The following is a 72,089-nucleotide window of genomic DNA, read 5'->3' as shown; positions in this document are numbered from 1 at the left end:
GGTATGAAGAGATATACCACCGTACCACTGATGATATAAAAAGAGATAATTCATCGACGTACTACTGACGATGAAAGAGATATACCGCCGTACCACTGACGATAACTCATACCAACGTTCCACTGAAGGTATGAAGAGATATACCACCGTACCACTGATGATATAAAAGAGATAATTCATCGACGTACCACTGACGATGAAAGAGATGTACCGCTGTACCACTGACGATAACACATACCAACGTTCCACTGGAGGTATGAAGAGATATACCACCGTACCACTGATGATATAAAAAGAGATAATTCATCGACGTACCACTGACGATGAAAGAGATGTACCGCCGTACCACTGACGATAACACATATCAACGTTCCACTGGAGGTATGAAGAGATATACCACCATACCACTGATGATATAAAAAGAGATAATTCATCGACGTACCACTGACGATGAAAGAGATGTACCGCCATACCACTGACGATAACACATACCAACGTTCCACTGAAGGTATGAAGAGATATACCATCGTACCACTGATGGTATAAAAAAGAGATAATTCATCGACGTACCACTGACGATGAAAGAGATGTACCGCCGTACCACTGACGATAACACATACCAACGTTCCAGTGAAGGTATGAAGAGATATACCACCGTACCACTGATGATATAAAAAGAGATAATTCATCGACGTACCACTGATGATGAAAGAGATGTACCGCCGTACCACTGACGATAACACATACCAACGTTCCACTGAAGGTATGAAGAGATGCCCCTTTGTACCAATGACGGTGAAGAGCAATCAATAATACTTTTTCAAAGATTTGAGGATGCAAACACAAATGCATAATCTCAATATTCATCGTCCAACAACCAAAATTCAATCCATGACCAAATGGAAAGAAGCTGCCAAAAGACTGGACTAAGTGAGGGAGGAACTCATTAGTCTTCTGTTTGTAGACATCTGAACAGAATAACTGAAACATATTATCCACCTAGAAACAAATTCAGTGGGAACTTTCAAGGAAAGTGAGCTTTTTCTGCTTAAGACACTCTAAATAAAAGAGCAGTCTATTTTGACAATAAACTTCATGATAGCAAATGTGAATGTATGACTGTTTTTGATGTATGTTAATGATGCATATGCTGCCAAAACTTAACACAAGAATTAACTCAAGAGATGGAGTACGAAGATAACATAATCAAGCATGTCTCAAGCTGAACACCAGAGCAGAAACTGCTATAACAATCTTTTGATGGCTTCAGAATAAATGCTACCCAACATTAGGGAACATTGGAGTTGAGAGAACAAAACTGTTGAGTTCTACACCATATTCGGACCAGGCCAAAGGTGCATTGAGTGGAACACATTCTTCTTCTTTTGCATATGAATATATCAACATATCCATTCCTTGTAATGCACTCATGAATCAAAGTAAAACTTCCTTTTATATATTTCAAAAAAGGATTTTGTTGAGATCAATTTTCTTTTTGTTTCAAAAATTACTATCAACAATAAATGACATTTTGAGAGATATGAAAGAAATAAGATTGCCAATAAAAGGTAAAGGCTCAAATTTTTTTAATAGAATGGTAGCCTGCAAAAGGGAAGACCCCATGGATTATTACAAAGTTTGGAAAGTGGTAATTTTGTGGAAAAGGTACATTGAAATGTAATGACCCCATCCTCTCTCTCAACTTGGAATTCCTGAGCAAAGGCTTCCGTTGAAATGTGTTGAACTTCTTTATGATAAACAGATGACTGCTGATGATCAAATCTTGTCTGATGTAGTTACTTGCTATGAATCCCTAACTTTTGCTTGGACCGCCCTTTCGGGTTTTCAGTCCACCGGGTATTTTATTCTGTTTATGTCTCTAATTTTTGCCTGGACCGCCCTTTCGGGTTTTCAATCCACCGAGACGCTCTTTTTTTCCTAAGCCGCCCTTTCGGGTTTTCAACTTAGCGAACTGTTCTTTTATTATTTTTAGGCGAAATATTTCTTGACTACATCAGCATTCACGGGACGTGGGAGCTCTTCTCCATCCATAGTTGCAAGAATTAATGCACCGCCAGAGAAGGCTTTCTTAACAACATATGGTCCTTCAAAATTAGGAATCCACTTGCCCCTTGAATCAGAGGTGAAAGACAAGATCCTTTTGAGCACGAGGTCGCCTTCTCTGAATACACGAGGTCGAACCTTCTTATCAAAAGCTTTCGTCATTCTTTTCTGGTATAACTGACCATGGCATAAAGCCATCATTCTCTTTTCTTCTATCAAATTCAACTGATCTAACCTGCTCTGACACCATTCAGCCTCAGATAACTTGGTTTCCATTAAAACTCTCAGTGATGGAATCTCAAACTCAATAGGGAGCACTGCTTCCATACCGTAAACCAAAGAAAAGGGGGTTGCCCCGGTTGAAGTACGAACAAATGTACGGTACCCATGCAAAGTAAATGGGAGCATCTCATGCCAGTCCTTGTACGTAACAACCATCTTTTGCACAATCCTTTTAATATTCTTATTTGCTGCTTCAACAGCTCCATTCATCTTGGGCCTATAAGGCGAAGAGTTGTGATGTTCAATTTTGAAACTTTCACACAGTTCTCTCATCATGCTGTTGTTCAGATTCGAGCCATTATCAGTAATGATCTTGCTCGGTACACCATATCTGCAGATGATGTTGTTCTTGATAAATCTGACCACAACTTGCTTTGTCACATTAGCATATGAAGCAGCTTCTACCCACTTGGTAAAGTAATCGATGGCTACCAGGATGAATCGATGTCCGTTTGAAGCCTTGGGTTCAATCATGCCAATCATATCGATACCCCACATAGAGAAAGGCCATGGAGAAGAAATAACATTGAGAAGTGTCGGAGGCACATGAATCTTGTCAGCATACACCTGACACTTGTGACACTTCTTTACAAACTTGTAGCAATCAGATTCCATTGTCAGCCAATAGTAACCTGCTATGAGCATCTTTTTAGCCATCGAATGTCCATTGGCATGAGTACCAAAAGAACCTTCATGGATTTCATGCATCAACATGTCTGCTTCGTGTCTATCCACGCATCTGAGCAAAACCATGTCATAATTCCTTTTATACAAAACATCAGCATTGATGAAGAAACTGCCAGCCAATCTCCTCAAAGTTTTCTTATCTTTATTTGATGCCCCAAGTGGGTATTCTTGAGTCTGAAGAAAATGCTTAGTATCGAAATACCAAGGCTTTTCATCTGTTGATTCCTCAACTGCAAATACATGGGTAGGTCTATCAAGACGCCTGATTGTAATATGAGGTTCCTCATTATGAAAGTTCACTTTGTACATGGAGGACAATGTGGCTAATGCATCAGCCATCTGATTCTCATCTCGAGGGATGTGGTGGAATTCAACTTTGTTAAAAAACGTCAATAGCCTTCTGGCGTAATCTTTGTAAGGGATCAAGCCAGGATGACGAGTTTCCCATTCTCCTTTAATCTGATTAATCACAAGCGCAGAATCTCCATAAACATCAACAATCTTAATTCTCAGATTAATGGCCTCTTCAAGTCCCATGATGCAAGCTTCATACTCAGCAATATTATTTGTACAATCAAAACATATCCTTGCAGTGAAAGGTACATGTGACCCATGCGGAGTGACAATAATGGCGCCAATTCCATGGCCATGAACATTAGAAGCTCCATCAAAAATTAAACCCCACTTGGATTCAGGATCTGGCCCTTCTTCTGGCAATGGTTCATCCCAATCTTGAGATCTCAAATACATTATATCTTCATCTGGGAAGTCCATTCTGATAGATTGATGATCATCAATTGGTTGGTGAGCGAGGTACTCTGCCAACACACTTCCTTTCACAACTTTCTGAGCTCGATATTCAATATCATATTCTGATAACAAAATTTGCCAGCGAGCGATCCTTCCAGTTAATGCAGGTTTCTCAAATACATACTTAATCGGATCCATTTTGGAAATCAATAGAGTGGTGTGGTTCAACATATACTGTCTCAGTCGGCGAGCAGCCCACACCAAAGCACAAGAAGTTTTCTCAAGCGGCGAGTATCTTGTTTCGCACTCGGTAAACTTTTTGCTAAGGTAGTATATTGCATACTCTTTTCAACCAGACTCGTCATGCTGACCCAACACACATCCCATTGAATTTTCAAGTACCATGAGGTACATAATCAAAGGCCTTCCCTCAGCTGGAGGGAGCAAAATGGGAGGTTCAAGCAAATATTCTTTGATGTTGTCAAAAGCTTTCTGACAATCTTCATTCCACACACATCCCTGATTTTTCTTTAACAACTTAAAGATTGGCTCACAGGTAGCAGTCATATTGGAAATGAACCTGGAGATATAATTCAAACGTCCGAGGAAACCTCTCACTTGTTTCTCAGTCTTTGGTGCTGGCATTTCCTGAATTGCTTTAACTTTATCAGGATCTACTTCAATTCCTCTCTGACTGACAATGAAACCCAATAATTTTCCAGAACGGACACCAAAAGTACATTTGTTTGGATTTAGGCGGAGACGATACTTTCTCAAACGCTGAAACAACTTTAACAGATCTTCCATGTGCCCCTCCTCTGACTGGGATTTGGCAATCATGCCATCCACATAAACCTCAATTTCTTTGTGCATCATATCATGGAAAAGAGTGGTCATGACCCTCTGATACGTCGCGCCAGCATTCTTCAACCCAAAAGGCATCACTTTGTAACAGAATGTCCCCCATGGCGTAATAAAGGTTGTCTTTTCCATGTTTTCAGGTGCCATCTTAATCTGGTTGTATCCTGAAATACCATCCATGAAAGAGAAAACCTCAAACTTTGCCGTGCTATCTACCAACATATCAATGTGAGGTAGAGGAAAATCATCTTTCAGACTGGCTTTGTTCAAATCTCTATAATCAACACACATGTGAACTTTTCCGTCTTTCTTCGGAACAGGCATAATATTGGCAATCCATTGAGGATATACAGAAGTGACAAGGAAACCTGCGTCTATCTGCTTCAAGACCTCATTCTTAATCTTTTCCGCCATCTCAGGATGACTTCTCCTCAGCTTTTGCTTGACAGGAGGACATTCAGGTTTCAACGGCAAACGATGCTCCACAATATATGTGTCCAACCCAGGCATGTCTTGGTAGGACCACGCAAAAATGTCAACATACTCTTTAAAAAGCTCTACCATCCTCTTCTTAACATCTTGACTAAGCAGTGCCCCAATCTTGACTTCCTTCTTATCCTCTTCAGAACCCAAGTTGATGACTTCTAACGGCTCTTTATATGGCTGAATGGTGTCTTCCTCATGCTCAAGCAGTCGGGAAATCTCATCAAGAGTACATTCATCACTCTCTTCTTCCGCCTCATACACAGGACATTCGAAGTTAGGAGAGGGTGCAGGGTCATTACTTTCAACGGTTTTATTGATTAATCTGCACAAGTGATTATTATTTCAGGAAAAAGAAAGATATATGTAAACATGTAATTGTGCAGATTATGGCAAATGAAAACGATTTTTAAGGTTTTTTGTGTTACCACTTTCCAGAAAAAGCAAAAAGATAAAAAAAGCATGTATATGCAGAAACAAAATGACTTTTATTGATGATTTTAATGTTTAAAACAAACAGGAAAAAGCCCCAACAACTTCACTTTCATCTTGGGCAGAATGAAAGGATTTTTGAAAAACATAAAAGCAAATTACTTTGAAGCATGAGTACACTCAGGAATGTCAATGGTGATCCAGTTCTTAATCATCTTTCCATGGGTCACAAAGTTTGGCACTTCTGGCTCTGGTTCGTCTTCAACAATTGCATTCACTTATGGAGGAGTCGGATGTAGAAACCCAGCACTATGGAACATCTCCTGATAAGGACGAAAAGCAGATTCAGGCTTCATCACAGACTTGTCTGAGCCAGAAAATCCCAGACCAGCTCTATTCTTGTTCTCTTGCAAACTCACCACTTGTCCCCAGACTCCTGAATGTCCATTCTGAACCACCAGTTGAGCATCTTTGAAGGAGGCAATGGAAAATTCATCCTTTTTGAATTAATCATTAACAGACAGGGCTTGGAATGCAGTTCCAATGACTACTTCATCAGCCTCTATGGTACGAAACGAAGAGAGATGACTAATCAGCAAAGCTTGTTCTCCATTCACAACAACCATCTTTCCATCTTTCACAAATTTCAACTTTTGGTGGAGAGTCGAAGTAACTGCCCCAGCCTCATGGATCCATGGGCGTCCCAATAAGCAACTATATGCAGGGAAAATGTCCATCACTTGAAAAGTAATCTTGAAGACAAATGGTCCAATACCAATAGGCAAATCAACCTCTCCAACCACTGATTTCTTCGATCCATCAAAAGCCTTGACAATCACATTACTAAATCTCATTGGTGTGCCACCATAAGACAGCTTAGCAAGAGTAGATTTCGGCATGACATTCAGCGACGAACCAGTATCGATCAACACATTGGACATTGAGTCCTCTTTGCAACTGACAGAGATGTGCAAAGCCAAATTATGATTTCTCCCTTCCTCAGGCAAATCTTCATCACTGAAGCTCAGATTGTTACATGCAGTGATATTACTCACAACCCCATTAAACTGATCCAGCGTCACATCATGATCCACAAAGGCTTGATCAAGTATTTTCATCAAAGAATCCCTATGAGCAGGAGAACTTGTCAGCAGCTCCATTATAGAGATCTTGTACGGAGTGCGATGCAACTGATCCACAATCTTATAATCACTCATCTTGATAAGCTTCAAAATCTCATCCATTTCTTTTCCTGAAGATGATCCAGCATTCACTTTTGTCGCATCATTATTGTTCACAGGCACTTGAGTAGGATTCCTCTGGACATCCACAACTGTTTGGGGTTAAGTAAAAACTCGTCCGCTTCTAGTCACTCTACTAACATCTGCTATATTCTGAACAGAAGACAGAGGCTTAATCTCAACTTCTTTTCTAGCTTCCAGCATGGTGGCATTGTATCTGTAGGGTACAGCTTTGTCAGAACTATAAGGTACAGATCCAGGCAAACATATCACAAGAGGTTCTACAGCAGCTTTGCCATAATAACCAATCTCTACACATTCCGGGATTTCAAAGCATGGTTCAATCACATTGACATCATTTTCATCTCTATCCCTCAGAATCTCGATGAGCCTTTGATCTATCATCTCTTGTAAATCTCTTCTCACAATATAACACCCTCGAGGATTAACTGAACAAATCCTACAAGCAGCATGATTATGCTCATAATGACTGTATTCACACAGAGTGGCATGCATCTCTACCAATGATCCTCTGATGTGTTCCACACGATAAATCTTATACTTCCCAGGGCATCCATGCACCATATTCACAGCAGACACTTCATGAGTTGGCAACGGGTTGTTCTGCACATTTGGGCCAATATCACGGAAGGAAAGCATACCCGAACGGACCAATCTCTGAACTTCATTCTTCAGGGACCAACAGTTTTCCAAATCATGCCCAGGAGCATTCTGATGAAAAGCACAAGTGGCATCAACTTTGTACCACCAAGGGAGTTTCTCTAGAACAGGAGGTGGTGACCTTGGTTGAACCAACTTCTTATGAATTAGAGCAGGATACAGTTCAGTGTATGCCATAGGGATATGATCAATATTAACTCGAGGATACGGATTCCGCCTTGCTGGTTGTTGATTAACAGGAGCTACAGGCACTGAATTCACAACAGGAGTTACTAACGCCACTTGTTGAGATTGATTTCTGAATCGACTATTCCTCCCATGAGAAACAGCATTAGCATCTGATTCCTTCTTCTTCTAGAATGAAGAACCATACTTCTTCGCACCACCAGACGAATTGTCATTCCGAACCAGACGACCTTCTCGCACAACTTCTTCAAACCTGACACCCATACCCACCATTTCGGTGAAGTCTACAGGAGCACTTGCAATCATCTTCTCATAGTAAAACGGACCAATAGTCTTAAGGAAAATATTAGTCATCTCTTTCTCTTCCATCGGAGGAATCACTAGGGCGGCAACCTCACGCCATCTCTGAGCATATTCCTTGAAGGATTCCTTCTCTTTCTGCATCATAGCTCGTAATTGATCTCTATCAGGAGCCATGTCCATATTATACTTATATTGCTTCACAAACGCTTCAGCCAAGTCATTAAAAGTGCGAATATGGGTGCTATCAAGGCCCATATACCACTTAGAAGCAGCTCCAGTCAAATTGTCTTGGAAATAATGGATCAACAGACGTTGATCATCAGTGTGAGTGGACATCTTCCTTACATACATCACCAGATGTGCCTGAGGGCAGGAGTTTCCTTTATATTTCTCAAATTCAGGCAACTTGAACTTAGCAGGTACTTTCACATTGGGAACAAGGCAAAGATCATGCACATTCTTTCCAAACAGTTCTTTCCCACGCAGGGCTTTCATTTCTTTCTGCAGTTCTTCAAACTGATCTTGGAAACCATCCATTCTGTCATGAATTTCACTTGGAGCAGCATCATAAATGGGCTCTGGGACAAAAGGACCAGTATGAACAATAGGAGATGTGTTGACCATAACAGGAGTCAACGGACGAGTCATCTCAGGAACAGATAAATAACCTTCAGGCATGCCCCAGGGATATCCATTAGGCATACGTTGCTGAGTAGCACCAACAGGAACATCAGGAATTGTTGCAGCAGCAATTTCAGAAATCACAGTGGTCTGACCCTGAGCTTGGGCATTGGGAGGAGGAACTTGATTCTGATTCTGATTAGCCATCAATGTCTCAACCAGAGCAGTGAGACGATCCACATCAGATCTCAAAGTAACAACCTCTTCGCGTAGCTCACGATTCTCTTGTTCAAGACCTTCCATTTTCTTCTTGCAGTTAGCTCGAGTATTATACCGGTGAGACAGCTTGATTCTGTATGAAGAACACTGAATAATACATCAGGAATACTCTCGGAAGCAAGACCAATAATGCGGAATGATGCATGAAATGCAATGCAAATGATTTTTATTATTGGTTTTCAAGGAACTTTAAGACATTGATTGTAAACATTAGCAAAAACAACATAACAACATTCTTCATTAATAATAGAAAAGCTTACAAAAGGATTCAAAGATCCAAAATTACAAAATTACAAAATAAAGGAAAAACTAGAAACTAGAAGGGAACACTTCTGACGAAGATCCAACTCCTCTCTGCAGCTTCCTACGGAGCTTCTCCAACTCATCTTCATAAAAGACCTTCAAATGAGCATTCTCGACCAACAACTTATCAGCAACTTCCTTCCATGCAACTGAATCTTCTTGTTGTCTCTTTCGCTTTTCACCATGTTGTTGAAGTAGCTCTTCTTGATGACGAATCTGATCATCCTTTTCCATCAACCAACCATCTTGGATATCAAGCATTTCATCCTTTTCTTTCAAATGTATCTTCAACTCTTTATTCTCCACTTCCAAAGCATAAAACTTCTTCTCCCAAGCATCTCTTTCCAATCTCATCTTAGCCACGAGCTCTAGATGCTCCTCATTACTTTCAACAGGAGTAGTGGAAGACAAAGGTAGAGTAATGAGTAGAGAAGGCTCCTCGAGTAAATAAGGCATCTGAAACGTGTGAGCTCTAGCTTGAACCCAATCAGTGTAGTCCTTGAGAGCAACACATTGTTTCGTTCCCAAATGTCTCTTCCTATCAATATGGTGCCAAGCACGCACAAACCGATTTCTCATATCTGAATTTCCATCTTGATTAAGATAGAAGATTCCTGACACAAGAATACTAGCGGGTCGCTCCTTCATGGGGTAGCAAAATTGACGCCTTGCAAGAATGGGGTTGTAGGTAATTCCTCTTTGTATACCAAGAAGAGGTACATTAGGGAATTCTCCACAACGATCAATAATCTCACCAATGTCATAAGCAGGATTGTACCAATGGATATTCCCATTAGTAAGAGGCATGATCTTCTGAGACCATGAGAGACCATAAGGATTGTTCAAGAAATTCTTAGCTTGAGGTAAGTGCGAAATAAACCACTTATAGAGCAAAGGAGTGCAACAGTTGATAAGTCCACCTTTCTTATCATTCCTATGGTGAATGGAATGATAAGTATCCCCAAGCAAAGTAGGTACAGGATTCCCAATCATGAAGATCCGAATAGCATTAACATCGACAAAATTGTCAATGTTAGGAAAGAGTATCAAACCATAGATGAGCAAGGCCAAAAATGTCTCAAAAGCAATCATGCTTCCTTTACTAGCCAACATAGAAGCCTTTCCAATCAAGAACTTAGAAGTCAACCCCCAAATTCCTCCTTTTTTGGTCATGTTTGCTTTCACATCTGATATCTTCAAATGAAGAAGCTCTGCTATCTCATCAACCTGAGGCTCTTTCTCCAGACCACTAAACGGTATGTCATTCGTAACTGGCAAACCAATCCAATAAGAATACTCCTCCAAAGTGGGCATAAGTTGGTAATTCGGAAAGGTGAAACAATGATAGACCGAGTCATAAAACAGCACCAGAGTCTCAAGAATCCCTTTTTCCACTTTGGTCTTCAAGATAGAGATCAATTTCCCATAATGGTTTTTGAAGTTGTCAAGATTAGGAACCAAAGTTGCTAGCTCTTTCAATTCCTTTGCACTTGAATTCCTGAAAGTGTACTTCTTGATGCTTCTCTTTTGATCCATGGTACCTGTGATGTTTACAAAAAAATGTCTCTAAGTTCCTTGAAAACCATTTGTGATTGTCATTTTTATGAATGCATGAATGCATGGTTTATGCATCAACCACAATCAAGAGCACACAAGATCACAACAAGTCACACAAAATCACACAAACCAGGTTCAAAGGTTCGACGTCACGAGCATGGAGCCATGGGTCTACCCATCCCACAAGGTGTGTTCTAAGGAATTTTGTACCTGCCGATCGGGTTCTACAAAGGTTCCCAGAGTTTTCAATCTTCTATCAGATATTACCGGCACGCACAATTGCTCATGGGCGCCAATAATATACCTAAAAAGACCTCGTCTGAGCGTAGTATCGCATGACAACAAGCTCAAATTGGTACTTGATCTTGTTTCTGCACTACATCCTAAAAAGGCTTAGATGGGTTAAAAAGGTTCTAGGCCATTCAGCTTCTACGGACACTCACTATTGAAAGTAATAGCGTTATCATGATGGTTCGTAACAACCTCTACTACCTTCCATGAGGCCTCCACTGATTGGGGTTCCACCATATGACGCTCATGGTAAGGATTGCTCCTGACATGCGACTATTGGTCTTACCACCTCCTATCTCAAGTTACTCACCAAAGTTCGGGTTAGAACTTTATCTCATCATAGAGGAACCATCGAGCACCAAAAAGAAAAAAAAGAAAAAACAAACAAACAATGCACACAACAATATATACAGATAAAGCACACAGATAAACAAAAATAGGCTTAACACACTTAAAACTGGATCCCCAGTGAAGTCGCCATTTTTCTGTAGCGGGGAAAATCTGAGACCGAAGCCATGGAATTGACTCGACTCAATATTTCGTTTGAAATCGCCACCGCGCTTTATTTTTTCAAAGGAAAAGGGAAAAGAACGAAAACCCAAAGTTTTGTTTTTAAAACAAGAAAGAGATCTCAGGTACGGGTGTTGATTATATGAGGGGAAGGTTTAAAGCACCCCTCATATCTGTGGTACTCCACAGGAACCTTTTTGAAAATCTGTGTCGTGTGTGCTAAAAAAAGGGTTTGTTTTATTTTTAAAATAAGCTCGGCAAAGCGTTAAGCTTTGTGCCTACATACCTCCTCGGTGCAATGGAGAAGTCAGAGCTAATGTAGTTCCGCTTAAAGGGAAAACATTTTTAAAGAAAAAAAACAAATAAACACTTTATCGTCGTCGGAGAGAAATACTCAGCCATTGATCTTGAGCATGAGAACAAATGAGTTCTTTGCATCACAAATGAAAGAAGGGCTCCAACTCGGATAAAATCAACAAGTATGCCACTAGCTCTCTCACGCGGAAAAGATCTCATTATATCAATCAATTTCAAAATCGTGGGGTATAACCACTCGTTTCGACAATTAATAGTGTCTAAACTTTTGAAAAAAAGAGGAAAAGGCCACTAAGGGCGAAAGATATTTTTAAGAAAAAGGTTTTGAAAAGGTTTGCAAACATAAGAAGGTTTTTGAAAAAGGGAGAAGATTTTGAAAATTTAAGAATGGGAGGAGATGAAGAGGCTATCCTATTGCGTAAAATAAAAGCTAAGGAAAGAAACGGTCTAACCGAAATAAGAAGCCAACACTTGACATTGTGAGTCAAGGTAGATTTCCCATCCTTTGGAATATCAATACTAAACCAACATTATCACTTGGGGATCCAGATGAACTTATTATCTTAGCACCACTTTGCATTAAGCACATTAAAATTCTGACGAAAATCGGGCAGAGTAACGGCTGTTTTCGGGTAAAATCCTTATATCGATGCCTTGGAATTAATCATCAAGGGCTTTCAAGGAAATACCTGCACATACAAACAGACAACAATCCAATGCCAGACAGACAGAATAACAGCAGAGTAACAACAGAATAAGGGTCCAGAGGCACTAAGTCCATAAGTCCGAATCTCCAAAATGCTAGGGATAGTAACCAATAGTCCAAAAGAGAGCCTTAAGTGTTTTTTAGATTTTTGTTGTTTATTAGTGTTTTAGCATAAAAGTAAAGTATGGTCCAAGTGGACAAAGAGAAAATGGCGGAAACATAAACATATGTCCAAATGGACAAAGAGAAAATAGCGGAATATAAATGTCCAAATGGACAAAGGAAAAATAGCGGAATGTAAATATGATGAAATGATAAAATAAAGCGATAAAGTGAGAAATATAAAGAGCGGTATAATAAAGTGCGGAAATTAAAGTTAGTTGTTAGATGTTAAAGATAACCATCTTGAAACTTGTCAAGTATGTTATCAAAGTTAGTAAGAAAGATCGATGGTGAGTGAAGGATGTTCTCGGATTTAAATTTGATGGAAACTTATCAGAAGCTTGATAGAATCATAGCGACTACACGATAAATTTCCATAAGTCTTAAATCAACCGCATACAATTCTCTTCCATATTTGATCTTTTTTAATCGGGACACGAAATATTGCGCTATGTTAAGCAGATCGCCAAGTGATTTATGTAGAAATCACCCTACAACGAGGCCGGTCAAAACTTTATGTGCTAATGCATGCGAGAGAAATGATATGTAGATCATTCTCCGAAAGCAATACCGCACGAAAAGAAAATAGGTAACGATCTAGTCTTTACTAAGAATCCATAAGAATTCTCAAAGTATTAAGACTTTCATCGATCAAAAGAAAAAAAAGAGAAGAAGAAGATAAAAAACATAAAAGATAATCAACTCACACTATCATTAATATCATTCATCTAATATTATGGATTTGGTCATTTCAAACCTATCAACATCCTAGATCCAATGATATTAATGAAGTGGAGGAAGAAGGAAACCAAAACAAGCATAAAAAAGGCAAAAAACCACATTCTGCCAGCAGGAAATCGATTTCATGCAGGGGGAAATCGATTTCCATAGTGCAGTTTTCAAAAAAACAAGTTACGTACAGCATGAAATCGATTTCAGCCTTAAGGAAATCGATTTCATCAGTGTAAATTTCAGCAAAAACATCATTTAAAGACATGAAACTTGATTTGAACAAATATACAAACACCTTATGATCACATATCAATTGGAGCACGAATTTTCCATCGCAAAACCAGCAAATATCATCAATATAGCATCAAAGATGCATCACATACAAGCACAAAAGAACCACATTATGGTAGATGAAAAAGGATGATGAAAATTACCAATTCTTGAACAAAACTTAGATCCACTTCAATAATCACTAACACAAATCTTGATCTCTCAACAATTGAAGAAAAAAAGAGTGAAATGAAAGGTGGCTTAGCTCAAAGTTTGTGAGGTTCAAGGTGTGACTCACAAACTTTATGAAAGAACAAAGAGCTTTGGTGAATTTGGTAGGGATGAGAAGAGAAATTGCAAGGGGTTTTTTGGCTCTCAAAGCTTGTGAAATGAGAGAGTAGAAGTCTCTATTTATAGAATTGGAGCAAGAGTAGTGGTAGTTTGGTCTTTTTGTGTTTGGTAATTAACTTGTGTTTAATTGGTAATTAAAGTGGCATTTAAATGGTAAGAATGGTAAAATGAGGTTTAAGTGGGTTTAATGAAGGGGTTAATTTTGATGAGGTGGAAAATTGATAAAATGACAAAAATGATCAAAGAAAAAGGTGCCAAAATGATGTCAAGCTTCCCTCCTTATATTTTTTTGAATTTTGCCTTAAGGAAATCGATTTGCCCAGGAGTGAAATCGATTTCATACTGTTCCAGAAGAGAATTTGGCGCAAAATACACTAGGGAAATCGATTTACCTAGGAGGGAAATCGATTTCATGCTGTCCAGAATGTGATTTTGTTGAATATTGCTGCAGGGAAATCGATTTACCCAGTGGGGAAATCGATTTCATCAGTCCAAAATGTGAAGAATGCCTTGTTTATTGCATGTCTTGGCTGGGTACCTACAAAACAAAAGCCTACAAAGAAACAAAGCAATATTTTTAGTATTTGGGTTAGTATAATATGCATACAAGATAAACAATCATTGGTGCTTGATGGTCCCTCTTATTGATGAGGTGAGTGCAACACCACAAACAAAACTTCCAAGTGAAGCTCTTGATTAATGATTGGGATATGAATGATATAGGATCTTAGAGTCAAAATTTGGGGTATGACAGGGACCTTCTTGGATATACTTACCCTTTCCTTTGTGATTCCAATTATTTTGGTCATACTTGGGGATCTATAATTATTCATATGACCTCGTCCACGTCCTCTACCACGAAAATAGTTTCGACCATGATATCCTCATTGATTTTGACCATCAAAACGAGCATGACCATTATTACCATCAGAACGAACATGACCACCACATCTCTTAAGACGATTAAAGCCACCACGCCCACGATTAAAAGTCGTGGCATTAATTTCCGGATATGGCATTGTTCCTGTGGGTCGTGCCTGGTGGTTTTTTATAAGGAGCTCGTTATTTTGTTCTGCCACCAGAAGGGCTGCAACTAAATCAGAATACTCAGTGTATTCCCTCATTCTATATTGTTGTTGTAATAATACCTGGGATGCATGGAAGGTTGAAAATGTTTTTTCCAACTTTTCCTTTTCAGTTATAGTTTTGCCACAAAATTCTAGCTTTGTTATAATCTGGTGCATAGCAGAATTATATGCAATGACAGTTTTGTAATCTTGGAACCGTAACTTGTTCCACTGATCCATTAATGAGGGTAACAAGACTTTCTTCTGATGTCCAAATCTTGCTTTAATTTTGTCCCATAAAATCTTGGGATCTTTAGCATTTAAGTATTCTGTTTGCAATCCATCGTCAAGATGGTGCTTTATTATTCTGTTCACTTTTGACTTTTTCTTTTCCATTTCTTCTGGGTCATCTGTTGTTTTTCCAGAATTGTCTCCTTCAAGGATTTTGTTAAGTCCCTCACATGAAAGGTACTCTATTAAATTGTTGTTCCAGGTTATGGAGTTCTCCCCAGTTATGCTTAAAATTTTGAATTGATGCTTATTGGACATGATTATATCTATAATTCAGATGAACATAATCAATATTTAAAAACTAAAAGAAATATCAATTTATTCAATCACAAAATTCATGATTACATATTATTTAAAACCTCTACTAACAAACCAAGCTATGATAAGTAATGGTAAGACGAGAATTATTATTAAAGCTACAAAATTATTACCTAATTCTTCATGCATAATAAAACTGAAAATTAAAAAAATGATTACAATGATAGTGATGAGCAAAATAAGAAAATCAGCCATTTGAAAAAAAAATGTAGGTAGATGTTTTGAGAATGATGTGAAAATTATGAAAGAAGTTGAAGTATTTATAGAGGTAAAAATGATTGTTATATTACCGTTGGGGAAAAGGAAAAAGAAAAAGAAAAAGGTTGATTAAAAGAATATTAAAAAAAAATTAAGTGTGTTGAAATATATATATATATATATATATATATATATATATATATATATATATATATATATATATATATATATATATATATATATATATATATATATATATATATACACATGACCGTTATAAGTGTTGGAGATAAATATAATCTATAACATATAAGGTAAATGAACACATATGATAAAAATTAGTACATGCGTATGGGGTTTTAAACCTTCACTGAATATTAAAGGAATATTTACATATGGAGTCTCAGACTTTCAATTGAATATAAAAGTTAATATCTGCAAATGTGATTGTAATACGGTGAACTGACTTTATCGAAATGTTGCGGTAAGCAAGAGTCGCCACCGACTTTTATTTTATCCAAACAAGTTAGAAAGGCTAAAAGAACAGGAAAAACCTTTTAAATAAAATAGGTTTCGGGGGGTAATTATGCAAAGGGAAGGTGTAAGGCACCCTTTGCATCCATGGTTTTCCATGGGCTCTTAATTGCTTTGCTCTTTAGTTTTGAAACCAAAAGTTTAGAAATGTATAGAAGATGAAGAAACAAGGACTTTAGCTCGTAAATGAGCGTAGCCTTGAGAGTGTTTGTTTAAGAAGAAGTTGATAAAAGACATTTTAGCCAGAGCAAGGCAATCAGGGGCAATTACCTTATAATTTGAAAAAAAAGAATTCTTTTAGCCTTTCAGGGTGAAAGGGTCTATCCATGCCATAGAGGGCAGGAAGCCTTTCGTTTGGAGGTTGAAGGGTCATCGAGTTATCGTTCGCCCTAAGACTGACCCATGCCATAGAGAGGCAGGTAGTCTAAGGGGAAGGATCAGAATAGCCTTTCGTAGGCAACCAGAAGATACCTCAGCCTTTTCCGTAGGCAACTTCCGAGGGTCGAGGTCATGTTAGTGTATCGAAGGCAGCATCATTAGGGACCATGACCTTTAATCGAGGCAACATGGCTGAGGTATCCTCGTATTCGAGGGACTGGCTATTCTGCACAAAATACAAGGCAACAAGGCAACAGGCAACAAGGCAACAGAGGGGTTACCCAAAAGTGTGCGTGGGTGCATCAATCACGTGATCATATTCGAATATATTATCTTGTAAAATTAGTGATTCTATGTTCAATTCAAAGGTTGCACTCCCTAGGATTACTAACCACGCAGTATAATATAAACAGTAATAAATGGGAAGGGAAATTGTAACCAGCGGAGGAGAGGGGAATTGAAACCAGCGGGATATAAAAATAAAAGGTTTAACATAAGTAATAATTGAGATAGAGTTTAGGGTTTAGGGTTACCGATATTCGACGCTTTGGCAATTGACAAACCCTGAAAAAGTGGAAAAACAGAAAACAAAAATAGGGTGAGTGCATTATCGGTTCGGAGGCGAACGAAGCTAATCCTAATCAATAAAAGTAAAAATACAAGAAAAGGGTAAAGACACTTAGCTTCGATTGATGAAGGTTGATGGTCGGGGGTTTCCTGAAGCATTGACCCTGAACATCTGGGAATTAGCAGGAAGATAATAGGAAGTGAGTGTATGGACAATTCATTGGCATTTAAGAATAAATCCTAATTTAATCTATAAAGCATAAGTTAAAAGTAAAATAATATTTAAATAAATAAATAAAATAAAGATTGAAACTTAGCTTTTTGATTAGTATAGCGCGTAGTCGGAGGATCTCTGATTAACCCTGATAATTAGGCATGAAGAAGAGAAAGCTTAGTGCATTAACTGATCTACAACCCGGGTTTACCGGGACAAATCAGGGTTAAAAGCTATAAAGTATGAAAAAGAATAATTTAAATAAACATTTAAGATTAAGAAAGTCGTAAGTTCGATTAAAATAATTATTAAATAATTATCGGATGTAAATCCTAATTACCAATGGATTAAAGTATGTATGAAAATAAAATTGAATTTTAAATATATAAACAATTATTACGAAAGAAAATCGAGTTTTCGATAAAAATAAATAAGTATAAAATTATTATATATATACAAACTAATTTTCTAAAAAAAAAGAAATATAAATAATAATAATAATAATTGTAATAAAGAAGAAAGGAAAATAAAGTAAAAGTGTTTAATAAATAAATAAAAATTAGAGTAACTCAGCTGGTAATCCCGTGTGGGCAGGCGTGTGATCCATGGTATGCACCCTCCAGTCATATGCGTGAGATCTATGATGATGGCCATCCAATGGTTGTAATTCTGAGCGCCCATGATAATGTCCCCAATTCTGGTACACAGAATCTGCGTTTGCAACTTGTTGAAAGAAAGAAGAAAAAAAAATACAACAAAGGCCAGGGATCGAACCCTGGACCTTTGGGTTACTCTCAAGCGCCTTACCATCCAACCAACGCTGCATTTGTGATAAGTAGCGTGGCCTATGAGCGCGCGTTCTTGGTGTTTGAGACTTCGTTTATGACTGGGAATCAACCAATGATGCTCTGAGAACCTGTTGGAATCCTTAAATCTCTTGGAAACCTCCCTTAAATCAAGAACCGAATTTGAGTTTTTGTTGAGTTTTTGAGAGCTCGAAGGTTACTTTGGACTGCCAATTTTTTTTTCCTTCATTAGGATTCTTTATGCTTATATAGCAGAAGGATTTTAGGTCATAATCTGAATCAGATTCCCTTGAATCAAAAGATTGGATCTTGATTGAAAATCAAACTTAAAACTTCCTAATTTTGGTCCAATTTTATTCCTTTCTTTCCAATTTAATTTTGCACGAATTTTGATCAAATATATGTCTTAAATGGTGATTGATATTGATTAGAAACAAAACAAATCCCATTTTTTCTATTTTCTTTCAAAAATATTTGATTAAATTGATTTTTTAATGGATAAAAATTCATATAAAATCAAGTGAGCATCAATAATTCGTGGCATTGGGTGTGGACCTCATTGGTGACTTGTGGAACAAGATTGGATCAAAAAATATTGGGCCTCTTTGCAAAGAAATCTATTTTGAGGCCTTTTGCTTCACATTTTGTCTTCAAAATTAGCCAACTTTGACAAGGCGTATCTCCCTCGATTTTTGAGGTATGGATGTGTTCTAGGGCTTTCTAGAAACCTTGGAGAGTCCTCTAACCAATGTTTTTGGTCTCATATCAAAATAATTTTCCATGCTCCTTGTGTGTCCCTTTGAAAAAAGTGACTTTTTGTTGACTTTTGAAGAGGACCTATAATGTTTTAGTCCATATCTCTCAAATGAAGCATTTTTAGACTTGACATGTGAGTCATAATTTTGTAGAGAATCAAATTTCCTTCAAAATGAGCTTTGGATGGAAAATTTATGATGTTCCATGTGAGAGTTATGACTGGTCAAAGTTTAGTTGACTTTTCCTGTACAAAACCCTAATTCAGAAATTTTTGGATTTGTTGATTTCTGATCTTTCCTTGATGAACCATGATCAATTATTGATCAAATGGTGAATGATACTTCAATATGAGGATCTTGACAAAAAATCAGGAGTTTTGACTTTACTTTGACGACAGTTGACTTTTAGGTTAACCTAGTCGACTGTTGACTTTCTGAGCAATTGAGTGACCAATTCTTTGAGATAAGACTTGGTACTTGTCATGGAGGTGATGTGAGATATATTGATCCATATGAGATGCCTTGGAGCCATTGATTCACTGATTTTCTTTTTAATAAGTCAAACCCTTGATTTATGAACCTTGCATAGGAGAATGTGTCTAGAAGTTTTAGATATTGATTTGAACTTGTATGAGAGAAATAATATGGGCAAATTTTGGGGTATGACAGTGATTATGACCTCCATTGAAATATAAAAGTTAGTGTTTGCATTAGGAGTCTCAGACTTCCATTAAATATAAAAGTTAGTAACTGCATATGGGATTTTTAAACCTCCACTAAATATAAAAGTTAGTAACAAAATATGGTGGTTTTTAAACCTCCACTAAATATAAAAATTAGTAACAACATATGATGGTTTTTAAACCTCCACTAAATATAAAAGTTACTAACAGCATATGGTGGTTTTTAAACCTCCACTAAATATAAAAGTTAGTAAATATATAAATATAAATGTTAGTAATGGTATATGGGGTTTTAAACCTCCATACAAAGTTTATAATAAAAATAGCCACACTAGTTATAAATCACTTGACTGGTTGCCAGTTTTCTATAACCGGGGCAAAATAAAAAAATAATAAAATGATTCAAGTGATAAGTATAGAATATATACCTAGTGTAGTAAACACTTCTGATAGAAACAATCGTGTTGATAACGTGTAAAGAATACTGAATACAAAGAGATATTATTTCTCCTAAAATGATTGGTGTGTTTTACTTTTACATATACCACGAAGTGGTATTTATAGTATTGAGATTTCATCATTTACTGTGCATATATGTTACTGTGCCAAATTGAAGACTGTTCATTGGTATTTCAAAATAGTTGTCATAATTATTACTTATTATTATATGTTTTTATTTATTTATTAGAAACTAGTAAAAAGGAATACATTATTTTTTATAGGAAATAAAAGTCCATTTATAACCTAAAGAAAAAACATTACCCAATTTTATTCATGGCAACTACAAATACACTATACCAATACCACATCTCTCTTAAAAAAAATGAAAAGATAAAATCTACCTCTCCAAAACCATGTACATCTAAATACTCTCCCATCCCCAACAATCAACAATTATTTGTGCCTCCTCGGTGATACGGGTTATTAACCGACTCAAGAGATTCCTATTTTTCCGCTAAGTAGATCACATTCGTCACCCACTCTCCCTATATAATGAAACCTTCTATCGTTTTACATCACTCTCTCCCCGCGAGTACATAACTCGGGGTTCCTTTTTCACGATTCCCGAATATTTTCCATCATTTTCCTTCTAAAGAAAAAAAAAAAAACTCGATTCGAAATTCGATCTCTTCTGTATCTTTCGCTATTTACCAATTCATCGCTTTTGTAATCTACATCGCAGTTAGGGTTTCGATTTTTTTGGATAGCGAGAGGGATTTTTTTTGTTAGGGTTTGGTTTGTGGTTATTTTCCTTTGCGATTGAGTATGGGGAGTGTTGATCGAGATGATAATCGGATTTTCGAGGCTAATTTCACTACCGATGGAGCGAAGAAGTTGGGGGAAATTGTGAAGGAAAAGCTTAAGGAATTCATGGGGGAATACTCGGATGATACTTTTGTGGTATGTTTTTGGATTGAGTAGTGTTGATAGATTGTTGCAATGTTGTTGATATTGGGGGTCTGTCTTGATATGATGAAATAAGAGTGATTCTCTTAGTTTTAGTGTTTTGAGATATGATGGAAGAGGAGTAATGTAGAAGATTTATCTATTGCTCTCTATTGTTGTTAGCATTGTTAGGGTTTATGTAATGAGATTGTGTTTCTGGAGTGTGAAATTGGGATTTAATGATAAATGTATATGTTTAGTGATGTTGATTGCGTAGTTTTGGATTATGTTTAGTGATGTTGATAGCATAGTTTTGGATTTTGGCTCCTAGAGATTTGTTGTATGAGTTGTATAATTGAAAGAGTTAGGTTGAGAATTTTCTGTTACTGTGATGTTGTTTTTTCATAAAAAGAATAAGAAGTCATACATTTTTTATTTTATTATCTTGTTATCTTTCTTTCAAAATTTAGGGCATTAAAATACAATGCTAAAATAGAATGTTTTGAGCCTAATGGTTGTGGCTAAGTTTGCTTAATTTACTAGAGTTGACAACTGTTTGATATTTGTATAATGCACGACAAAAAAAACTTTAAACTATAGTCTGAACACCCAAGCGAATATTAATAACCTAAAAGATTTGAAGCTTGTTTAATATGTCTGGATACTATTGTTGTTATGGGGGTTGTTATTGTACATGCTAGTTACTTAACAGTTAACACTAACGATGTATTATAGGCAATGATTTCTTTTTAAAAAAATGAGTATAGGCATTGACTATGAGATGTACTAAAATTTTCTCATGATGAATTGATTTTGAGTATTAAGTCTACATGTGAACTGAATTATATTTTATATGATGTGACAGGAGTATGTTATTGTGTTATTGAGGAATGGTAAGAGTAAAGAACAAGCAAAGAGTGAGTTGGATGTTTTTTTGGCAGATAAAAGTGATGCTTTCGTGTGCTGGTAATTTCACTTTAATTTTTTTTGGTAAGAAATGCAAATCTTCTCTCTAAATTTCTACGCGCTGATTCATATTCATGTCTCGTTAACAGGTTGTGGGATCATCTACATTTGAATTTAGCTTTGTATGTAAAACCGAAGAAATTGCAGGATGAAGCTCCCAGAAGGAAGCTTACATCGGAAATTGAAGCTGCCGTTAATTCAAATTTAAAATTAGAAAGAGGAAATTCTAATAAGTTTTCTAGAACTCGGCATAACAAAGATTGGAAAGGTTTGGGAAGGGGAGAAGCTGAAGCAAGAGCCCCTACTATCAGCAGCTCCAAGGTTGACATTGCTCATTTAGATGAAAAAGTCCGCCGAAAAGTTGACCATGGTCCAAGGTCACCATCTCCCAAACCTGAATCCACAGTTCAGAGGAAAAGGGGCCGAACTGATGAAAAACATAGGACTAAGGTTTGAACTACTGCTGCAATATTATACACATACTTTATTCAATTTAAAGTTCATTTAGTAAGGGGTTTCAATAGAGCTTATTGTGCTAATTTGTATAAGTGAGAGACAACTTTATGCAATTGAAGGGTGAAGTTTATTGTTGACTTAACTATTATCTCACTAATTATTCATTGTCTTGCATTTTCCTAAATTGATTAGATTGGTGAAACTCATGGAGGAGAAATGCATATATTGCATGAATCTTAGCCATTATATTCTATTTGTGCTCATATAGATGGATTCTAGTGTCTCTTTCCATGACTATAAACTGAGAGAAAACAGATGCTATTCTTATGCAAATAAAATCACTAAATTTTTTTCTTCTGATTCTCCTCTTCATTTGATGTGTATGTTTTTTTTTCTCGATAAAATAATGAAGTACTCATTGATTCTAATTGGGTAATTTCAACAGCGGGGTGTTGCCTCACAAGTAACTGGTGCAGCTTCTCGACGGCTGCTTCAGTTTGCAGTTCGAGATGCAGTGGGTACTTCAAGGACATCAAATCTTGGCACATCAGTGGAGCCTTCCTTAAAACGTCTTCGATCTGTAGTTTCTACATCCTCTGGTGATTCATCTCTGGTTGAACATTATCAGCGTGTGCAGCCCACTGCCAGGGTGCCAAATGCAATGGCTACAGTGATTAAGGCTGTGGCGGAAGCTGCAGAGGACGTGAAGTCCAAATCCTCAGGAAGTGTATTTGATAGACTTGGTTGTGGTATGGATTCGTCAGCTGATAACAGCCAACTTGATTATCAACAGCAGGAGAAAAATCAATCGATGCATCTTCCAAGAACTGATTACGATGGGCAATTTGCGACACATACAACTATGATTGAACATGAAACTGGTTTTCCTTCTGATTCTAATTCAGATAATGATTCTAATTCAGATAATGAAGGGTGTCATGATTTAAATGTCATAGGCCGTGGGGTGACTGGAACTTCTCAAATCAGCTCCTCTGTTGGAAACAGGGGCAATGATTCACTCATGGAGCAGTGTAGTGTAGCAAAAAATGCTGGCGATAGTTTGCGTCTAAATCAGAATCGAGAACAGGACCAATCTGCCGCTGCACGCAACACTTCCCGTAAAATAGTGAATATTTCTGTTAATGTAAATACTTGGAAGCCGGAGCAGTATCAGGAACCAAGAGTGGTTGCAGAATTTAATGGTCATAAAACTTTAGGCAATGAAACTGGAGGTCCCAGATCGAACATGCAACTGGTGAAGGAGAATACACAAGCAATGAAAATTAGTAATGGAAATGTGAGATGTTCTTTTATGCTTACTTTCTGAGATACTGGTTTTCTGTTTAAAATTAGTGTATAATAGATTTTCCTATTTGAAATTTATATCTTTCTCAACTTCACTCCTTTAACTTTTTTTTTTTTATAATAATTTTTTTCGTTTTATCACTTAAATCTCTTAAATTCATTGTGGAGGGGTTGAATTTGTTTTACATGAACCATCAAAAAGTATAACATGCCTGGTTGTATAGTTATTGATTGCTTTCATTTGGTATGACATATGATAGGTAAACATTGCTCCTGATGTTCAGAACGAGTCAATCAAGGCACACGGTACTACTGGTGAGTTTTAAATCTTTAGTAGTGGAAACTCTTGTTGCTGAATAGTATTTTTGGCTGGTTAAATACTTTGTTAATGATGATGGGTATTTTGTACAGTTAACCATTTTGTTATACAGTGTATTTATCTTCAATCATATAATGTTATTTATCTCTTGAAAACTTCATGCATTTATCTGATGTAGAACTAATTGCATCTTGTGCATTCTCAGGTTCTAGTGTTGCCGGTCGTCCTTTAGAAGATGTGGATTCCAGAACAATTTTTGTTAGCAATGTAATAACTCTTGCTCCTCTGTTCTGGGTGGGTGAGGGGAGAGGCCTGAAAGGTCAGTTTTGGGTTGGGTTTGTTTGATTTCTGATGTTTTACTGTATTGGTTGTCATAGGTTCATTTTGCTGCTACTAAAGATGGCTTGTCTAGGCATTTTAATAAATTTGGGGAAGTGTTGAAAGTGATCATAGTTACTGATGCTGCAACTGGGCAGCCAAAAGGGTAAGGTGTTTTGATAGTTTGCATTGCTCATTTTATATATATATATATATATATATATATATATATATATATATATATATATATATATATATATATATATATATATATATATATATTCAGCTCACTTTGTTTGCAACTTTATTTTAATTTGTGTTTACTTGAGCAGGGCAGCTTTGGTAGAATTCATGCTAAAAGAAGCAGCAGATAATGCACTATCTCTAGATGGCACTTCTTTCATGTCACGAATTCTCAAGGTATTGTTCTCAGCTTGCTACTTCGACACATGTTTGAATTAATGCCCCTAGGGGAATAAACGTGTTTTCACAAATGCATTCGGTTACTTTTGTTGTAAGTTGTAGCACAATTTTAGAATACAATCTTCCTGAGAAACAGACAGACTTAGTTATCTAGAGGTTCTACATCTCCCCTCCAATTTTCTCACATTGTTTAATACCTTTTTCATTTGAGATTGCCAATTTCTATAGTTGCCATTTTATGGAGGTGGCCCAGTCCTTAATAGTCATGAGTTGTAAGTTTAGGTAGCTAGAAGATGTGACTGTATTGTAGAGGAAATGGGATGCCACTCCAGACTTGGGCACAGAAAAATTTGTCCGCGATCAACGTTTTGTACCTATAAAAAAGGACGTGGTTATAGAAATGGGCAATTGTTCACAAGATTTTCAGATGTAGGTACTATAGTACCTAATCCACCTATGTCCACACCATATGTTTTATGTTTTATAATTTTAGTTTTAGATTAGATATTTTTTAATGATATTTGGATTATGTTAATTTATGATTTGAATTTGATTGGCTAATCTTTAAAATTCTTTTTCCGAATGAGTTTAATGACATCAATAAGTTGGAGAGAGTGCTTGTAGCAAGTTCCTATTGTCCCATTGCAAATAATTCACCAGGGTTTGCAATTCCTATTGAAGTTTTTATCCATGTGGGTATTGAGGAGACATGTAGTTTGTTTTCTAAAGACACAAGTATGGAAATAGGTACTTATGCACTCCGGTCATACCCTATCTATTGCCTCTATCTAAGTAGAGAAGATCTAACCACTCTCACAGTTGGGGCCTTTGGTTAAGGAGGATTTTTCACCTTCGTAGTTTTCCATTGCTCTACTAGCCTATTCTGTAATTGGTGCTTATTTTTATCATAAATACTAGGTTTCTCTAGTTCTATGTTATTGGGAGCTAATCCGGTTGATTCAGTTTGAGTGGTCAACTAGTTGTTTGTTACTCCATCTGTCTCATAAATTGTCTTGTTTGGAGTACTTTTTATATGTTTTAAAAACAATAACTTAAGAATATCAAGATGTTATTAATCTTTTCTTCAATAATACCCTTATTTATATCTCAACTATACTTACTAATTAATGTCACTCTACCTAATTCTCATTCAGGACATTTAGTTGGCAAATAATATTTTACATCTCATATATGATTGAATTAATAAATTTGTAAGACGCGTGCTTTACCTTGAACAACACAAAATATGAGACAGAGGGAGTAGTTTGGTAGAGTGTTAAACAGCCTTGCCTTAAATTTCATTCTGTATCTGAGTCCTGAAACGATTCATGCATAAGTGTAAGAGTAGTGATGTACGGTACAAAATGTTGGACTATAAATGACTACATTAGAGAGAGTTGGAGTAGCACCAATAGTAGAAATGAACTGAGCATGTAACAGAGATGAAGATTTTCAGTTGGATGTGTGGTAAAACTAGACAATAGGATTATGAATGACAAAATTAGAGAGAGTTGAAGTAGCACCAATAGTAGAAATGATAGTGGAAATTAGGCTTAGGTGGTCTGGGAATGTAGTGAGAAGACCTGTGGATAATATCGGGTAGTATGATAACCGCTATTGTGAAGACTCAAGAACCTAAAGTATAGACTAGTAATAAAACTAAAGCAGAGAAGAAGAATAAAGCAGAATGAACTAAAAGTAGGAAGAAGAGCAGGATGATTATTTGTGGCATACCAATAGCATTGCGCCATACACTACTACTCTTATGTGCCTACGGCATTCCTCTATTGCAGTGTATAGCATGCTATTGACAACCTACGACATTCTGCTATTGCGATGCATAGCATGCTATTGACAACATACAGCATTCCGCTATTGCGGTGCATAGCATGCTAGTGACAACATAGTTGTGGATTTTGTAAGGAGAGTAGATCCGAGGAGAATAGTCGAAACTCTAAAGGTGGAGGAAGACCTAGAAAATCTATAAGAGAAACTATTAAGATAGATTTCGAGATTAATGAATTGGATAGAAACATAACTTTTTATGGAATATTATGTTGTAGTTTGATCCCACTTAGTGGGATAAAGCTTGATTGTTGTTATTGTGATTGTTGAACCTTCTTCTCAACGCCACCTTTGATGGGGTTGTATGAAAGATCCATAGATGAGACTTCCTCTAGATCGCTCCAAATCAGAGGCTTCCTCTGCCATGGTCAAGCTGCAGGTGTAGTATGTTGCAACCTTCATCCCAAAAAATCCATTGCTTCTCCCCCATATTTCAAACATCTAATGTTTTGAGTCTTGTTTCCAGATGACTTTCACGTATCCCTGCAATCTCTTTCGTGAGACCATGGGTGCCAATAATGCCTTTCTTTCTGTTATCGATTTCCTGTTGTCCTTTTCCTGCTCTCTGTCAGTTAAGTTCTTGAGAATCTGATTGAGGAAAACATAAACCTCTCTCACTCTAGAAAAGGAGTTTTGTGATGATCAATGGCTGCCTGACTAGGTGTATTTCGATGGTCCGCACTTCGTGAGATCATTTTGGTGTGTTGTGCTAACATTGTAGAATTAGGTTACCTTTATAGTCAAATTCCTCTTCCAATTGCACTAAGATTGCTGATAACTAAATTTTGTGATTAGCATGAACTTCAGACTTGAGGGATTAAGTATCAAGTAAGACGATCAGTGTAGTCAAGATTGGGTGTTGTGCCATGACTGCCAAAGCGTGCTACGTTCACAGATCGTTTGAAGCAAGATCGTTAAAGAAACGTGCTGGATTTTTTTGGGCCTGTCTAACTGAGTCAAGTTTTTAATTAAAAAACCTTGATTTACCTTTAAGTGGAAAACCAGTGCTTCATTTACGTAACGATGGTTATGAATTATTAGTTAAATTGCTTGAATGTTGTGATTTTAAGGTTATTTTGTCTATGTATTTTATAATTTTTTCCTTCGGTATGATCTTACATGCCATGCTACGATCATTCACCATCTGGCCTATTGATCCTACTTAAAATCTCGTGCTGGATACGTTGATCACAATCGCCTTCCACGAACTAAATTATTTGCATTTACTTTTTCACTGCAGGTGGTAAAGAAAAGTGCTGCCCCTCAAGAATCTGCTCCAACCACAACATGGCCACGAGTTGTTAGGGGATCTCCATTTCCTACTGCTAGGTTTCCCAGACCACCCTTTGCAAGAGGTATGCCTGGTTCATTTAGACCTCGGCCTCCAATGAAACTGGGTGCAAGGAGCATGCAATGGAAGCGAGGTGCTCCGACTAATCCAGCCGACAGTGGTTCATCAGTGAATACCAGCAATTTTACAACACCTGCAACTCCTCGTGGTCTCACCTACATTAGAACACCATCTAAGCCAGAAGGCTTGGGTACGGGTACGGGTACGGCATAATTCAAATATCGCGAGGCTTGGGTACGACATAATTCTAATATTGAGATGGTGATAACCGAAAGTTAAACCAGAGTCTTCATGTCTTATATCATATAAATTGGTAAAAAAAAAATATTAATGTAAGGAGACAGCTGGATTAATTTCTGAATATTTCTTGTGTACATGGAGGATATTTGAATATTTAGATACTAAGATATCTATTTAGGTAGTAAACTGCATTAAATAATGTCTATTTTTGGTCTTCGGCTGAAGCTACTACAGAAGAGGAGGATGTTTATTGCTGGAGAGTGTTTCTCTGGTTTTTGTTTTGTAAGTGTCAGTGAAAGATTTAATAAGAAAAAAAAAAGGAAAAAAGGAAAAAGGAAAAAATTGAGTTTCATTGGACGACTTCATTTACTTCATTGCTATTGCTAATATAATCATTTTATTCTTTCTGTATTGTTACAGTTGTGTATTTGCTGTCGATGGTGGTTTGTTTTTCTTTTACTCAGTTAAGTTGCATTTCTTAAAATGCATTCAAGTTTTTTGGGGAAGAAACTACTTGTTCTATTTCTTGTTATTTTTGTAGAATTTTATTTCAGCTTTGTTAAAGAAAATTTTACCCTTTAATGTGCCCACAACTGATGAGTTTAATTTCATTGTTAAAGAAAATTTCATTTTATTTTCCATTCTGTTTATGTTTCATGGTATTGTTGTCCATAATATTACCATATTTTATGGCACATTGTGTGTATCTAAAAGAAACAAATTTAAGAGGATTTGATTGATAAACCCAAAATTGACCAATTAAATTAATATCAAAAATATTGTAAGGTACACTGGCTTAGTTGATACCAGACAATCATGCATATTATGTTGAGATTTTTTTGACAAAATCTATAATATAAAAAGGAGGCAAAACACTGGATTACATAGATTTTTAGATCGCGCTAGATGTGCCCAATTAATCAAAGAAAGTCAAAGATAAAACAATGGAAAAAAAAAAGAGAACCACCATTGACATCTTAAAACAATACGACCATCATTGACGATCAACAAATTCACAAAAAGAAACACAAAATCACATTCCAAAATCAATCATAGAATCAACACAAAATATTTGATCTACAATAGGTTAAATCATTTGAACTGAGGTCAGTGAAAGAAAGTGCATAAGTTCACTTTTGTTCTATCTAAAAATCATTTCCAAGTAAAAAAAAACTATACCTGTAAAAATATCATTTGTAATATCATCCTTACAAATCATTCAAATAGATCTGACACCATGTCACTTTAGCAAAACCACTCATATACTTAGCCCTAGAGTTGGGGCTAGAGAAATTGAAAACTCCAATACTAAATCCTTTAGTGTATAATGCATATGTTTTTGGAATTTGTGATTACAATTTAACATTTATATACCAAAAACATTAGTAATGAAGCTCTTTCTTTTTAGAAAATGGAGAAGATCACAACGCTTAGCCCTATCACTTAAGAAGAGGAAAAATTGAAGAAAAAAAGTGACCAAAAGGAATGCCATCATTATGTTGAGATCTAATTTGGCTATAAACATAAGTAATGACCTAAAAAGGATCCTGAAAATGAAACCCTCAAGTCACCACCAACATAATCATATCAAATTAACCACAAAACACCATTCTCATCATTATAGAATATCCATTATTCAACAACCATAATATCTATACATCAAAAAGACACATTACAATTACCCAAGAGTCTTAAAAGACTTATGAACATGAGTAAGAACATCCTTATCTCTATTCCACTCAGGAGCAGGAGCATTAACAAAATGAGCATAAAGCTTATTATTAGCACAAGTAACAGAAATCAAGCTATGAAAACCAACCCCATCAATCTCATAAACATAATAAACCTGACCCTTATCATCCTTCACTTCTTCAGAACTCACATTATCAGCACTACCAATAATATCCTGCAAATTCACATCAGAGAGAGCCAAGTTGTTCAAAACCGCATCTTTTGGAGCTAACTGACGAAACCCAGAAAGGTAAGTCAGATACTCTTTCTCTGTTCTCTTCTTTGGGTTATAGAATTCACTGTCTGTTCCATTTGTACCCTTTTCGACCTTTGAGATTAAACGCTCCTTCCAGCCTTCTGGAACGTCGTAGATGTATTCGGCTGAGTCTTTCTTGTTGGAGTTGCCGCCGTAGCCGCCGTAGTTTGCGGCGCTGGCGGCTGTTCCGTAGTAGAGATTGTAGGGGGGTGATGATTCTGCTGCTATGGAGGGGGGTGAGGTTGTGAGAATGGTGGCTATGGCTGCTGCTGTGGCTGTTGCTGTTAAGGTGGTGGTTAGTAGTGGGTGTTGGTGTTTGAAAGAGATGAGTGGTTTTGAGATGGTGGTGGTTGTGGTGGTGGTGGTGGTGGTGGTGGTGGCGGTGGTGGTTGTGGTGGTGGAGGAGGAGAAAATGGGTGGTGGAGATGAGAAAATGGTGGCCATTGTTTTTTTTTGGATATGTTTGTTGTTATGTTTTGGTGTCCATTGAAAGATGAAAAAATAATGTGTGGATTTTTTTCTTATCTATTGAGGATAGAGAAATTGAAAGGTTAGGCTTACGTGGATGGTTGGGTTAGTTGCTTACTGCCAATAGAAGAGTGCCACCGGATGTTAATATTTGATGCTAGAGCTTTATGTTTTAATCAAAAACTCATTCAATTAAAAACTACTGCAAATTGATTAAAAAAAATGATCTTAAAACTATTTTTTTAATCCAAAAAATATGTCATTAAACAAAAAATGGATTACAAAAAGTGGGGTCAAGCCAAACCCACCCGGAAATTTGTAGAGGAACTCAAGTCTATTCTTGACTAGACCTTTTTTAACTACATTCTGAGGCGAAGTCCACAAAGTAAATTTAGATAAAGATAATCCTAAATTAGAAAGAGTATTTGTACAATGGTTACCTTCTTTATAAACATAAGAAATCAAAGATTTCACAGATTTAAGCTTGTATAAACACTGGTTCCATCTAATTTTGAGGTTAGTAGGAATGATGTTAGGGGTATCAAAAGTAAGAGTAACCAACATAGAATCACATTCAACCCATAGATAGTGCCAATTTTTGGAGAAAGCAATCTCAATAGGCAAAATGACACTTACGACTTCAGGAAAAAGGGAGTTAGAAATGCCAAGGTTGACTACAAAGTAGCCCTTATAGTCACCCAAATTGTTTCTGAAGAGGCCACTGCAGGCAGATAGGCCGAGGCTTCCCAATGTTGAACCGTCTGTGTTGCATTTCATCCAGCCAACAAGAGGTGCTTGCTAGATAACCTTCAAGATCTTTGGAGCATTGGGGTGATGAATAGTGACCTTGAATGCATTGAGAATAATGAAGTCCTGAATGGAGGAGCCTATGATATTTTTAGTGAGTTTGTCCGACAAGTGCATATTTGCAAGACTGGATGAAATAACATTTTAGGAATTGGGCATAATGCTCTTGAATCTAGCCTGATTTCTGGCAAGCCAGATGTGATTCAGGATGTTGACAACAGCAGAACAAATGACAACCTAACATTGTGTGCTCCAACTCCCGCTGTAGAATTAAAAATTTTAGAGATGAAGGACGAATTGATGTTATATCTTATAAGGTCCTAAAACCAGATACTAATGACTCTAGAGAAGCTACAATTAAGGAAGATATGTTTAGTAGATTCTTCATGGTTAAGACAAAGACTACACCTGGATGGGAGGTTGTAGGCTCTTCACTACAAGCTAACATCTATCGGCATTTTGTTGTGCCATAACCTCTAGACCATAAAATATTTGGCAGAGAGAATAACAGAATTCCAGATAAGCTTCGGCCAGGCTTTAGTGCTAGAATAAGGAGTACATAAACTATAAGCGTCTTTGAGGGATAACATACTTGAGTTGGAGTGTTTCCAGATTAATTGGTTCTCAAATTGCTCCAAAGGAATATCCACCTTCATAATATGGTATTGAATGTCATGGTACTTATCTAGAAGGTCCAACAGGATGCACCATTGAGAATAGTCAAGGTAGCCATTAACACTTGACTTGAGATACCGATGAAGGTGCTCAGGGATATTGAGCAGGTTGACAAGAGATATACCATTTCATTAACTTAATTTAATATTTCACTTTAGCCCCTTATCTAAAAAAATGTTACATATTAGTCTCTTAAAAACATTTCCGTTAATCGAATTGTTCTTTTCTCTAAATTTTGTGAAAATTGTTAAATTATGCTGACGTGGCATGACAACAAGACAATTGGTACAAACATGAGTAAGCATATGTATTAAAATTTGATATATTATTTAAACTGCAAGGATTTTGTTTTTAGAAGTTAAAAACACCCACAAATCGTTAATAGTGTGTAAAAAAATATAACTCTTCATAATCAATTGATTCTCTATATTTCAAATAACTAGTACAAATTCTTCAAATAACTAATTTTAAAATCAAACTTGTGAATTCTTAAGATAGATTCTTTGTGTATAAAAACTATAATGGAAACCAAAAAAGTAATTAGAACAAAAATTGGATGGTAAATATAGTGACAAACAAATTAGCCAACCTTAATGTTCCAATAATTCAAAAAACAGGTCTAAAAATACAACTAAAAAAAATCCTAGCCTAAGCTTTGATTGCATACTTCCTTAATGGAACCAAATGCACCACGTCAGAGTTTATGTTGTGTGCCACATCAAAATCAAGTATTGTGACCACCAAACCAACCACATTGGGAACCAAATGCAAACTTAATAAAATATAGTTTCTAAGTCTACATTGGATTATATAAGTAACCACCCTAAAACAATTCCAAAATCATGAGCACAACCAAATTGTCAATATTTAATGAAACAACCAGAAAGCAGACAACCCAGTTTGAGAACTTGCCGTTACAACAACTAGAATGCATAATTGTTTGTTTTCTCGGCTATGCATGACCAATTGAGCTGCAACATCAAGATGCATAAGAACAATGTAAGCTAAATGTGACCAAATAAGAGGCTTGGCTACCAAAAAAATTAGTTTCCTAACCAACTCACAAAATGATGAAACATAAAAGAAAGTTCACTCACACACTACTTACGCTCAATGCAGCCAAAGAGGTAAACCTTCTTTCCAAACAACAAGCCACCCCCTTCAAATGCATTCTAAAGACAAAAAAAAGCACATACAAACCCCATATATCATTATCAATTCCATTAAATAAAGCACTTGACTTAATTAAAACTCAAATACTGATTATCAACAGAAATCTAAGTGAGTCAAAAACTCACTTCTAAATTAGAGAAATTCCATTTTATATCATACAAGGAATCCAATTGATCTCACTGCCATTATGATAAAATGCAGTTAGAAAAATAAAAACATAAACCAAATATCATCTTATAAAACAATAAAAAAATAAAATAAAATGAACAAACCTCAATTTCAACCCATAGTTCCTCCTACAAAATCAAATTCAACAAAATAATCTCAGTTAGGTCTAATTTGTTCAAATAATCTAAATAATTAAAATTGCAAACATTATTTGCCAGTTTCTTCTTAATAATATTTAAAAAAACTATTTTTATTGAACATTTAAAGCTACATAATATATAAAACCTCAAATTTTAAATGAACACATATTATAATAATAAAAAAAATATATGAACAATTGAGATTAAAGTTGAAGAGCAAACCAAGTTGCGCTTATCTTCAAAATATTCAGGCTCAGATTGTGGTTTTGAGGTTTTGTCACATTTTGTTTTGGGAGGAGCTTTGCTCATTTGGTTTTTGTTCTTGTTTTCATGCGATAATATTGTAGCTGCAGCAGGTTCGAAATCAGGTTGGAATCTTCGGTGTGCTTGGTCTTTCTTTTAGCTCATTTGGCCATTATAGTGAATCGAGAACAGAGAGGAGAAGAAGAAAGAAGGAGATGGAGAATGAATAAAAATAGGGTTTTAAAGATGTGAATGGAAGGCATTGGATCCCTATTCAAAAACACAGTTTTATATTTATTTATAATCACCGTAAAACACTTCCAATAATGGAACGATGAGGAGGTTATTGAGAGTGGAGGTGGTGTCGTTGGTGGCAACGAAGATCGTATTCTCTTTGCTCTTCAGATAACATGTCTCAGCTTTGAACCAAACTAGAACTACTTCTTTTTTGAACAAACGTGTTTCAACAATAACTAATTATAATAATAAATTCTAAATATTAAAAAAAAAGGTCATGTTAGATAAATACATCCAACTAGATAGCTATGTTTGCCCTAAGTTAATGGACTATTCCTAGTGTAAGACATGTCAGTGTTGTTGTCATATTAGCGGTGTCGACGTGTCAGTGTCATATTACTGGTGTCGACGTGTTAACATTGGTGCCGTATTACCGATGTCGATGTATCAATGCCGATGTCGTATTACCGACGTCGACGTGTCAGTTTCAGTGTCGTATTACCTGTGCTGTCGTGTCAGTGTTAGTGTCAATGTCATATTACCTGTGTTGACGTGTCAGTGTCGGTATTGTATTATTTGTGTCGATGTGTCAATGTCTGTGTCGTGTTATCTGTGCTTAATCCAATCCTGACGTAACTCATTTTCATATGTTCTTTATACACTGATGATTTAGTTACTTAAATTTATGAATTGTTTCAGGGATCAATGTGATTTTTCTCATCAAAGTTTTTATCGGTTTTAATATAAAATATTTAATCGATCCCATAGAGATCAATCACCAATTACAATTATTTGTTACTACAATATTTATCTAAGGCTACACATATTGTTTGTCTTGGGCGAAATTGAAAAATATCGTTTTAATTTAAATTTAATAACGAGAGGCCGAAACATGATTCCCACCTACCATTGTTACTCTTATAAATTGCAACACTTTATGATAACAAGAAAAAAAATTAGCAAAAAAACTATGTTAAAGGCATCGTCTGTTTTTGTGTGTCCGTTATCAGGTTTTAAACTCGTAAACGTATGCTTTCGCGTGATACAAATTACAAATTTAAATTCCCTTTTAAAAATTAGTAGTTTCTTATTTAATTTAGAAAATTATTTATCTATTTTAAAAATAAAAAATCTGAATTTTCTTTAGTTAGATACCGCTTTCGCTCTTTCGAGTTGAAATTGGTATTTCGGTATTCCTACTATCATAGTGAATATTTTGCGTTAAAAACAGAAATTTCAAAACATAAAAATTATTTTCGTTACAATTTTTTAAGCGTGCAATTCATACGAGTCCTGTCGGTATGACAATCCTCATGTTTCAGACTCAACATATCTACTGAGACATTAATAAACATAATACATAAAGAGTAATATTTCATGACATACATAATAAAAATAAGCAAGTAAAGGGAACTTAGAAATTGCATAAAAGTAGCAACTTGAATAGAATAAATGCTCTGAAGAGAGACTTTTGATCCGATACAATATTGACTTAAATAAAGGTGCAAGGAATGAAAATAAAGCAACAACAAGTAATGAAAATATAGCAGCAACAGAGTAGAAATAATGCTCCAAATACAGTAAATCAAGTTTGCAAAAACACCTCAATGTAAGATATTTTTGCTTTTAAAAGTGAATATAGTGCTCAATGTAAGTTTGAATGCCAAAATCATGAATCTAAGGTGTTATTTATAGGCTAACTTTTGCTCAAGAAATGATGTAAAACGTGCAACAGTAGTGGAGAAAGTGGAGGAGGGGAAAAATTGAATTGTTGACCGTAGTCAATTTTTCTGGCTAAAGACGCCATGACGGGCGTCACTGAGGTGACAATCTGCCCATGATGTCCATGACGGGTGTCATTCATGTGACAGCCTGCCCGTCATGGCATTTGAACTTTCACTATTTACTTTCTTGGCTCGCTAGTTGTTGTTGGTCTGGACAATGAAAGACAGTGACAACAGTCATGGTTGGGCCATGCCCATCATGACAATTAGAACTAGATATATTTTTCCATTTTCCCCATTTTCTCTATTTTTCCGTTTAGAGGTCACTAAGTGATTAATACCCGAAGTACAACACACAATACCATCATAATAGAGAAAAAAGTGATATAAACGATACTAAAAACATGTGAAAATCGAGTAAAATAAGTGGTACATTTGCGTGTTATCAAGCTCCTCCACATTTGAACCGTTGCTTGTCTTCATGCAACTTAACTTGCATATAGAAAATGTAAATGCATCAACATAATATGAAAAAGACTCATAAAAACAACAACACTAATACTCATACGCGGTTCTAAATTTGAATTGGCTAGAGGTTAATTCCATAGGTATTAATTCTAACACCAAGGATATTGTAAAAACACAAACCACAATTGGCGGACACAAGTCTCCCTCCTAGCAATACTAATTTAAATCATATCATTGTATCTTAGTCTCACTATCCTAATTCTTTTACCCTCGTTTCATCGACTAACCTATTTAATGCGTGACTCTAGATTATGGGGTGCAGTTACCGTGCATAGATAAAAATATATGCGCCATGCATAGATTATTATGGATCCTTAGATCATTGGATCAAATTCTAGACATCAATTGTTATTACTCAATACTCAATACTCATCATTCAATACTCAATAATCAATACTCAATACTGAATTAAAAACATGATCCAATGACTTATGTGGGCTTATGCATGGTGCATAAGTAAAATCCTTATGCATATTAGCCAAAGTCTAGATTATGCCTCATTCTTATGAAAACATAATGTTTTCTATTACCTCATTCTTAACCATTAAAGAATAGTGTGGGCCAAGACTTTTTTGAAAATAACGGATGGTGGGGTTATGAATGCGAGAATATTTCTTCCCTTCCATATAAACAACCAACTCATCGGTCAGTCGTTTCTGAAATTGGATAAACTAAAGTGCCAAGATCCATTTGTAGGGATCTCGATGACGGATTCATGACCCGTCTAAAAGTGCAGCATATTACTTATTTCATCATGATTTAATTGATAATATGTGCAAAAGAGCCTAAATTTAACTTTGTCTGGATCCTGATCTTGCCTATGATTAGAGTTATATCTAAAATAATTTGATAAAAATAATTAATAATTAATAAAAAAATATTATTTTAAAATTTTTATACATCAATAATTTTTTAATACTTTTAATTTATAAATAAATTAATTGATTTTGAGATCCAAATAATAATCCTCAAACTTTTTTTCTTCAATTCTTAAAATTGAAGTAAACTAAATCAATTAAACTTATCAAATGAAAAAAACTTCAAATTTAAACGAATATTCTTTTTATATTAAAAATAATATTCTAAACTTATCAGATTAAGTCAAGTAAAATCAAATGTATATTTTATTTAAATTTAATTTTAAATTGAATTTAATTGATATGTACTAAGAATATATATATTTTTTATTCTTTTAGTTAATTGTGACCATTAGATTTTTATTTAAATTTAATTTTAATAGGGTTATGATGTATTGACTGTGTAAAATTTATTACACTTATAATACAATTTGACCTTCAACTTCAAATTGATTTGATTTTCAAATGAAGTCATAAAATTTTAATGAGTGAAATTTTAATGGTAATTAATTCGATCTCATATTTATTATTAAGTTGAATAGATGGTAATAAATTTATTACTCGTCAAATCTTCCATTATTATGACAATATTTGCACACGGAGTAATGAAAATATTCACCGCGTATTGCGGAAAATCCCACTGTAATAATAAAAAAGATAACGTACACAACAAAAACAATCCCAACAAAAAACGCTTTTTTACCGTCCCCGGTTTTCAAATGAGGTCACCCATATATTATATAATAAACAAATTCACCTTCAACTTTTTTTTCTTCTTCCCTCTTTAATTTTTATTCCACCATTTTTCACATTCCCTGAAATCTCACCACCCTCTCCCCCTTCCACCATGTCCACCAGGTAAATAAATCTTAACAACTTTTCTCGATTTCTGTGCTGCTCTTGTTGCTGCTGCTGCTTCATTTTCGCTGTTTGTATGATTTTCAATGTTTAGGTTTTGAGAAGGATCTGTTTGGTGGTTTTTGCTGTTTTTCTAGGTGTTTGATGATGGTTTTTGTGAGGTGTTTTTGATATGCTCAAGCATGTATTTGATTGTATTTTACTTATTGATTTTTTTTTATTATTGAAAATGAAGTGTATTCAGCTTGTTTTCTGTTCAAGGTTGGTAGATGAGTTTTTGAATTTTAGTTTTAGGGTTTTTAGATGTTTTATATTTTTTTAAATCCTAATTGATAATTAGATGTTTGGAAATGTGAGGGTTTTTACTCATTGAAGATTCTGTATTGATTGATTACTTGATCTTTTCTCCGTAACACCGACACTTGTGATTGTGTTTAATTTATTCTTTTTTTTTTTCTTCAAATTATCACCGGTGTCGATGTGTCGGTGTCGTATTCAGGGTTTTAAAAAACGGTAACGGTCGCGTTGCGTAAAGGTTTTTGCGATTTCGGTCGGTACAAGTGTGATTGCAGTCGTCGGGGCGTGAACTAACCATAATTTGTTCTTTAATATAAAAAACGGTGATAACGTATCGGTATCGGCACTTGTAGAAACCGTTTTGTTGCGGCCGTTTTCGTGGTCGCGGACCGTTTTTTAAAACCATATTACTAGTGTTGATGTGTCAGTGTCGGTGTCGTATTACCGGTATTGACGTGTCAGCGTCGGTGTCGTATTACCGGTATCGACGTGTCAGCGTCAATGTCGTATTACCGGTGTCGACGTGTCAGCGTCAATGTCGTATTACCGGTGTCGACGTGTCAGCGTCAATGTCGTATTACCGGTGTCGACGTGTCGGCGTCAGTGTCGTATTACCGGTGTCGATGTATCAGCGTCGGTGTCGTATTACCGGTGTCGACGTGTCGGTGTTAGCGTCGGTGTCGTATTACCGGTGTCGACATGTCGGTGTCAGCGTCTGTGTCGTATTACCGGTGTCGACGTGTCGGTGTCAGCGTCTGTGTCGTATTACCGGTGTCGACGTGTTGGTGTTGTATTACCGGTTTCGATGTGTCAGTGTCAATGTCGTCTTACCTGTGTTAGTGTCAGCGTCAGCGTCGTATTATCTGTGTTAGTGTCAGCGTCGTAGTATTACCTGTGTCGACGTGTTAGTGTCGACATGTTAGTGTTGTGTTTCCGGTGTACTTCATATATTCTTTTTCTTTTGTAATTTAGTTACTTAAATTTATGAATTGTTTCAGGGTTTGCAAGTTCTATGCCCGAGGTGGATGTTTGAAAGGGGATCAATGTGATTTTTCCCATCAAAGAAAGGATACTCATCAAAGAAAGGATACTCCACATGATGTAAACTTTAATTCTGATTTCTCTTCATTGTTGTTGAGCAATGTGTTTTTTATTTATATTTTTCTTACTAGTTTTTTTGTTTTGTTTTGTATAGAAACAGATTTGCTCCTATTATCAGAAAGGGTCTTGTGCTTATGGTAGTCGGTGCAGATATAAGCATGTCAAAGCTTCTCAAGCATCATCTTTGGTTCCAAATTGTGCTGTGCCTCACGGTGTTAAACTAGCACCAAGTTGGGTTCCGAAGGTTACAAGAGTTCCTCCTCCACCTAGCAAGCGTGGTGTAACGAGTTTTCAACCCAACCATCAGGACTCTACCGATGTTGGTGAATCTAGTAGTACTGGTTCTAGTGCTAGACTGAATGGACATTTGTTTTGTAAATTTGCTGCAGCAAACTGCCCCTTTGGACAAGGATGTTCTCGTGTTCATGGAAATCAATGCTTATACTGTAGAAAATATTGCTTGCATCCTAGTGATAAAAAGGAAAAAGAAAATCATTTGAAGACTTGTGACAAAAAAGAAAAGTATGTTCTGGCTTTGAAGAATAGTGAAGAAATAGAATGCAATGTTTGTCTCGAGCGTGTCCTTTCAAAACCCAAACCATCAGAACGTAAGTTTGGGTTGCTTCCTGAATGTGACCATGCTTTCTGTTTGTCATGTATCCGCAATTGGCGTAATAGTGCCCCAACCTCTGAAACGGAAACTGGTAATAGTGTCAATACAGTTAGAACCTGCCCTGTTTGCCGCCAACTATCATATTTTGTCATTCCAAGTGGTATTTGGTATGCTACAAAGGAAGAAAAACAGGAAATTATTGATAACTACAAGGCAAACTGCAGGTAATTTCTCTTATATTTTCCGTTGTGTATGCTGAAAGAATTAAGCCTGAATGTTTGGTATTTGAATTTTGACTTTACCTCTTTTTTCCCTTTCAGATTGATTGATTGCAAACATTTTGACTCTGGTAATGGGAATTGTCCATTTGGGGCTAGTTGTTTCTACAAGGTACATCTCTATTATGTCTCTTGCTTACTTTTACATTTTCTTGGTCGAGTTTGATTATCATGGTTGCTGACTAATATAATTAAACATGACGTGTTTTTTGGGCGGTAAAATTCTTTCCACAGCATCCACTACTTCATCTTCTGTATGTTCCAATCTTTTAGTGCTTTTGAAGGCCTAGCTGTAGTTTCTTCAATCTTGTTTGGTGCCAACTGCCTAGTATATATGTTGCAAATTAATTAGTGTTAATTACAATAGAAACAACTCCATAAGTCTGTCATTATCTAAAATACGTTTGATCTTCAACTTCTCCATTTCCCGGATTCGAAATGCGGGCAACCTGTGTTTTTGGGCCTTAAAATAGATCTGGGAATATGAGTATTTGACTTGCATTGCTTGTTCAGTAGCTAGCTAGGATTAGCTATCCTAGTATGTTTTAATGATTTTCATATTTGTTACTTTCAGCATACAGTGAAACCTGGCTCATACACATGGATACACCACAGGCCACCACCTCAACGAAAAGAAACCAATATTGATATGTATGACATGTTGGACATGCTCAGTGAAGTTGATCTATCAAGTGGAGAATTTTATTCCATCATGAGGGACTCAGAATTTTTCGATGGGATGGATCAATTAGAGATGATGGCTTTATCAGATTCTCTGGCTAGTGGTTCGGGTCCTCGTTTCGGTCCTTTTGAGTCCGATGATGAGGGGGAAACCTTAAATTTTTTCCGAATGGCTGCTATGTCAGAGGCCCTAGATGATTTCGGCCCTGATGATTTCGGCCCCGATGATTTTGGCCCAGATGATTTCGACCTAGATGATTTGGATGAATTGGATCCTATGGAGGCAGCCTTGATATCAATGATGATGCATTCCCATATTGATGAAGATAGTGAGGATGAATATTAGATTTACTTATATTTAAATAGTTTTTGGAGAAGTCTCCTTTAAAGTTTCACCTATCTTTTTTAATGAAAAATTATTTGGCAGGAACTTAGATCAGCTTGTGATTTGCTTAACTTAGATTATAATTCTAGCTTGTAATTTGCTTAGTACTATATCATATGCCATTTGAAGGTTGTGCTATTGAAGGAGTTTTTTTGGCTTGAAGGTTTCTATGTTGGATTTTATGGCTCATGTAGTTATTTTGCAGAAGTGAATTGTATAATTGCCTATGAAAAGATTGGTTGGGTTTGAATCTAATTGAAGTTTAGTAGCATCTTCACTTCTCATTATTAAGTTTATAAGTTTGGTGTAGAATTTTTGTGGTATGTGTTCAATAGTGTGGTTAATCTGGACGAACTCCTATTGTACAATTACAATTCAATCATCCCTAAACTGATCCAAGCATAATCGTTTCTTTGAATTTTGATGAATTTCTGTTTTTGTGACTGTAAATTTTATATATTGAGTTTAAGTTAGCAACATTTTTCATATATGGACGATGTAGGTGTGTTGTGATTCTTCAAGGTTCTTGGATGGAATTGGTGGAAATTTTGGTGTTGGAATCAAAGGCATGAACTAGGGAACTTGGATTTTGTGAAAAAAAAAAAAAAAACCAGGTTTAAAAAAAACAAAAAAAAAACGATGTTTTCAAAAAAATTATTTGAGTAACCATGTTTGGGGGCTGCCCTACACATAGGAGCCACCCCATGGTAATTTTTTAAGTGTTTTTTTAAGTGTACGTGCTACCCCAGGTGGCGCCTTAGTTGGGGAAATTAGGGTTTGCTTGGTGGTGGCGCATATGTACATATTTTGTACATATGAGTCATATGAGGTGGCTCTTAAGTGTTAGAGTTTTTTCTAGAAATATACTCCCAACCCCCTTCATTTTTCACACTTTTTCTCCATTGTTTTCTCACATTCTCTCCGATTTTATTGTCATGGCAGCTTTACCGATTTTTAAGAGAGATGGTCATGTTTGTTTCTCAACTGTGAAGTCTCCGATTAAAATAAAATTTTGGGACATTCATTCCATGGACCACCTTAAGAGGTCGTTGATGCACTGGTTAAACGGGGAGTACAAAGCTTGTGAAAGCATCCAACGAATTCAGAGGTAGAGAACGAGAACGTCAATTATCACGGGAAAAATCGAGCGTTGGTGGGAGGAAATTAAGAACGACACTGATGTCCTGATCATGATGCATGACACAGACGACATTGTTTCGATGGTTGTGATATCGTAAAAATGTTGTATTAATGTATTTAATTTTTGTTCGTGCTTGTTGCTAAGTGTTGTCTGTGTTGTTGTTGTTAAGTGTTGTTTGTGTTGTTGTTTAATCTTTGTCTGTGTTCGTTTAGTTGTAATACCAATATGTTTCACGAATAAATAAAGTCTAATTGATTTCACAAAAGATAGTACAAATACAAGACATATAGTTATTGGTTGGTGGAGGTTGCTCCACGGTTAGGACAATTATTTCTATTGTGTCCGACTTGATGACATATGCTACACTTTCTTTCCATTTTTCATGATCATCCATATTAGTTCTAATACGCGTGCTGTTGGATCGACCCATTTTCTTTCTTCGCATCATATCATTATGCCAAACTATTTCCCCCTCATACGCAGGTCAATAATCCTCCTTTGCCATCATTGGAAATGCATTGTTATATACTCCAAGAAAGGTGTCAGTCTTGTAAATGGGAAATAAGAGTGTTAAGACATCTCGCTGCACATATTAACATGCTGCTATGACACGTGAGCAAGGCATGTGGAAGGCTTGAAACTTTCCACAGTCGCACCACCCTTCTTCTAACAGAATCCTGTACTCTTGTCTCAGTAGACCCTCATTATGGTAAATTGTTTCTTTGACACTTAAGGTGCGGTTGAATCGGTCTAAAGTTGTAACACGATGGCTGTTGGCTTTGGTAGATTGTTCTTTCATAAATTTCACACACTTTCGCTGAACAGTTGTCCCGATTCTGAAACTGCTCACCTCTTCTTGCGAAAAGGGAAGCCATCCTAAAGTAGGTTGATATCACTAAGGCAGTAATCGAAAAGTGTCGGATGCCCTTAAAAACACCATTCATCGACTCCACAAGATTTGAAGTAATGTGGCCCTATCGCTGCCCGCTGTCGTAAGCCCTAGTCCGTTTCTCTAAGGCTAGATTATCATTCCATCTGCCTGCATATCCAGCGATAATGTTGGAATGTTGGTTGAGTTAATGCATATCCAACATTGACAAGATTATTTCGACCCTTATTATGATCTTCGCTAATTACCCTCACTTACTCTACACGCTTTTACCTCCATACCCTTAATTAATCAACACTTTTATTCTATTTAAATTATTAAAATAATTCTAATAGTAATTATTAACTCTACAATAACTCTCAATACCCGGCACTTAGCACCATCAATTATTATAATTCACCAAAACAACCATCAAGACTTATAATTAGACATCAATATTCAATTAAATCAAGAATTAAGAATTTTAGGGTGTTACAGAGAGCGCGAACATGTTCTATACCAACATGAAAGTGCCCTTTGAAACTATCCAGAGTATGCTTAGGCGGAACCACCCGTTTGGTAAGTTTTTTAGAACCTTGTTTAAGAAGTTTTAAATGGGAAACATAGATGAACCAACTTGGGAAAGGAGGTTAGAGTGTCAAAGCTAAGTCAGCACTTGGAAAACATGGGAACTTCAGAGTGTAAAATTTTAAAGAAAACTCATACATGTCTTCATACTTAATGTACAAAGGGATTTTTAAATCAGGGAGTTTCTTCAAAACCTTCTCTTTTAAAGTATATGCAACCTCACAGATGGTCTGACTAAGATCTTCAAGTCTGTAGATAGTTTCGAAGTACTTTTGTAATGCTTGGATCTCTTTAATATGAGTAGCTCTACCTTTCTTGAAGTGTTCCTGTATCGAAGCAAAAATGTTTGTTAGATGTCGAGTAAAGGCATCAACGTCAAACATCTCCTTAATATAATAATTCTTCCACCAAGAATCGAACTCTTGGGTACAATAGTATGAGGGTCGGAAAGAAAGAGGAGTAAGATCGGCCACTTGTCGCACTCATCTACTGTAAAATACATGTTGTATAGGCAGAGATGGCTCTTCTTGGCATAAAGAGGTTTTAGAAGTGGTTGGATTAGGCCAAATCATCGAGATACAAGGTTAGGTTGGTAGCTGATCAAAATAATTTGGTTCTTTGAAGGCCTCAGTATGGTGCAATCATTATAGGAGTAAGGAATGCTTCCCATATGGCTAGAGTTTCTGCATCCTGATTTGTCAAAGGAGCAGGGAAAGATCTAGTGAACCACTCAGGGCCTTGACTCCTATTGGCAAAAGGAGCCATTGAAGGAGTAAAATTGTAGAGTTTTGCATATAATATCGCGTAGCTAGTGAAAGAGTCCTTCAGGCTAGGACCTTCGTCATTTGGAGTTAAAAGGACCAAACGAGTCCCTTCGACTGCCCTATTCTTGATTGTCTCATCTTTGGGAGTGAGGGTTCGGAGGTGGCATTCAACCACAATTGTACTAACCAGAAGGGGCCAGCAAATAATAGATTTTTCCCTAGTTCAATTTTTTTGAGGATTTCGACAAATTCCTCCAAGGATTCGTAAAGAGAGCCCAAGATTAGTTAACTTAAGCAAATCTTGCACCCTACATGAAGCTGGTTTGCCAGAGTTAAGAACCTCTTCGCTACTTGGAGTGATTTTGAGCAGAAGATACACTTTGACAACCAGAGCGCCAAGAAAGAAATATACTCTTCGTCAGAAACTTTGTTGTTCAAGGTGTCATGGCGGTCAGAGATGTAATTAGTGAAGGTTGCTCTGGAAGAATAGAAGTTGATGGAGTCCTCATTCATTTCGTTGGGATCGAAGACCTCCCCAATGGGTCAAAGCTCATCAACGGAAGTAATGTCGAAGAGTGTGGGTGTCAACATTTCACAAGGGAGATGAAAAGTATTATAGGAACTATCGCAAACATATTGTGAAGTGACTAGCATGTTTTGGCAGTAGGTTGAGCATACTTTCGACAACAAAATTAGGTCATAAAAGCCCATTTATTTTTAGAATGGAGCTTTCTTCTCAACTTTAGTAAGCCAAGCAACATATGGCTCATGGTATTTCTCTAAAGGGAAAAAGCGACACTCTCTAAGGGTTTTTCCTTGTTTAAGGCATCAGTCGAAGACTTTACCTGGTCATCTACATTAGAGTCTACCTTAGCACTACCCTTAGCAGGATTTCTATCTCTACAAACTATTGGTTTTGTTCGATGATACACAGGGAAAAATTCTTTAAAATTTTCAATCTCCACGTTAGGGCCAAGCAGAGGATCCATGTACGCGTAAGTATCACCAGAGATGGTTAGAGGAATAATTACCTGGTATTTGTAGATCCTGATTTTTTCTTCAACAAGGGGTGGTTCAGGAACATACTCTTGGTTCCTGATCAGCAATGCGCCACCAATCTGGGTAACAGACAACGTAAGTTGTTTTCTGGGTAAAAATCGTAGAATAAATGGAGGTTTTGAAGCTCAAAGTGTGGGAAAATTTTGAAAGAATGAAGAATAAGGCTTTATATAAAAAGGGAAAGGTTGTTCACGTTTCCTTTTTGAAACAAGGAGGAATGATAGTGGGGCACGTGTATGAATGTAAATGGTTGAAAAGGTGGTTGCCTATTCGGTTGCTACCACTACTCCTATAAAATAGGGTTAATGATGATGGTTGCAGAGTTGCATGTCTTGATGATACATTTAGAAAGATAGTCATAATGATCGTGATGTCACAACAGTGAATGAACAGTCGAGTCGAAGGTTGTCAAAAAATGTTCATTTCTCCATGTGGTCGAAAGAGACACTGTGGAGGGGCGGGGGGAAATTTGTTAGCTGCAAATTCGGTGTTCACTAAGGAAAATATGAAGGAAACAAAATAATTGTTTTGTAAAACAGGTCTGACTTCGACGAAACATAAAGATGTTTTCGACAAAATATTGGCAAAGAGCTTGTCACGCTAACAGGATTTTATTTCCATTTTTGGGACTTAGAAAGATTTTAAATCAATCGGACTTGAAGTTCGACGCGAACATATTCAAAAAAGCCAATAACGACATTTTGGCCTTATCTGTTCCTTGAGAAGGACGCGTGGAGATTTGTAAGAAACGAAATGCATGCAGACGAAAACGTGTCATCTTATGAAGAGAGGATTGTTATAGTCCAATTACTATAAATAGGGATCTTAGTATTTAGATTTAAGTGTGTTCAACATTGTACTATACTCAAAGTATCTGAGCGTATTGAGAAACGAGTCTCTGAGAAATGTATGTTTGAAACATCGTTTTCATTTCCAAAGTAGTTTATTTGCATTCAAGTCTTTTACATTTTCTTTACAATTTCAGTCGAACCCTTTACTTCTCAGTCGAATTTACTTTTTGTTGTCCTTTTTATCTTTATAAAATAAGCTTTTACATTTACTCGCATTGTCTTTAAAATTACCATTACGCCTAGTATTTAGAAAACTCGGAACAACACAGTACCACGATACACATATGTCCTAAGATCAATCTAGTCGATCCTGCAAGCAACCAAAACTGTTAATTTTGGAGGACTAGCGGTTGTTTACCAAAATTCAAGGTAAACATCACCAACCATCAAATTCACCAGTCATGTTGATTTTAGTGAACAAATCAGTAAATTGCTTATTAGCCATATTAACTTGTGCATTAGGGGCAACACAAGATTGTTGCTTATCAGTTGGAGTAATTCGGGACCTTGAAGGGTTCTCATTCTTAATTCAGTTCACAACATTACGATTTTGATTCTTTAATCATTTTCCAAATGGCTTCAGAACTACACCATATTTCTTTTGTTGTTTGAAACAACCAAGACTTTTTATTTTTGATCTTGTCTCTAAGATTATTCTTCAATTTGAAGGCGAATAATCAGAATCTCAATTAAAATTATTTTGTTTTGTGGCAAAACAATTTTAAAAAAAAATCAAAATTAAGGGCGGTTTGTCAATAATAACAACAATTTAAAATTGTTCATTTAAACACATACCTTTAGTGATGATCTCATAACTACTCTTTTGAAGTTCGTAACATTAAGCATCCATGTACCTTTAATTTATACCATCTAATACTTCATCTAACAACATACTTTTTTGCTCCAACTTCTTTAGAGTCAAACTTTTTTCAAAGCCTCACAAACCTATTTTGCAGTATCGTAACTACTGTAGTAATCATACATATCATTTATGAGTCCATTTAGAATATAATTTTGTAGAGATAATCATTCTCTTTCTATAAGGTGATATTATTTCTGAGCTATAAATCATTCGCTTTAATTTGTGTAACTAATTCAGCTTTAACATTATTAAGTGTTTTTATCTAAATCCATAGATTTCTTGCTTTTAGTTTGCTCGGTTGGTCTGGAAGGAACAACAGGAATGTCATTGGTCAGAATGTTGGCAACATTTTTAAGGCTAAGAAAAATGGAAAAAAATTCCAACGTTTGAAGTGTCTTCCCTCATGCTTAAACGGGTTATTAGAGAAAACAACTGCAAAAGTACTAATGCTTTTTTCTTTATCCAAGGAAGTTAGAAACATCTTAAAATTGTTGTTTTAAGGTTTTGAAAAATTTCCACTGAAGAAATTACTGGGTCGAGTTGTGGATTATGCCCCTCTCTTTAAGACGCTTCGTGGCACTGCTCAAAGTTATGCAAAGCAGTCACTCAACCACAATGCCTTCAAAATAAAATAGCTCAGTTTTATATTGTACTATTACAACTAGAACAGTAGATAATAGGTTTAGAAACACACCCTCTAATGGTACAAGGATCATATGAATATGATATAAATATCACTCGTAGTATCTAGTATAAAGACTAGTCGTAATAATTTCTCAAACAAGAAAATTTTAAATAATTCTCCAAACATAATTCAATAATGGTCTTTTGACCACTCAAAGTGATTTCTCAAACATAGAGAAATTCAAGTTATTCTCCAAAAAGAATAAAAAATAATACTTGATAACTTCTCAAATCAAATGAGGAGAAACTAAAATAATCTCTAAAAATAATTCAAGAAAGTGCTTGGAAAATTTAATGAGTAGAAAAAAGGGGGAAAAGTTGATGCTTCGACAATTTAAAAGACGCAGAGTTATGAGAGTAAGGAAGGAAAAAGTCAATAGAAGTTTTTGGTGTGTTTTGGAATGAAACAAATTATTTTCTTTTATAATGACGTAAGCTAGTCAAGGTATATAATTTAAGCAACGTGGGACTTAGGAATATTTTTCAACTAACACACAAACACACTTATTTTTCCTAATAACGTGTGACTTAAGGAACTTTTTCAAATTCATATTTCTATTGGAATGTTAACATGTTCCAACAGAGGATATAAGAATGGATTTCATTGTAAATCTTCCTCAATCAAAAGGCTTTCAAGTCATTTTGGTGGAAGTTGACCGACTTAGTAAATACAACTACTTCATCCCTCCAAACTTTCTTTTACAACACAATATTGGAATAAATGTTTGTTAAATTCACCTTATACATTGGAGATTATGACGACCAGAAAACACTCTAAGTTATTAATTATGTACTACGACTCATTCCTAGTGGAAAAACAAATTAGAGAATAATACAAATAGAGAGAGTTGGTAAAGGGGAAGGAACTAACCCTTGAAGACCAAAGATTTGAATTATGTCCACAGTTGAAGATTTAGGATGGTCATTAGAGCTCGGATGCAAATATTCGACGAAAATTTCATGAAGACAAAATAATAGAAAAAAAAAGTCACAGAGAAACAATCAATTAACAAAGGAATCGACCAAAGAACAAAAAAAATAAATGACCTAGAATTTTTGTGAGTACTATCGAAGGGACTTGGTTCTCAATCACCATCTCAATGGAAATCGATCATAGTGTGTGTAAGTGTTTCATGAGGATTTTCATGGTAAATGGTGATGGTATTGCTTAGTGTGTTTTAGGCTTTCATGTCTTTTTTGTTACTTCAGACTTTCTCGCTTTCGTATCTTTCTTTTTTTTTTAAATTATTATTTTTCTATTATTATAAGCTAAATATATTGAATATCAATAAGAATATATTTATTTATTTCGTTTTCATATTTTTTGTACTTTATAATAATTTAATTGTTAGATAAAATGATATTTATGTTGTACTAATATAATTTGTTTATTTTCTTCTCGAGATGTTTGAAGTCTTGTTTTACCATGTTTTTTTTTGGCGCTGTAATTAGAGTTGTGCAAAAAAATTGGTTTACATGAACCAAATTTGAAAATCTAGTGCACCATTTTTAGAAATCCAATTTGTGTTGGATGAAAACTGCTCCAGACCCTTTTTGTTATTAAAACAAAAAACAGATTTCCATTTTTTAAAACTATTTTTCATACCAGTTGTCAAATTCATATCCCGCAAATAATTTGGCGTATCCACATAAAGTCAAGGGTTTGCTCATTCAAACTCATGTGACTAAAAAAATTTGGAAATTTCTTTACCCACCTCCCTACTTTCTTGGTCACCTCCGGTGAAAAACCCAAAATACCCCTAACTTCGGAAATGCATTTCCGAAATGCTTTTTTTTTTCAAAATTTGTCTTATTTTGGAAATGCACTTCCGAAAACACGAAGAAAAAAAAAGGTGTTTTCGGAGATGCATTTCCGAAAACACCCTTTTTTGGGTTTTAAGAGATGCATTTCCGAAAACACCCCTTTTTGGGAGAGGGGTGTCTTCGGAGATGCATATTAGAAATATTCCAAGACCAAATTGGTCTTGGAATGTTTCGGATATACATTTCCGAAAGAATTCAATAATTATTAAAAAATTAAAATCAAGGTGAATCAATACAATTAATAGGTAGAAAACCAAGGTGAATCAATAAAATGAAGGTGAATCAATAAAATCAAGGTGAATCAAAATTTCCTAAACAATTTTAAAGTTAAAAACTATTTTACTAACTTATATAAATCAAAAACATTTTAATTTCATAAGTAAATTTTTAATTATATATAATTAAATATAAAATTTATTCATTAAATAAAATTAAGACAAAATCTTTTTTTAATTTTTTTAAACTAAATAAAAAATTATAACTCATTTTTAATTATGAATCAGAATAGAAGTATATAAATATATAATAATAATTATTAATTTTGTAAGTGAAATATATAAATATATAATATATAAATATATAATAATTATTATATAAATATATAAATATATAATAATTATTATAAATTAAAACACTCATTTTTTTAATTTTTATAATTATTATATAAATATATAAATATATTTATAATTAATATATAATAATTATTATATAAATATATAAATATATAATAATTTTTATAAATATATAATAATAATTATTATTATATAAATATATAAATATATAAATTAAAACACTCATTTTTTTTAAATTTTTCTGTTAAAATCACGCATGTGTTAACTAAATTCATACAAAAATCTAAGTTAAAATCAACTCCTAAGTCATTTAACAAAACCATTTACAAAAAGGTATTAAAACAAAGAAAATTCAAGTATATAATAAAAGCAATGATTTATTGAAAGTGCTAAAATAATTAGAAAAAATTTACAAAAGATATTGACAAATATCTGAACATTCTAAGGTGTCTAAAAGTATTTTTGTATACATTTTTTATTTGGCTTAAAACTGATTTTATGAAGTGAAAATTAAAGAGAACAAAATTTAAAACAAAATAAAAATGCAAACAGTCTAGGAGGTGTAATAGCAATTCCAGAAATGAGCTATAGCAATTCCAAAAATGAGCTACAACCACATGGGCCAGAAATCAAGGAGGTGTGGAAAGCGTATGCACCTAGGCCCAGTTTTACTAAGTTGTGTATGTATTAGCAAAAGAGGTGTGCGTTCTATGAGCTGCTTTAGAATTACCAACTGAGGGAGAATCAGGAGATGAAGTTGAGGGAGCCTGAGAATGGATAACCAGAGGAGTGGTTGGAGCCTAAATCAACAAAGGAGTACCTTGAGCTCTCGACACATTCGCAGGATAGTAAAGAATTTCCAAGGTAGCCACATCTTCATCAGAATTAACCTTTTCCACCCTGAGAATACTTTCGTCCATCAACTTCTGAATTTCATCTCTTAGTCTAGCACACTCTTCTGAATTAGAGGAACATTACAAACAGAAGTTCATGCAAGACCCCTTGTTGCTATTTGTTTTTATTTGTTTTGTTTATCGTAGTTTTTTTGTTACACTCCGCACAAGGGTAAGGAAGAAAATTATAGTCGTGGTTCTCAGGACAATAGATAGGTCTCCAAAAAAAATTATTTAAGAAATATATTTTAGCAAAATCATGTCTAATAACCCAGTAAAGTCATTTGGTCATTAATATAACATATATTTATGATATAATTAATTATTTACTTTAAAATTATATAAATATTTTTTAATAAAAAATAAAAATAATATTTAATCGATATAATTATGATTAGCATTTTATTTGAAAAAATTATATGTAGTTTTGATTTTAATATCTTATCTATTTTTGTTTGGTCATAAACAATTGATTAAGATCTGTTATTATTTATACATAAATAAAAATTAATATTTTTAATTAATAATTTTAAATTTAGTTTTTAAATAAATACTCACCTTTTAATACAATTTTTAAATTATATCAATATAATAAATAACTAATTTAATTATATAACTCAATAAGTACATAAAATTGTTAAATTTAATTCAAGCTATTGAGATGACAAAATAATATGATATTTTCTTTAATTTTAATTAAGGATTAAATTAATATGTTTTAGAAATTATTAATTATTTTTTATTATTTAGAGGCTTTATTAAATAAAATAATAATTTATTAAATTCATCTATGGTTTCTTTTATTTTATAATAAACAATTAATAAAAAATTAATAGAAATTTAATAAAAAATTAATAGAAATTTCATAATAAAATTACTAGTATATATTTTTACTTTTAAAAAGTTTTATTTTAAGTTTTTGCTTATACCTCTAAATTTGTTGGGCCGACTCTGCTTTTGGTATATGTCAAATTGTCTACTTATATGTACTTTGTTTGAGTTTTTTACCCTTTACTATTAATATTATTTTGTCTTAAAAAACAAATATATTCACCATAATGTGTCGATTAAATAAAAAAACTTACTATAATGTATAATTATATTAATAATAATGAAAAATCTAATTAGTTCATTTTCTTGACTTTTTTTTATAACTTGGCCTATTATTAAACTAAAGAAAATTTCTAAACTCAAGAAAAAGACTTTTATAATGTTGTCTTTTTCAATAATTTTTCTATCTAAATAGTCTTAATGTTAAACTTTTTTTGCAGCCTGTAGAATTTGTTATCTTTTGTTAGACATGATACAACAACTTAAAATTATTCTTATAAGTGTCTATGAAAACAAAAGATAACAAATTCTACATGCTGCAAAAATATTATTGGCAACAGTAGAAATTATTGTCTGAAACACTTGCAATAAATTTTACACGTTGCATAAAATGGTATGCTAGAGACAATAAATATTGTTGTGTAAAAATGATAATAGAATAAATAAATTAACATTAATATAAATATAAATATGTAATTAGATAAAAATGAAAATATTATAAAAAATAAATACAAAATATAAATAAACTAGTAGATAAAAATAACACTACTATATATGAAAAATATACATTTTTTTAAAATTACAAATTCTTTATATTTTATCGTGTTTTTTTATGATTATCTCTTATCCATAACATGACATTAATGTAGACAAAATAAGAAATAAAAACAAAAGTGTATGAGGATTATTGGCAAAAAAAAATGAGAAATGAATGCAATGTATGACAAAAATAAGAATTATAGGGTTGTATTTGTAGAGTTGGAAGAAGATAGGATACTAATGACTAATGAGTGGTTGAATGAAGAATATATGATAACAATGTGTGGTTGAATAAAAAATGTGATAATAATGTGTGTTTGTATGAAGTTGATATGAGAATAATGAGTGATAAAAATATTTTTTTTTTTTGGTTTATAACCACCGGTTTAGTCCGGTTCGGGGGAACAGCTCTGGCATCAAGTGGGTCAAGCCCCCTCCCGATCGCAGTTGCGGGGGATCGAACCGTGGTTCTCCCTACCAAGTCCAGCGCCAATCACCACTGGACCAACTAACGATTGGTATGAGTGATAAAAATATTGATAATAGTGTGTGGTTGAATAAATATGTGACAAGAAATTACATAAATTTAACCAAATTTAATGCATGCAAAAAGGTTGGCTACCATTTCATCTGGTTAAGATTTTAAAAAATTGCTACAATGTCATTAGGAGATTCATCACATATTTACAAGTAACTATTTAAGTACCAAATTATAATATATTAACTTAATAAAGTTTGGCATACTTAATAACACGAACTCAATTATGTTCACAGAGTATAATTTGTCATTTGTCAATCATGTGTCAAAACATTTAAGTCATGAAAGAGACAAATTGAAATTCCTCTAAAATAACAAAAATTTTAATTAATAGAATGTGTATAGTGATATATAATAGAAAAAATATGTACAGTTATATCAAAATTTACAATTTACTTGCTATAAATCATGATATCGCAATAAAGAAATATCTTTCATGTCTATGACAGCTCATTATTGTAGTATTGTATATAGCATATTTGATACAAATATCATCGACGTAATTGGTGATAATAAAGTAAGAAATTAAACATGCTATTTAAACTAAAATATAATGTATGAGAACAGCCGCGCATATATTTTTTTGATGTATTTTGCAGCTTGCATCAAAGAAAACAAGCATTAATCTCAATTCTTGTAAAATGAATTACAAATTGGCCTATTACGATTCAAGCATAAATCATGTTTCTATAATCTTAGAACAGTTAGAATCTTGTTTTTCTTGTCTTGACAACATTGACATGTATTGTGCGTTAATAATGATGAGTTAAAAGTTACACAATCATCATATATTCACTTTCATTTCATCCAAACCATTCAATTTTTAAATAATAAATTATAGGTTAAAAATGAGTTTGTATATACAAACTAGTTAAATACTCGTGCGTCCGCACGAGTTAAAATTATTTTGTATCACACAATTGTACTTAAATGTACTCATATGGTTGTGTCTCGTGTCACTTTATGAATTATTCAAATATCATTTTCAGTATTAGAAAGAAGTGCAAAGAAATGATAATCTAACACCTATCAAATAATAACAAATTATCGAGAATAAACCGGTTCTCAAATCATATAACCATGAAAAGATTTGACTACATAATAATAATAATAATAATAATAATAATAATAATAATAATAATAATAATAATAATAACATTCATAAAAATTAACTGATATATTAATTAGATTTATTGAATAACTCTTTATAACTACAAAACAATGCTAGACTGAATTTGTATGAAATTGCAGATTATGATGATAAGAAATATTATAGTATGGTATGGTCAATATAATAAATTTGAAGTATGGTATGGTGAGTTCCTCAAAAGTATCTTGACTCTATTATTCAAGGATACTTTGCAAACCTACCCATGATTTTAAAGCCGAGAACCCTTTTTAAACCACTAAAGCACTGCCATCTTACTTTCGACAGTTCCAAAAAGCATCGACAGAATTTTTGTTGTACTTGATTGCGACAGGGAAAACTGTACAACCAATTTCAAATGCACCATAAACACCAATTGAAATTACAAGGCTTCAATAAAGAGAATATGAACAGTAATAAAAGATGGATTAATGAGTGCAAAATAACATCAGAAGCATTATAATATTCGCACCAGGCCAAAAAAATATGCCCCCCGTTGGCATTTCATTAGTGAGTAAAAAATTAATTTCTTAATGAATATGTGATGAACACGCCTTAACAAAGAGAAGAGGCACATTCACATATCGAGGCCATTCTCGAATCACATCATACATCATCTCTGCCTACATTTTAACATAAAAAGATTTTACATTGTTAGAGATAGCTTTGTGAATTGTTGAGATAATAACCTTTGTAGTCTCCCATAATAGATGAATTGACTTTAAAATCTACAACATCGTCATCTGCCCATTATTATTCTTTAAGTGGTGCACCTACTATTCACCGTTCTTAAGACCCGGGCCACCGTTCTTGGAAACCTTGTAAAGTGCATAAAAGTCATGGTAATGAATTTATAATAATACAATAATTAGTAAATAATCAATTGAAGGTGATGGCTAACAAAAATAATGGTTTTAATAAAAATAGTTAGTTAAAGATAATTACAATGTCTTTTTTACATAAAATAACAGAGAATTGAATATCACATTACGATCTTTTCTTGTAGCTTTCCAGTAGCCATGCCTTGTTGCTCGATTAGATCTTGCACCGTTAGGATATTTTCTATTCTTGTGACAGAAAAAGAACCATCGTCTATCTCCATTTTTCAGGAAGTATTTCCCTATAAAATATTATGAGCGTATAAGCAATCAAACTAGAGGATATGAAAAAGTGTAAGCTTCATCACAAAGAAAGATTAATAAGAAACTTCATACTTCTCAAACCAAAATATGATCAAGAAAACAGACAAAACAATAAGATATAAACGCAATAAACACCAATAAGAAACTTCATACTTCTCAAACAAAAATAAGAATCATAGTTGTGAAATTTCAAATCTAACATACAATATAAACTTCTGGACTTAATTTTTCAATAATTTTTAAACCATATAAATTGAGCAGTACTCCCGATTGTTAGTTTTGTACTTTTAAGGATTGGCTATTTTTTGTAAAACAAATAATATGAAAGGAAATATAGGACATATATGCTATTGAACAGGTACAAAAGATGTCCTACTTGATGTCATAACATGTTGGGTTGAAGACTTTCAACATCTGGAACAACATGTCTTATAAGGAAGCACAAGACATCATGCCTGCAGAGTTGGAAGATTCAGTCTGTATTGAATGATGTAAAATATTCTCCGAATATTATGCAATCTTTAAAGGCACAAATTTAAAGGTTGAGAGAATCAAAAGGAATATTTGAAGAAAACAAGACTTTCTATAATTGGATGCAATTTAGAAAGATTTGATTGAAGACCTATTTTTTAGCAGAAGATGTTACTGATTTGTAACAACAAATATGCTGCGATTAGAAGTCCAAATCCAATTGGGAATAGGTTATAAATAGAACATTGTAACCTAAGAAAAGATGTCCAGGTAAACCTCCCGGCCTGTGGGAAGGTTACCTATGTGATCCTCAAAGCCTGTAGACAAAAGGAGTATTTGTTCTTAGAGGAAGCTTTGTAGTAACTCCAAGATAGGAATTTGAAGAATAGAAACAATAGGAGGAGAATGCTAAGTCATTGATATAGTTCCTGGGACTGGAAACTGTTCAACACCATTGTGGTGGTTGGGAGTGAGCAGAGGTTCTCTTGTCTTAGATAGGGTTCTAAGATAAAGATTGCGTTGGGTAGTGACTAGGCAAACCAGGGGTTGTTTATCTGTAAACCGGAGGTTGTTTACATAAAATAGTACTACTAATAGTTGATCTTCTTCCTGGCTTGGTATGCCCCAGAGTAGGTGTGATTTCACCGAACTGGGTTAACAATTTCTTATGTTGTTTATTGTTCTTCTAATTGCCATGTTTATACCTTTTTGATCTAAATGTTGGATCATATGTCTTAACATTCGGTGTGACATCTGAAGTCTGACCTACCAAAATTTCAATTGGTATTAGAGCAGGCATCCTGTCCTATCTCTGGATTATATATTGGGAAGATACATTTTGGTTTTGATCAAGGTATTGTATACGTGGTCCCTTGAAGAGGAGGATGGACTATGTTGTGGAAGGCAGATTGAAGCCTTACTCTGTTAGTGTTTGATTTATTTTCAAACCTAACCCGATATTCCTGGAGTGTCATGTCTGTGCAAGGCCTGAAAACTGCTGAGGAGATAATAAGATGGTTCTTTTCGATGCATGGTATCTGATTTAAGCTTGGGTGTTTCGTGTTCCATATAGGTTGGAAGGAAAGTAAGGTCTGTTTTGTCTACTAAGTAGGTGATGATGACGGTTATGCAAGACAATTTCAACTAACTCGGTGAAGGTGCCAAATATAGTTGAGGATCATCTCTCAAGTCCACTCATAAAGGTGTTTTCTGATGAGGCCGTTGAAGGAAAATTAAAGCAAGTTATCTTGGTATATAAATGAGTCTTCCTAATACTTGAACTATCTAGGAAGGTGTCTATATGTCTTATCGTTGCTGAAGCTTGGGATGTGCTATTCTCAAAACCAGTCTCAGTTCGTGGAGGACGTTATGTCAGCAAGTATGCAAATTCCTGCTGCATAACAGATGTTCTGGGTGCTAACCAAATGTGGTGTGAGTACACTTGTTTGGAAACTACTCCTAAACTGAAAGAGGAGGCATCTGTGGAGTATATCTAAGATGGTGTTGTGTCAAAACAATTCCTAGGTTGACATGTTATTTGGTGGCCAAATCAGTCGTCTAACACTTGGTTCATTTTATTTTTGATTCAAGCTGGAACTGATTTCTTGATTATGAAGGTCAAGTTGATATGTCAAAGAATATTATGTCATTTGACATGACATAATGTTGGAAGCTGATCTGATCATAATGGGTGATTAGCTATTAGTGAGCTCCTATGTCCCCTGCAAGGAGGTGGGCATAAATTACTATGGAGGTTCCTCCAAAGCCATAATATATGTCAGTCACGAGTATATGAGAGTAATGTCAAATCTGATGTTGGAGCATCATATCAATTATGTATTTTTCAGCCAAGGAAGTGTGAGTAATTCCTAGGGAAGCTTGAAACCAAGAAGAGTCAGCAAGTGCCATATGGGTGAAGAAAGTCTGTCTATGATTATTTTATAAGGATGAATGTTCAGACGGGAGACTGAGTACTTATCTAAAGAATATTGTGCATAAAATACATTTACGGGAGACTTTGTATTTGTCTATTGTGTTCTGAATATCATATTTCAGAATTTGTTACGGCTATACTAATTTCTGAGAATTTACTTCTCTCTATGGAGCTCGGATGTGTGACAATATGACTAAACTACAAAGGGTGTGAGCCTCTAAAAAGTAATGTCTCAAGTATTCTTATAACATCAGGGATTTGGTTGTGAGCTCTTATCAGTTGTCTAGGAATAAAAAGGAGATCTTGGCACTCAACAATAGTGTCAGAAGTGGTAGTTCTGATGATATGGCGGTGTATCTGATCTTAGTTATAGTAACATGTTCTGGAAAAACATGATTGCTATCATAGTAAAGGCAAGAGCAGAGTGGCTGATTGATACGAGGTTCTTCTACTCTAAGTTCAAGATAGTGGCAGTCTGGACCTTGTGTAGCAAGTTAGCTGGGAATATTTTTCTAGAATATGTGAGAAATTCCTAATCAAGTGTATCTGGTGTGGAGGTAATTATGTATATATTTTTTTTGGTCTGTTTTCTCGGTGTTAGAGTCTTTTTGTTTTTGGAAACCTAAACTTACTCTTAGTTTCCTGGGGTAACTTTCTTTTTGGGAGAAACTTAGACTTACTCTTGGTTTCTTAGGGTTTGCTTGTTCTTGTTTTAAGTTTTTTTAGGTTTTTTTTGTCTTTTCTTATTATCGTTTGTCAAGGTTAAGCTAAAGAGGGGGAGAAAAGAATGCTGTTGAGTCTAGTTTTGTGTTAACATTGACATTAGAGTCTTGTATTTTATATCTGTTTTGAGTTTTTTTTTGTGTTCCATGCAACACTGTTTGAGTGTGGCATTATGTAAGTCCAGAATTTTGAGTCTGTCGTTGCAGTTAGTTTGCAAGAATGGTCCAACATTATGACCATGCCAAGTTTGTGCTATCCAAAGGATTGTGGAGGGTTACTGCAAAAGGTTCCTATCGGCATGTTTGTTACCTATGAAATCTGAAGATGACTACTAAGGGTTATGAAGTTATTGTAAGAGAACTAAAGAAGGGGCACTGTCTGACCAGATGTCAGGACATGTTTGAAAACACGCCTTCTTTAAGTCAAACATGGTAGATTCTTAGCAGATAAGGTCTAGCACCGTCAGATAGAAGTGTCAGTGACTGTGCGGGAACTTTATTCAAAATAAGTCTCTTCTAATATTCTCAGGTTCAAACAGTGAATGTAAATCTTGGAAAAGAACATTCTGAAAGAGAACATTAAAGCTCAGTCAGGAGGTCGTGTCCATGACTATGCATGCGCTATCTTAGGAAATTGGTTCTTCCAGAAGAATTGGTCCACAACCAAAAAAGGTAGTAAAAAAGGAATCTTGGAATTGGAATAATTTTCGGATTGACTACGCACATGTATGTTTTATCCGGCCTAAAGAAAAGTCCAACTGTGTTAAAAACATTCAAAGACCTTGGACGGTACACATTGGGTTGTGGTGTTTTGTTCTTCGAATAACACATTCTTTGACTGGTTAAATTGTCATGCTTACAAGAATCATTACTTCCTAAGCCTGCTATCAGCCTATTTATAGAGCCTTTGGCTTTCATCTATTCACAGTGGGTTGAAGAGCTAATCACTATGAGGTTCTTACGGGTCTGGGTAAACTGTTCTTGGGTTTGGTTTTGTGATGGCCTTAGTTGTTAGTTTTTGGGCAAAAAGGGGGAGAATGCGTGTTTACTCAGATGCTCATTAAGGTGTTGGTACTCACATCTGATATCCAAACATGTCAAAAAACAAATGTTCTATCTTAAAACTGTATGGTATCTGTTTGTGACCTGTGTTCTGAGTTATGAAGAGTTGTTGTGACTTGTGATCTAAGTTACACCGTTTGTGTATGTTGAAAGTATTTTGGGTAAATATTTTCTAATATATCGTATCCACAGAGATTGAGTCAATATTACTGTCGTTCTATAGTCGAATATAATGAGTGGTAAAAAGCATTGATTTGATTGTTTATTCTAAAAGTGCGTATAAAAAGTAATAAATAATAGAACTGAAAGCTTAAAGAGTGAGTAACAATGGTAATGAATATGTTGAGTTCTAGGGTTCATCAACCTATTCATATGAAATTAATCAATTAATCGACAAGTGAACTGTAACGTCCCGAATTTAATTAAATATTTTAATTAAATTATTTGAGGATTTAATTATTGGAATTTAGTCGAAGTTTGGGAATTATCGGCGTAATTGGATTATTTGGTCGGTTAATCAAAGAATTAATAAAGTTGGATTATGTTGAAGAAAATAATATTAGTAATAATATTATTTAGTTGGGTTAAGTTGTATGTGTGTTAAATAGCAATGAATGAGGTGTAAATAATAGGCCCATTAAGAGTTATGAGAAAAATATTATTATTTGGTTTATTGGATTAATAAAAAGGATATATGGAATTAGGTTTCTGTGGAAAAAAAAATAAGGTTTTGGCTTTTGGGAGAATAGATCGTGAAACGAAGTTGCCGACAAAGAGGAACGAGGTTTTGGCAGAGGAGGAATTGATCGATGATTGTTGGGAAAAAGCTTGCACTCGATCGGATATTAGAGGCGATCTCCATATACAAGGTAAGGGTGGGGTTCGAATTATATAACCGGAATTATGATGATTAGTATGTAGGATTTGGGTTATATAATTTTCTATAGTATGTGTTGAAATTACACTTAATGAATTTTGTATGTGTGATGCTGTCGATTGATATCGTGTTGATGTGTCTGGAGTTAAATAGTTGTTGTGTTGATTTTCTGTTGCTAGAGTGTTTGTGAGTATGAATAGTAATTAAGTTAATTGATAGTGGATCTCTGTAAAACAATTTTTGGGGTTGCCATGGCGTGAAGATTCTGGACCGAACTGATAAACTGAACCTGTAATTGGAGAAGAACTGCATCCAAAGAATAGCGGCATGCCTTGAGAGTGTGAGTGCCGAGCGGAAGGTTTAGGGGCACATGAATCTCCTAACTGTAGCGCCATTTACTTTTTATTTATGATATATATGCAGCGCCATTTACTTTTTATTTATGATATATATGCATGTATTGATACATAGATAGCTCTTGTTAAGAAATACATATAAATATAGTAGCATAAGAGTCAACGTGTGAATGATGAGTTTAAGTACTGTGGCGACATGTTGAAGAAATCAGTATGAGTGTCTTAAGCTAACTAGTATATTATAATAATTATTATAATAGTAATGATAGTTAGCATATTAATATTATACTAATTATGAGTTTGGGTTAGAAGTATATATATATATATATTTGAATTAATTTAACTAAGATAGTAGATATATACATGTTTAGTAGAGGAATTTTAATAGCGGAGAATTTAGTGGCAGAGGTAATTTTGTAAGTTTCAGAAACAATACTTAGTAAATTAGTAATGTAGGGAGTAAAAATGGTACCGATTAACCGAATTAGTAGATTTAAGCGGTATAATTAGTTAACCGAAATTAATTGAAAATTGTCAGAGTCGGTCGTGTATATTGGTAGGTATTTTGGTTGGGTTGTTTTGTTATGACTTTGTCGAATAAATTAATTTGCAGATACGTTTGGATTGTTTCAGGTTACGGAAATGTATTGTGGATGCGTTGTTAATGAACGTGTGGTTTTGAATACTTGTTGCTGATTTTGTTGTTGCGAAATATATTGTTGTTGTTTTATGCGAAGTTGCGGGATGTTTCAGTGACGATGTATACCCCTATTTATTGGTATAGAGACGATATAGGCTTGTGCCTTTTGTGACGATGATGTTGTTGTTGTTGTATGTGTTGTTGTTGTATGTGTTTGTTGCATTCATATACATATGCATTTTTGGCGATGGCCTGGATTGGCAAATTAGTGACGGAGACTTATGCCTCGATGCCTCGGTTTAACTGGCAATTGGCGATGGGGGCTGAAGCCCCGGGTACCACATACATGTGCATTGTTGTGTCTCATTTTGAGTCGTTGCGAAGTTAATGTTGTTATGAGTTGCTGTTGATATAAGTTGTGTTGGTTTGAGTTGTGAAATAATTATTGTAATTATTGCGATAATTGTTGTTGACGACGGTTGTTATAGTTGTTGTTACAAATTGTTGCTAAAGTTGTTGTTATAACTGTTGTTGCTAGTTGTTATTATAACTGTTATTTGAAAGTGGTGATAGTTATATGATCTGATCTAATATATTAATTATCATACTTCTGTTTATATTTTTCGATATCTCACCCCTTCTGAATGATGTTTCCCTACCATGGGAAATTGACAGGTACTCAAGATAGCGGTGGAAGTTTTGAAGTGATTTTATGAAGTCTTTAGTTGCTGTTAGTCGAGTTGGTGTCTTGCTCTGATATGTAGCACTCGGGGGATAAAACGATTTTTTTTAATTATTATTTCTTTTGCTGAATTTTTATATGGTTTTGGTTTAAATTGTAACTTAAAGTTACCGTGCAATGATGCTACGACTTGAATTGAATATTTATGAAGTTTGTTGATTCTGCTGCGAGTTAATTATTGAATTTAAACAAAGTGATTTTTAGTAATGATTTGATTATCGTTTTAAATTTCTGTGCTATGTATCTATGTGAAGGAAAATAAGCTGTAACTGTTTTTGAAATGACGAATATGTGATACCTCAAATGAACTTGTTTGGAATTTATACTCTGATTTTCCGTATAATTTATCGGGTAGATTTGGGGTGTTACATGAACCATTATATAAGTTATTATCTTCATTCATCCTCAAAACATATATTATGTCTAAGATCAATTTAGAGCCACCTCTGCCGGTATGATATTCGATATCTCAGAATAACAATAAAGATAAAGGGAATTAAACACGGTGATTTATGAAAACTTATTCACAATCCCATCTCTGCGAATTAAGAATAATTCAATACAAGAACCTAGGGCAAAAGTATGAACTCTATCTCTCGATTGATAGTTCAACAATGATATAAGATTAAAAGCAAGGTTCTTTATTGATAATAAAACTTAACAATTGTTCACAGGAATTAATTAAAGTTATTGCATTTTCATAGGTTAACTACTACCTTAAACTCAACACAATGGGGTTTAGCTCTCCATAGACATGAAGAACACACAAAACTTCATAGAGGGATTCATCTTAATCAATGGAATGTCTTCGATTGATGTTGAATTCTCCGTCGAATGTTGTTTTATGCTCTGGAATAGGACTGCTCTGTGAACTTCGCTCACAAAAGATATATCACTTATGAGGATTAGGGATTCTATTTATAGCCATGTTTCTTTTTATGAAGCAAGCGCGGCGCGGCACGGAGGAGCGAGGCGCGAACTGAGACCAGAAGGTTTGGCGCGTCTCGCCTAATTCTGCTGCGGCTCGGCCTCTACTTTATCCCATTCCTTTGTGATTTTGCGTCTCCAGTGTCCTTACGCCTTCATGTTTCCTCATCCTTACTTTTCAGCTTTAATACCTGCACAAATAACACCCAAAGTGATTCCATTTGCTCTACAATTAGAATCAAACTTCTAGAGTTCAATTCTAACCATAAAATCACTAAAAATCATACAATAAGCTCTACTTCAGATCAAAAGGTAGTTATTTTAACACATAAAATACTAATAATTCACTCCTAACAAACTCTCCCCAACTTAGAGTTTTGTTTGTCCCTAAACAAAATTACTCACATCAGTGAAGACAACCACACATACCAACAATCATGCAACAAGTTTTTCAAAGAGTTTTTCAAATGGCTCAATTCAGCAATCAACTCAGATACTCTTCATCTCCCTGCAAACTCAGAACATGCACATGAAACAGATTTTGAAAGAAAATTACCTCCAGAAGTTCAAAACACTACACAACCGCAGTTGAATCAGCACTAATCACTCTCATCAGAAAATATGATGAATAAAATAGGGGTTAAACACTCATCCAAACAATTAAATCAACAAGTATTCATATCATACATTCACCGTATTATGGGCATCAAGTCCTGTGAAATCTGAGAATTGGAAGGTCTTTATAGGGTTGTAATGTGGTTAAGATTCAAAGAAAAGAAGATATCCAAGGGTTGTTCCTATTCTAGTGAAGCATCCTAATCACAGCTCATTCCTTTTTCTCCAAACCATTAACTTTCTTATCCGTTCATCTTTTCATTCATAGCTCGATATTTCTTTTCTTTTCTTCACACATTTTCCTTCTCTTTTTTTTTTCAACAACTTTCTGGGTTCAAGTGTTGTTTTTCTTTTGTTTTTCTTTATTCTCAAGCTACGAATTTCTTTTGTTCTTTGCAAAACACCACCTGTACTTACTCTTCCTTTGATTATGAATCTCCCCAACTTGGAGATCAACCTGTATTCAGATTCTATGAATGCTCCCCTACTTTCTATAAAGGTAAAAGAGAAAACACATCACCAAATTTTATGGTTGATGGTCCAAAACAAAACTTTTTTATTGAGATCAAGACCTCACTAGATGTTTTTCTTGGTGCATATTATGATATTTATCTTGACCTCAGTCTCAAAGAATGGTTAGCAAAGGATCACACTCTCACGGAAAAATATAAGCTTTAAGATGGCAAAGGCTAAAAGAAACTCTCAATTTCAAACAAGTGCCTAAGTCATTTTCACAGATTTTCACAAGACGATGCGACAACCGGTTTAGCAAAATACAAACATGTCAAAGTAATCGATGGTCTCCTGCATATAGTAAACAATGGAAAGCTTTCCTCACAATGGTTAAGGCTAAGCTGATCCAACAAAAATTGTGTACCATAAAGAACTTCTATTGGAATTTACTAACAACCTAAGTTTCATGCACACACTAAGAGTCAGAGTTCGAAAATTCATACCTGTCTTGTCACTTTTATTGAAAAAGAAAGGAAAAAATTCATTTTTCAAAAATTTCCACTCACTACCATTTTCATGCATGTTGCTCCATTGTTGGCATTCTCATTGTTTCACTCGAGCTTTTCATTATGCTGTAGGAACTACTCATTCTAAACTGGGGATAAAACAATACTAAAATAAAATCATTCAATCAAAAAGAAAATACTGAACTAAGTCATGGTGACATAAATGCCACCTAAGATCCATAAAAGTAAACACACAAAAACATAATAAAACAAAACATGAAAAGAAATATCATCAGTCAACAAAAGCATCAACAACATCATCGATCATCTAATATCACCACATGGGGTCCTCATCTTCTGACAAGCCATCCTCCTCCTGCACCTGCTCATTTTGCTCAGGCTCAGCGCCACTAGTGCCTGCATCCCCCACAGGATAAGGATCGGACTCTGGCCATCCACAGTAAGTGAAATAACTCTCCTGAGTGGGGAAAGTACGCTCCTCAGGGGTGCAAATGAAGTTCATGTACTGCTGCTGCATTGCATCATGCAAGAAGATCTGGGACCTCTGATTGGCCTCCCACATGGAGGCGTAGTAGTGATGGGCGACCAATGGATCAAAAGTAGTGGAGGGGCCTGCAGATGGTCCGGTTTGAGAACTTGCGGCGGCAGCTTGCTGATCTTTCTCAAAAGGGGTTTTGCAGAACCTGTCATTATAAGCATCATTAAGGGAGGTGTGAATCACCAGGTGTCCCTTATCAGAACAATTAACTCCCTCAGCATGGCACAACCCCATAATCAGACCTGGCAATGGCAATACACATTTATCATTAATGCCATGCTCAGTGTCGCTCAAAGCTGCTCTCCTCAACTCCTGTGAAATAATGAAAGCTACATCCACAGAGTGTCGGGACATGATGACTCTCATCAGAAGTGCTACATCAAAAGGGATGGTGGTCACATGTGCCCGAGGTCGGATGTTATAACTGAGGATGGATAACACAGATCTTGCATCAATGTTCAAATCCTTCCTATGGTAGTGCACAGGGGCTTCATTCTTGCCAAGCACCGGTCCCCTTCCTGGGGCATAAATCTTCCTTGTAACATCATCTAAACTGTATGATGTTTCAAATAGATGCTCCCTGTAGTAACACTTCTCATTGTCTTCTAATTCCAGTGGGTTACCCAAGAACTCACTGATGGCCTGTCGGTCGAACCTGATAGTGTGACCCCTAAAAAATGTCTCCTGATTGTAGGCTACGATTTTCGGAGTGATCTTGATAGCATTAGCATAAAATTCCCTCACTATATCAACATTGATCTCTTGATACGGTTCAAACAAGCGATCCCACTTCCGGTGTTCAAAATACCCTCATAGGGTGTTGTAAGGGCTATCTTCAGTCGGGACAATCAATTTCTCAAGAAGTATGGTGCGAGAGGTTAATTGGGTAAACCTCTCCTTTTATGCAGGCCCCAGGAACCGTTTGGTGTTGGAATCGTGTGTGTGGGTACCGCGAGGACCAGAACTTGTGCTCTTTGTACGGCCTCTTTTGGATGGTTGCATCTGCAAACAGAAATAACCACACAAACAGCAACATGTATCACAATCAAAATCAAAACAAACAGTTAGCATTTCGCACAGCCGCGGCGCGACTGTGACATAAGTTGTAAGCAGCACTTGTTAATGGCTGTTGTACCCAAACAAGCCTAACCCCATTGATTGTTTTACCACGAATAGCATCCACTACAAAGTCTCCTAGCCTAGGGTTTTCAGAATAACCACTTATAGTGTCAAAATCTCCTAACCCATTCTTAGGGTTATACCTCTATCCTAATGAAATTGAAAGAGGAGAAGAGATGAGACTTACCTTGTTGGTGATGAGGAAGAGATGCTGATGAAAATAGTGACGAAATTTTGAAATTTAGACTCGGGACTCGTTGGAGAAGAGTCACTTCTGTGTGTGGGGCAGACAAATGAAGTGGGGTTTGGAAAAACCCTATTTCTTTCTTTTTAAAGGTCTGAATTTCGCAAAGCCGCGCCTCAGCCTTTAGTGACTGCGGCGCGCTAAACTTATTGTGCTGTTTTCGCGGCGCGTGGTCACACTGGCGAGGCGCGCTGATTTTTTTATAAAAAAAATCTTCTTTTGTTTGCCTCACATTTGCCACAGTGAACTGATGATACAAAAAGAATACTGAAAATAAAGTAAAAAAAACTTACGACGTTGGGTTGCTTCCCAACAAGCGCTTTGTTTAACATCGTTCGAGCTCGACGGTCAGCTTTCTTACGTGTTAAGAAGTGCGAGAGTACACACTTCCCTGTCAAATTCTCCCCCAAGGTAAACTTTCAGTCTTTCTCCATTGACAGTCCAACTCTCTTTGGTTTTGCTATCCTCAATGACAATAGCACCATATGGTTTGACCTCTTTGACCATGAATGGTCCTGACCATTTGGACTTTAGTTTACCTGGAAATAGTCTTAGCCTGGAATTGAACAGAAGCACAAGATCTCCCACCTTAAATTCTTTCTTTTTGAGTTTCTTGTCATGGTACCTTTTCATATTTTCCTTATACATTTTGTTGGACTCGTATGCTAGGTACCTGAACTCTTCTAGCTCATGGAGTTGCTCTTTCCTTTTCTTAAAGGCTAAGCTGTCATCTCTATTAAAGAAACGCAAAGCCCACAAAGCTTTATGCTCTATCTCAACAGGTAAGTGACATGCCTTACCATAGACCATCTGAAAAGGTGATGCACCAGTTGGTGCTTTATATGCGGTTTGATATGCCCAAAGAGCATCATCAATCCTTGCGGACCAATCTTTTCTGGATACTGAGACCGTCTTCTCTAGGATATTCTTTATTGCTCTGTTAGAAATCTCTGCTTGCCTGTTGGTCTAAGGGTGATAAGGTGAGGCAATCTTATGACTGATGCCACACTTCTCCAGCACTTTAGCAACCTGTTCATTAACAAAATGGGATCCACCATCGCTGATAATCACTCGAGGCATGCCAAGCCGGGTAAAGGTGTTACGGTTTAAAAATTTCAATACCGTTTTGGCATCCGCTTTAGGAGTAGCGATAGCTTCAACCCACTTGAAAACATAATCCACAGCAACTAGAATATATTCATTAGTAAATGAGGGAAGAAAAGGTCCCATGAAATTGATACCCCAATAATCAAAAACTTCAACTTCGATCATGGTTTGAAGTAGCATCTCATCTTGTTTACTTATCCCTCCAACTCTTTGGCATTTGCCGCAATTTATCGCATGGTGGTGGGCGTCTTTGAAAATAGTTGGCCAGAAAAAACCGGATTGGAGAACTTTTATTGTCGTTCTCCATCCATTAAAATGCCCACCACTAGGAGAATTATGACAATGCCAGAGAATTTGTTGGGCTTCCTCTTCAGTAACACACCTTCTTAGTATGCCATCCTTGCCTATCTTGAACAAATATGGGTCATCCCACACATAGTATTTCGCATCGGATAACAACTTTTTCTTCTGATGCCAATCAAAGTCCTCTGGTATCATACCGGTTGCTTTATGATTTGCAAGATCGGCGAACCAAGGTCTCACTTGAATTTGAAAAAGTTGTTCATCCGGGAATTCATCATTTATTTCAGCTTCTTGGTGGGTGACATTTACATTGACCAGACGGGATAAATGATCTGCTACCACATTTTCTGAACCTTTTTTGTCCCGGATTTCTAAGTTAAATTCTTGCAAAAGAAGAACCCATCGAATGAGTCTTTGTTTCGAATCCGGTTTAGTAAGTAGATATTTAATGGCTGCATGGTCTATGTAAATCACCACCTTTGTTCCAATGAGATAGGATCTAAATTTTTCAAGGGCATACACTATAGCTAGCAACTCTTTTTCTGTAGTGGCATAATTGACTTGAGCGTCATTTAAAACTTTGCTTGCATAGTGTATGACATGAAATATTTTTTCCTTTCTTTGGCCTAGTACCGCGCCTATGGCATAATTGCTAGCATCACACATAAGTTCAAAATGGTTTTTCCAACCAGGTGCTACGATCACAGGTGCGGTAACTAGCCTTTCTTTTAATTCATTAAAAGCTTGAACACATGACTCATCGAAAGTAAAACACGTACCTTTGTTGAATAGGTTACTCAATGGTTTAGAAATCTTCGAGAAGTCCTTTACGAACCTTCGATAGAATCCCGCATGACCCAAAAAGCTTCGTACTCCTTTAATGTTTACTAGAGGTGGAAGTTTTGAGATTACCTCCACCTTGGCTTTGTCCACTTCAAGCCCTCTTGAAGATACCTTGTGCCCTAGTACAATGCCTTAAGTTACCATGAAATGGCATTTCTCCCAATTTAGAATTAGGTTGGTCTTAATACATCTTCCAAGTGCCACATCCAGATTATCCAGACAAGTGTCAAAGGATTTTCCGAATACCGAAAAATCATCCATGAATACTTCAATACTCTTTTCAATGAGGTCAGAGAAAATCGCTTGCATACACCGTTGAAAGGTGGCTGGAGCATTACATAATCCAAATGCCATTCTCCTGTATGCGAAAATTCCAAACGGACATGTGAAAGCTGTCTTCTCATGGTCTTCTGGGTTGACCACAATCTGGTTGTATCTGGAGTATCCATCTAAGAAACAATAATAGTTTTGTCTGGATAACCTTTCAAGCATCTGATCCATGAATGGTAGAGGAAAGTGATCTTTTCTCGTAGCTTTATTGAGTCTACCATAGTCGATGCACATTCTCCACCCTGTAACAGTTCTTATTGGTATTAGTTCATTCTTCTCATTACTGATGACCGTCATTCCTCCTTTCTTTGGCACTACTTGTACTGGACTCACCCATGCACTATCTGAAATTGGGTAAATCATTCATGCTTCCAAGAGTTTGACCACCTCTTTTCTTACTACTTCCTTCATGGTTGGATTTAATCTTCTTTGCGGTTGAGCTACCGGTTTGAATTCTTCTTCCAACATGATTTTGTGCATACAATATGCCAGACTTATACCTTTTAAATCGGCCAAGACCCATCCAATTGCAGCTTTATTCTTTTGTAGAATTTGAAGTAGTATTTCTTCTTCTTGTGTGGTCAGCTTTGAACTAATAACTACTGGTTTCTTTCCCTCCTTATCTAAAAAGACATATTTCAGATGAGTTGGGAGTAGCTTTAGTTCCATCTTTGTCTCCTTCACCTCTTTTGGTGGGTTTAATTTTCCACTTTCTCATTCTGAACATTCATATTTCCTCCCTTTTCTAGCTCCTTCAAGAATACTTCGATTTCTTTTTCTTCCTCTTGAGTCAACACATTAAACGAATCAACAAGGGATCTTTCTAAAGGGATAGAAAGATGGATCTCACTGGCCACTTCTATGGCTACCTCTTCGGTGTCATTTAGGCGGAAACAATCGCTCTTATCCTTAGGTTGTTTCATGGCGTCGAAAAGATTAAAGCATACCTCTTCATCTTGGACTCTTAGCTTCATGATACCATCGTCAATATCTATCATCATCCGGGCTGTTTTCATGAATGGTCTTCCAAGAATAATCGGTGATTCTTTATCTTCTTCCATATCAATCACCACAAAGTCTACTGGAAATAGAAACGTATCTACCTTGACTAACATGTCTTGTGCGACGCCGTGAGGAAGAGTGGTGGATTTATATGCTAGTTGTAAGGTCATTCTTATTGACTTTATCTCAATATTTCCCAACCGCTTCACTATTGATAAAGGAATTAAATTGATGCTTGATCCTAGATCGATCAATCCATTCCCAATGTGCTGATTACCAATTGTGACCGGTAGTGTAACTCTTCCGGGATCTCTTGCTTTTCGAGGGAGACGAGACACTATAGCACTACACTGTGCATCAAGAACAACAACTTCTTCTTCTTCTTCTTCTTCTTCCGGTCTCTTCTTCTTTGTCAAGATATCCTTCATGAATTTTGCATACTTTGTCATTTGGGCAATGGCTTCGGAGAATGGAATATTGATTTGTAATTGCTTGAAGATTTCCATAAACCTTGCATATTGCCTAGCATTATCTTTCTTTGATGGTGCATGTGGATATGGGAGGTGTTGACTTGGTATCACATTGTTTGCCATCTTGTCACATGCTTTCTTCCTTTTGGATTTATCTCTTTTTTCCACTTCTTTATTCATCTCACTTACAACAATTTCATTCTCCTCATCTTCCGCAGCACGATTATCATCTTCCTTCTCAACATCATTGTTTTCAACTTCCTCATTACCGCCTTTCTGACCAGTTCTAGTTACCACTACTTTACAATGCTCTTTCAGGTTCCCTTGAGTGTTGGCGGAGAATGTTGCATTCAACTGATTAGCCGCAATCTGTTTAGCAAGTTGCCCCACTTGAGTTTCCAAATTTTTAATTGCTGCATCCTGGTTTTTCTGGTTTGTCATTGACATCTGCATGAATTGCGTCATAGTTTCTTCCAACTTAGACAGTCCTTCTTGCTGTTGTGGTTGCGGTTGAGTGTAAGGTTGAAATGCTTGCTGTTGATATCCTTGATTGTTAGGTCTTTGTTGATAACCTTGAT

General features: G+C 35.4%; 4 protein-coding genes across 4 annotated transcripts; 2 read left to right on the top strand and 2 right to left on the bottom strand.

Annotated features, from left to right (window-relative positions):
• Positions 1–14,951: 14,951 nt before the first annotated feature.
• LOC131632053 (uncharacterized) lies at positions 14,952–15,683 on the bottom strand. Its single transcript, XM_058902819.1, has one exon. It carries the CDS (start codon positions 15,681–15,683, stop codon positions 14,952–14,954), a length of 732 nt encoding a protein of 243 aa, XP_058758802.1.
• A 5,035-nt stretch (positions 15,684–20,718) lies between these two features.
• LOC131632057 (uncharacterized) lies at positions 20,719–28,898 on the top strand. The gene is made up of 9 exons (XM_058902823.1): positions 20,719–21,279; positions 22,130–22,230; positions 22,320–22,680; positions 23,132–23,983; positions 24,252–24,306; positions 24,516–24,577; positions 24,688–24,794; positions 24,961–25,048; positions 28,137–28,898. Exons 1-9 carry the CDS (start codon positions 21,145–21,147, stop codon positions 28,458–28,460), a joined length of 2,085 nt encoding a protein of 694 aa, XP_058758806.1. The 5' UTR covers positions 20,719–21,144; the 3' UTR covers positions 28,461–28,898.
• A 1,181-nt stretch (positions 28,899–30,079) lies between these two features.
• LOC131632058 (thylakoid lumenal 19 kDa protein, chloroplastic-like) lies at positions 30,080–30,970 on the bottom strand. Its single transcript, XM_058902824.1, has one exon. The coding sequence runs from the start codon at positions 30,916–30,918 to the stop codon at positions 30,166–30,168; it is 753 nt and encodes a 250-aa protein (XP_058758807.1). The 5' UTR covers positions 30,919–30,970; the 3' UTR covers positions 30,080–30,165.
• Positions 30,971–38,204: 7,234 nt separating this feature from the next.
• On the top strand, positions 38,205–41,962 carry LOC131632054 (E3 ubiquitin-protein ligase makorin-like). Its single transcript, XM_058902820.1, has 5 exons — positions 38,205–38,352; positions 39,648–39,750; positions 39,845–40,587; positions 40,684–40,753; positions 41,216–41,962. The coding sequence occupies exons 1-5, from the start codon at positions 38,342–38,344 to the stop codon at positions 41,666–41,668; spliced, it is 1,380 nt and encodes a 459-aa protein (XP_058758803.1). The 5' UTR covers positions 38,205–38,341; the 3' UTR covers positions 41,669–41,962.
• The last annotated feature ends 30,127 nt before the right edge of the window (positions 41,963–72,089 follow it).

The sequence above is a fragment of the Vicia villosa genome, unplaced genomic scaffold (genome assembly GCF_029867415.1).
Source record: "Vicia villosa cultivar HV-30 ecotype Madison, WI unplaced genomic scaffold, Vvil1.0 ctg.000896F_1_1, whole genome shotgun sequence".
Classification (NCBI taxonomy): Eukaryota; Viridiplantae; Streptophyta; class Magnoliopsida; order Fabales; family Fabaceae; genus Vicia; species Vicia villosa.
Note: the sequence above shows the minus strand (reverse complement) of the source record. Positions and strands in the feature narration are given on the sequence as shown.

Bases quoted from the DNA above. Each gene is read 5' to 3' on its own strand.
- LOC131632053 (XM_058902819.1), bottom strand. From the start codon at position 15,683: ATGTCCAATAAGCATCAATTCAAAATTTTAAGCATAACTGGGGAGAAC.
- LOC131632058 (XM_058902824.1), bottom strand. From the start codon at position 30,918: ATGGCCACCATTTTCTCATCTCCACCACCCATTTTCTCCTCCTCCACC.
- LOC131632054 (XM_058902820.1), top strand. The intron at 39,751-39,844 runs GTAAACTTTAAT...TGTTTTGTATAG, and splicing joins GAAAGGATACTCCACATGAT to AAACAGATTTGCTCCTATTA. The intron at 40,588-40,683 runs GTAATTTCTCTT...TTTCCCTTTCAG, and splicing joins AACTACAAGGCAAACTGCAG to ATTGATTGATTGCAAACATT.
- LOC131632057 (XM_058902823.1), top strand. From the start codon at position 21,145: ATGGGGAGTGTTGATCGAGATGATAATCGGATTTTCGAGGCTAATTTC. The intron at 22,231-22,319 runs GTAATTTCACTT...TCTCGTTAACAG, and splicing joins AGTGATGCTTTCGTGTGCTG to GTTGTGGGATCATCTACATT. The intron at 24,795-24,960 runs GTAAGGTGTTTT...TTACTTGAGCAG, and splicing joins GCAACTGGGCAGCCAAAAGG to GGCAGCTTTGGTAGAATTCA.